Raw genomic sequence first — 72,089 nt, forward strand, 5'->3', positions numbered from 1 at the left:
GCCATAGAAGGACGGGCCACAGCCCCAGAGAGAGAGTAGATAGACTTTAAACAAGTCTCCACTTTCCTGTCCGTGGGATCCTTCAGGGAATAGATGGTAAAGGCAACGTAGCGCTTTTAATTAAGCGGGTGACATGGGAATCCACCGCAGGCAGCGTTTCCCATTTCCTGCAATGAGCCTCAGGAAAAGGATAGTTGGATGCCAACCGTTTCTGCGGTTGGAATCTCTTGCTGGGCAACTGCCAGGCCCCCGCCATATGATCCGTCAACTGGTCGGACAGGGGAAAAACAGTCAAAGCTACTTTGGCCTTTTTAAAATTAGGATCCTCCTCTATATGAAGGATGGCCTGCACCGCCCTAACCAATGCCGGCACATTAATGGAGGACTTAGTCTCCACCTCCTGGGCCCCAGCATCCAAGTCCTCATGGACCTCTCCGTCATCTAAAGACACGTCCGTGAACTGTGCCGCCAGTGAAGCCGGAACGGGTCGCTTGGATGCCTTTGGGGGCAAATCACTGTGTAACATCGACTGAAAAGCCGATGACGAGGCCGCCAGGCTCTGAACAGAGCTGGAGAGGACATCCACCCAGGGAGGAGGTACCGCCTGAGGATACCCCTGAAAGGGTACCATTGACTGCTGTGTCACAGTGGGAGACTGCACGTACACAGGCAATCCCGCATAAAGACCCACAGTCTCAGACCCGGGAGGAGACTGCACCAGATGCATAACACCCGGGGAACGGGGGATGGTAGGCTGGGGCAACGCCCTAGAAGGGACCGCAAGCCGGTCCGCGATCGACGCCAGCACTTGTGTAAGCATCGCCCAAGGAGGATCCTGCGCCACCGGGGGTTTAGAGGGACCAGGTACAAGCTGGAACCGCCCGCACAGACCGTCCTGAGACAAATCCACCCCATCAACCCCTGCTGAACAGCGCCGGCAGGATAACACAGGAGCCACGGAGCGCTCATTCTCCTCATCAGACATGACACAATAACTTTGCAATAAAAGTATCACCGAAAAGAGATGAGGCGTATAACACCTGCGCACTCAAAAGTATGCAACACTATATGGTACTGTGTAGCACACCACTGTACGTGACGGACCTCACAAATACGTAGATCTATATAAGTGAGGTACACAGAAAGAACACCCCTCCCCCACGCACCTGCGGGCCGTAGGAGAAGGAAAGGGATAGGTATAAGATGACAGCAGAAAATTAACAGACAGCAGCACTAGCAAAAGTCACATACCATGCAGGAAGTTATACTCACTGCACCTTTCGCTACAATCAACCTCCCAGATTCAGTGTCTGGGAGGGCTATAGCACTGCGAACTCCGTCCTTCTGCAGGGGAGAGGTACGCAGGGGGACCGGTCCACGCACCACCTGGGAGATCTGCGTTGCCACTGAGAAGATGGCCGCCGGACAGCTCTGAGGAGTGGCCGCAAGAGAAACAGCCCAGCGACGCCAGCACGCATGAGAAGGCGCGCTGAGCTGAGGGGAGGAGCCGCTAAACCAGGGAAGGCTGCCTCCCCTGGCTAGCAATTAACCCCAGGGACGCTGGTTCCCTTCCACCAATTATTCCCTGGTGGTCCAGCGGGGTATGCCTTGAAGGGGGAGACCGCCGCCGCTACTAGCGCCGCCGGTCTGTCCCCAGAGACCGGCGGCTGAAGACTGCATTTGTTTCCCCGCGCACAGCGCAAAGCGCTGCACGCGGCTTACCTGGCCCCGTGCATCCGGCAGTAGTCAGTGGGAGGTCCCGGAGCCACGCTAGTACTGACTCCGGGGTCCCGCTGCTATCCCCAGATCAGTACTGGCGTCGCAGCGCCAGCGGGGCTGTTGGAGCGGCAGCATGGACGTCCAGGTGGACAGTCTGATGCTGCCGCTCTGAAGATAGTAAAATAAACAAAATCTTCTTTAAAAAGAATAAAAAATAAAGCTATGGGGCTGCTTATGCAGCCCCACTGCCCAGGGTGACCCGACTCCGGCCGGGCACCAACTAAAACTGAGGTGCTGTGGCTCGGGGTATAGAGGAGGACGGACCCAAGTGCATCCTGGGAGCAGCAAAGCTTTAACTGCGTGGTGCCCATGGATCCAGCTATACCCCAAGGTCAACCCTGTGGACCCTGAAGTAGAAAGGTTCCCTTTGTATACATTCAGTACAAACAGAGCTGCCCAAGAGGTACCAACTGACCTCGGGGAATGAGCAGTCACCACAGCCGGAAGGTTCGCCACCACATACATGTGGCGGATGGTTAAACGGAACCTCCTGTACTTTTAAGGAAGACAGACGAAGACCCTAATCCAGGCTGGACTGTAGAAAAGAGAGAACTCGGGAAAGCCAGAATGATCTGGGGTTAGAACCTCTGGAAGAACACCAGCAGAAGCGCGCCAAATCCGATGATAAACTTTGGCGGAAGGTTTCCACGCATTCAACATGGTGCGAATGACTAACCGCAAAAAGCCTTTAGCTCTCAAGACGGATGTCTCAGGAGCCACCCCGTCAAAGCGAGGAGAGTCAGACCTGGGTGGAAGCACGGGCCCGGAGAGAGAAATCCGGCCGTAGAGGAAGACATAGTGGGGCTTCGATGGGGAGGCTCAGAAGATCTGCAAGTCCTCCACAACTAATCGGGAGCTACCAGAAGCACGGTGTCGCCTTCCAACTTCAACTTGTGGAGAACCCTTGACCACCAGAAGAGCCCCCGGGTATCTGCGAGACCCGTATTTCGGTACCTTATGGTTGTACCGAGACGCCATCAGATCGACTTCCGGCAGGTCCCAACGATGAACTAGAAACTGAAAGACGTCCGGATGAAGGGCCCTCCCGCCGGAGTGGAGGAATCAGTATGTAATACCACCAGCACACAGAAGCCCGGCAAGGGTGAAGATCCTGACAGCTGATTTTGGCAAGTAACCCTACCCTCTCCCCTAACCCTTCCTTAAGGGTGCCTAACCCTAGCCTCCCCCCCTAGTGCCTAACCCTAACCCCCCCTTCCCCAGCCTAAACCTAACCCTCCCGGGGGGGGCGGGGTCCCCAAGCCCTAACAATCCCACCCCCCTGCGGCTGTCTGCGCCCGGCTTACCTTCGTTCGGTATGCCGGGCGTCGGGTTCCCGGTGTAGGTCTAATGACAGGCGTTGGGATTTCGACACCTGTCATTAGTACTTTCCCAGGATTTGACAGTTGGGAAGCCGGCGGACTGCATTTTGACCATCGGCTTACTGACTGCATCCCGGAGTGGATGTCTTGACGACTTAGAAAGTCCGCTTCCCAAATTTTGGATCCCCGGAGTGAAAACTGCCGACGTAGCTGGAACATGATGCTCTGCCCAACGAAGAATGCGACTGCCACCCTGATGGTTTAAGTAAGCGACGGTCGTCGCGTTGTCATATTATACTTGGACTGGGCGATGCTGAAGGAATTGCTGAGCCTGACAGAGGGCTCTGAAGACAGCTCGAAGTTCCAGGACATTGATCGGGAGACTGCTCACCTGAGCTGTCTATCGACCCTTGAAAGACTGCTGGCTGGTTACAGCTCCCCACCCGCAAAGACTAATCTAGAATCCAGAAGGGGCAACTCTTGTCCAAGTGGGAGCTCTGGAGCCGCCACGCAAGGGAGAGACAAACGACTATTGTCTGCAACTTGATCCGGAGATGGGATCCGTTCCGAGTCAGAATCTCCACCTGGAGAGGCCGGGAGTCAAACTGGGCGTACTCTACCATGTTGAAGGTGGAGACCAGAGATCCCAGGATCCGCATGCAGGTGTGAATTGACACCCAGCAGTGAAGAAAGAACACTCGAATCCTGTCCTGCAGATCCCGAATCTTGTTCACTGGGAGAAAGTCTCTGAACATGCGAATCTAACAGGGCCCCAGGTGGAGCATCTCTTGTGCCAGAGTCAGGGAGGACTTCTTCCAATTGATCCACCCGTGCGACTGTAGATCTATTGTGAGACGAAGGTGCTCCCCTAAGCCTATCTAGAGATCTGGCAAGGATAAGATCTTCCTGGTAAGGGCGAATTCTTGTGCCGCAAGTGAGCTGTCATGACCTTCGTGAACACATGCAGTGCCATGGCAAGGCCCAAAACTGGTAGTTATCCTCCCTGACAGCATACTGGAGCAAACGATGGTGACTGAGTCGGATAGGTACATGTAAATAAGCAACCTGGATATCCAAAGAAGCCATAAAATCTCCCGATTCAAAGGCCAAAATGATGGAGCGCAAAGACTTCATACGGGGACCAGCAAATACTTATTGAGGGATTTGAGGTTGAGAAATGGGCGGAAGGAGGCATTTGGGTTCTGAACAAAGAAGAGATTGGCGTAAATGCCAAAACCCCTCTGATCCTGAGGGACAGGAACCATTACCTTGGAGGCTAGTAGAGAGTTGAGAGAATTGACTCCCGCAGTGCTTTTGCTTTTCCTAGAAGGCCTGTGGTAAAAAAAATGTGCCGGTGGACGCCTCCTGAAAGTCAGAGCATAGCCCTTTGAGACCACGACGCGAACCCAGACAACCGACGTGGTTGTCATCCAGACGGAGAATAGCAGAAGCCCACCTCCCACACTGACGTCCCCCAGGGAGAGGCCCGTCCCATCAATCGATAGCACGTCTTGCAAAGGAGGAGAGAGGAGGAGTAAGCCCTGTGGCGGGAAGCATCCGTGAGGGAGCACACCAAGAGCCAGGGGAGGGGCTGACAGGGAGAGCCTACCTCCCCCTGCTGTCATAGAGCCCCCCGGGAAATGAGCACCTAGTGTCCCGCTGGCGGTCACTATAATGCAGTGATAACGCCAGAGCTGCAGACCCACTACTGCCTTTAAGTGCCCTGCAGCAGGGAGACGATCCTTACATTATCTGCTGCCCGCCAGCGTCCGGCTGCGGTCCTACATGTGCTGCGGGGACACGGTCCAGGCTGCTGACCTGCTCGCCGGTGGAGCGGAAGCGCAGGTGTCTTATAAAAGTAAATGTAACAAATTAAAAAACTGAAGAAAATGAGGCTGCCCCGTTATAGGTGCACACTCCATTTGCACTAAACTTAAAATGGCCTGTCTGGGCTGGGAGGAGCCTGAGCTGCACCTCGCTGAAGAAAAGAACTGTTTGGTGTCCAGACTGCACCTGCCACCCTATACCCCAGCGTAATCCCTGTGTCCCCCTATGGGCTGTGATGAAGAAAATAAGCTGTATAAATAGAGAAAATGTATATGTTAATACCATTAGATCCTCACCATGTAAGTAGTGTTCCAGTGGAACCTTTACTAAACCATTAGGAGGTATAAACTGCCCTTCTCACATATACACTGGAAACAACCACTGTGGGCTGAAACACTATACATGAGATGTCACTAGGAACCTATTCCTCATGCATGTGGTTCATGAAGTGCCTCAGTGATGTCCCTGGGTCGTTGTGCATTGTCTTCACATGGATATTGCGGCAGTCAACAAAATGGTTGCCTCTGCTGTGTATCGGAGCCATGGCTCTTTAAAACATACCCATCTCCCATGTGCACTGGTTGTAGACATTCTGTGGTCTGATCCAATAATTTATTGAGACCTGAAAAGACTGCTCATCCTGTGTGTAAGTCACTGTTGGAGCACAGAATTTACCTGGGAACCACTGAGATCACCCATCCTCATTCATGGAATGGTTAGGCGGCTCAGATGTATAAATGGTGGCTCCCAAATGTCAGAACTGTACACAAGCCTGTCCGTCATACAACTATTGACCAATCATTTCAAGCACTCAATCCCGTTATTTTTAGATTTTCTTTTAATAATTTTGAACTCATGGTTACCAGCCATAGTCATAACAAAAAGTTATTCATAATAAAATGTATCTAAAATAACAATTTTGTTTTCTATCAGAAAAGGAGCAGTGTTTTCTATGTTAGAAATAAATAGTTTGCGCTATTCTGAAAATACTTTGGAGAAGGTGGCCACAGGCAGTCTTGGCAGGCAATGCCCAGCCCAGCTCTTTACCTCCACGCGCAGCGTGTGGCACAGGGGCAGCATCATCCAAGTCCACCGCTGACAGAGGAGGGAGGCGGCGTAGATTACAATCGGACAAGTTCATAACAAGGACTATACATATATATATATATCTATGTGGGTTGTGAACCCAAGTAGGTAAAAGGAGGCTTTGTAATTAATCAAAGGGTAGCACCTTAACCACGGTCGTCTTCTCGCATTAGTGTGGACAGAATAGGAAACCGTGCACAATACAGAAGCACTGTTCTGCCATCTGATGATACGTGTTCAATCCTTGTCTCCAGAACTGAACACATTGGTGCCACGCAGTAAGGAGGGAGGATGGGTCTATGCTATTCACTTCCTTTCTGAATAGCCTTGCAGGTCAATCTGCACTCCCTAACTGTGCAAAGCACGAAGTGCTGGACCCTCACATCGCATATGTCTCCGCTGTGGCGTCCCTCCCTCCTCTGTCTGTTCGTCAGTAGACAAATGACTGCGCAGAGCAGTGTCCTGTCTTGACAGGTGCCAGTCCTTGTAGTGGGAACAGCTACTGTTCCTTAGCTTAGTGTGTGTTTGCCTTTACAGGGTTCCTTCTCTGGAGCTCCTGGCTCCACAATTGATCAGAAAACCTTGGCCATCCAGCTTTTGCATGTCCTGGCAGAGCATGCTCCATACTGCTCACCACCACCAGGCTCTGTGCCACTGTGACCCTTCCAAGTGCAAGGTGGGGATAAGTGTGTGCACCAGGAGAGACTCTTCACTAAGCTCCCCCCCCCCATGTTACCATGTCTTGGTAATCATGTATAGACAGAAAAAGCTCCTTCCTCAACATGAACGCTTAGAGGTGCATTGTGTATTTGGGTATTAAACCAAAGTTAAAAAAGTTACGATAGCTGAAATGAGTATTAGAACGCAGTGGGTGGATGATGTAGTGACGGCCTCGAAGGGGAGTATGGAGGGAAAGCTTTGTCACTTCCCTGGCCGAGGTCATGGGAAGGGGTAGAATTTGCAGTCCCTCGTGGATAAGGGTGTAATGAGCACATGGTCAGATGGTCGATGTCTTGTCTGTGCCCTCTGTCAAAAAAAGGGAACAAACATTTTTTTTAGAAAAAGGTGAAAAACAGCTTCAGATATATACGGTCAACAGGCTGTGGGATTATAGCCTAAGTAAACCAAAAATTAGTCCATCACTAGCCTACAGGCTCGTATAAACAAAGTGCCATGCAGGTCTACTCATCCGGTGTGCAAAGAAAGCCTTACCCTCCAGTGCGTGCTCAGTCATGCTCAGGCACAAAGACTCCAGACGGGGATTAATCTCCAGATCTGCCCCGGGAACCTGGCAATCTGTAGAGGAAGAGGCAGGCTCTTAAGCTGGGGAACAATAGACATCGACAATACATACTGTATATATTACATTCGTTATAGGCCATGGAGTCCAGTCATTGGGTGACAGTAATGAAGGCTTTTTCCTGATGGCCAATCGCCTTTTAGAACACCATGTAACGAGAGATTGAGCAATAAAACCCCCCAAGTAACTTACCAGGAGGAAACTTGAGAATGCTCTGCGGTGAAGTGTGCACAGGTAGCGAGTGGGTGCGCTGTACGGAACTGTGACTCTGCAATGGCATACTGTTACTTCCTCCGGGATTGGCAAACCACAGATTCTGTGTTAGAAGAAAAATTTATTGAGCTTTATAAATACAAAATGTATTTAAAAACTGCAACAAAAACATTGGTATTGAGATCTACCCCCCAAAGCACTCACTTGTCGACCCTGGCTCCCAGTGCTTGAGCTGGTAAGTGCATGTCGGGGAGAGACACCCCCAATGGAACCGGGACTCATGACACCGATCCGGGAAGGTGGTACAGCCCTGGGGGGCATCTGAAACGGCCGCTGGCCTCGACGTGCCAAGGATGCCCCTACAGATCCAGGTATGGGGAGGGAGTTTGAAGCAAATGCCCAGCTGCAAAGATGAAAAATAAATCAGTATATAATACACGTTATCATTGCATAAATTAGCAAAGTTTAGAAACTAATGACCTTAACACTACGTACTCATGGGCTGCTGTAGAACTGCACTGGAAGCAGAGGTGTTGTGAAATGACCCTTAGATTCGTTATCAACGGTTTACTATAAAGGAATCAGACTGATCACAGTACTGACCGACGCCAGACAAAAATGCAAGAATGAATTATCAAGCTGCTACTAAGGTCTATCTGACACTGAGGGGGGTATCCAATTAGACGCGGGAAATTACCATGGCTAATTACCTCGACCCGGTGCTATCCAATTAGCCCCGAAGTTGGCTCAACGCCAGCACTTATCGGGGTTTTTTTTTTTTTTTTTGGGACCTGATGTGTCCCGAAAAAAAAATCCACAATAATTGCTGTTTTTTTCACCTGAAAAAAGGCAAACACACATGATCTTATCACGGCACCTATGTGTTTTTGGGAGAACTATCCTATTGTTTGACTGAAATAATAGGATAGGGTGGAAAAAAAAAAAAGAAAAAATCGTCAAAAACCGGGGATAATGTGTGAAAAAAAAAACACACCATTTTTCGCAGATCGCGGGGATCAAATAGCGCCCGAACAATGGAGCTCATTCAGACCCGGTCGCTAAGCTGCGGACGCTCGCTCCCAGCATATGCAAATCCGGCACACACCCGGGAAGGAAGGCGATCGCACAGCAAGGCATAACCACGCCCACTATGTCTTGGCGTGCGATCACTTTGTGCATGCAGACGCCCACTTGCGCACATAATCTCCACGAAGTGTATGTAACAATTGGTACATCGGGTACCATCAGATGCGAACGCAACGCTTGCGGTTGACTATACACTACCGCAAGCACTGCGATCATGGCAGGCTGAAATACAACCAAGTGACGTGTACAAGGACGAACCTTTGCTAATTATGCACACCCATTAAACTCCGTTTTTGCACACAGACACGCCTGCGTTCACATCATCACTCCCCCGTTCACAAGCACCTCCCCCTGTTACCAACCAGAAACGGCGCGGTCACTCAAAATAGCATCCAGTGTGTACTACGAGCGCACAATTCCCGATCGCAGTGTGTGACGCACGCATGTGTATATTGACACATACGCAGATGGGCGACTATCGCCCAAAGAGTGCGTCTGCGGCTTAGCGAGCGGGTCTGAATCAGGACCAATGTTCGGGGCTAACTGGATACCGCCCTAAGTCTGTATTATAAGCAAGGACAGTATTAACTTGACATACAATGAGATAATGATCACCATTCCGTAGCTAGTACACACTGCATGCAGAGTCACGTGAACCCACTACAGAACAGTGCACCATGGGCAGCTGCACAGCCTCTAGCGATTATGCTCACTTTTACCCAACATCTGACTGAATATCTGGCAACTTACCCCTGTGATATCTGGTAATCTATTTGCTATTCCATATTACATGCTCTGGGTTCCTGAGAACTTGGGTCACAGAAACCATGAAAAACAACAGAACGGTTTTATAGATCAAAGAGCAGCATCACTGATTGCCCCAAGATGTCAAATAAACGGACGTGTTTTTAATGACATTTTGATGACACAAGAAGGGGTAAAAATGCCTGAGCAAATAAAGACAATCCCTATCCTTTGCATATACATACTGCACAGTTCTTCTACACTCTTCATCCACTTCACAACGACTTGAAACGAGAACCAAAAGGAAACCCCTTAGGTTTCCGCACAGCGGGGCTTCTTGGGGGAGGAACGCATTTGTCCAATCTCCCATATATCACATAACGAAGTAGGGAAAACAATGTAAGCATCTACCCTGCAGGGGAACATGCTGGGAGGACGTATAAGCCGCCTCAACATGGACTAAGCAGCCAGACAATAGTAACAAAAGAGTCTCTAGTGTATTAAGACAACACCCAACACATCAGAGTGCAAAACGATGGAACAGAAGTTTCATAAAATACTCCAAAGGGACTGATAGCAGCTGTATACATAGAGAAAGCAGTGGTATTTTACTTATATATAGTTTCACCATTCATAGAGGTCATCTAGGCAAGCACACACTAAAAATAACATAGCGGTAATCGAGGGCACAATGTATAAGCTCTCCTATGGAACCCAAGATAGTACCCTCATGAGAACTTGTATGCCAGGGCTGGGCGTACAATTACAAACTGTAAAGTGCTACAGAATCTTCTGGCATTATATAAATTAATACTAATATTCTTCTTACACTACCAAGAAGCGATGATCGTCCTTTGTACAGATTGCAGACTGGTACGATAATGAGCAATCTTTTCGAGGTCTGCTGCCCCCTACTGGTGAGACTCCAGCTTACAAGCCTTATATTCCCTCCCAAACCAATTAAAAAAAAAAAAAGATTCTTATGGAGAGTATGTTGACCATTTTATTAAAATCTATGCAAACGCTATCATTACTACACCCCAATAATTATGTATGACAAGTTCTCCAGTTTCAAAGCAATTATTTAAAATATCCACTTAATACAGATTTTGCTGCCTAATGGTGCATACACACGATCAGATTTTTCCTTCAGATATGAACGATAACGATTTAAAAATCGTTCAGTCGTTCATATCTGAAGGAAAATCGTTCATATCTGACATGCCTGAACGATGGACGATCAACGATGCGCGTTCCCGTTTGTCAGATAACGATATCTGACATCTGATGTGTTTGCAGTCAGACTTGGACGATTCCATTCATTTTAATGCAGTCAAAAATCGTTCAATCGTTCAAAACTTTGGTAAAATCGTTTAATCGTTCATCTGACAAATCTGACAAGTCTGACAAATCTGACCGTGTGTACGCTCCATTATATAAAACAGCTGCTCAGAACACTAACACAACTATATGTATAATGTTCTGGAGCTTAACAGACCTGAACAGGAGGCCGCGCTCTCTCTCCTTCATGGAAGTAAAACTGCAGTCAGCACAAAATGGCTGATGTAAACGGGAGGTAATGTTGAGGTAACGGGACTTCTACAAATGTGTGCGTGTGTGACTATTGCCGGTAGTAGCTTTCAGTCTGGCCTCTTATCCCTAATCCCATAACATTAAGGACAAAATAGATTGCAATAAACAAGAGACAATCCACCACATGTAGTACTACTCTAGCCGGTATTCCCATGCAACACGCCTGCTCCCGTCACCTCATGCAGCCACCGGTTCCTGCCCCACTCCTGATACCCTGTCCAAATATAGTACACCTGACCCCCCATGGGTACTAGTTACACCCATCACTCCTCTCGCGAATCGCACTGTAACCTATACAGGAGAAACCACCCACCTGCGTCCCCTTCTGCTACTTACACTCAAACTTCCTACAATAAGCTGTTTTGTTAATGACTTAGTAAATGAGCAGAAATATTTTAATCTGGATTATTTAAAGTACAGGCAACCAATAATATGGCAGAGTGCAGAAGCAGGAGAACGTTAGGGTATTAAAACTAGCCTACACTACAATCAAAATAGAGGGTTAAAAGAAGGGCTTTGCAATACTGAATGGCAGGATGAATTAAAGTTGTGCAGTTTAGAGAATGACACCTAGGCAGTGAGCGTGAGGGGTTTATTGCTGTGTGGACAACATAGAGATGCCAGATAATCAGCTTCTGTTTCATTAGTTCAGTTCTTGGAACGGAGTTTGAGGCGGGTGACAGGACATCCGAAATCAAATGGTAGAAAAGAGTCATTCAGGAACATGGGCCAACATATGTGGTAAGAGTTCTGGAGCTGATCGGTTTAGACGTGATGAAGATTTAGGGACGTATCCAATTAGACGCAAAAAGCAGAGATCCGCGAAAAAGTATTGTGGATCGGGGCGGCTTTTTCGCGTGGCGGAAACTTATCTCCGTATTCAATTCTAGCCGGGTTTCGCATATGCGGAAAGTCAATACAATGTAATGGGCGAAAAAGATTCGCCTCTGAATAGCTGGAGAAAAGTAGTACAAAATGTTTATTTTGGGGGTGCAAAGGTGGGGAAACCACTCAGAACCCTTGGGACAGCCCCCAAAAGGACAACTGCGTCAAAAAGTCCCAGGAAAAAACTGAACACCCCCAAAAATTACTTTCATTTTGGCGGCGAAAAAGCAAAAAAGTGGGGGGACAACTTCAAAATCTAGCAAAATAAGGTTCTGGGGGTGCTCTAAGAAGGGGCCAAGGGTTTTCGGGATTGCATGTGCTTGTGTGACGGTGGAATTTCACTTTTATTAAAACTTCACTTTAGAGACATAAAAATATGCTAGCACCCGTTATCAGGTACCCCAATATGACAGGACTACTAATTTTCACCAAAAAATACTGCTTAGTGCCATTCTTCACCACTTGTGCAGACACGCTAATAAGAAGCTATTGAAACAACTTAAGTACCCTAAATAGCTTTATTAGGGCTATTCGGGGACTTCTTCATTGATCCCCAATGTTAGTGCATCTTTTTGGAGGGTTCAGGCTGATTTCCCCATTTCTGACAGCACTTTCCGCCTGTTCCGACTTCGCGGCTTGCAGTTTTCGCGTGGTGCGGAATTGAATAGGGCGAATAGCGGGGGCATGCACGGCAAGTTTCCGCTTCCCAAAACACGCGATGTAGGCGGAAACTCGGGCAGGCGAAACTTTATCGTGGACACGAAACTAATTGAATACGGTGAACTGGGGGTATGAAGACACAAAACAGCTTGCAGTCTGTGGGAAAGCCCACAAAGTCCACATGTCCAGTCCACAGAGGGCGTTACTAGGGCTTACCTAGTCCATACTCTAACCACCTATCCCATCGACAATTGTATAGGATTAGGCACCGATGTCTAGGTTCGAAAACAAAGTGGAGGAGGAAGAGGAGGTCGGGAAATTCTATGACACAGGGGGTGGGGTCAACTGGGGAATTTCACTTATCTGGGTCAGTCTGACACGGTCTAGATATAGAGCATTGGTCTGATGCCTGACCCTTGTATACGCCACAGAAACACACACTGAACGAGCGATCTGATAGGTAGGATGAGAACCAGGAACAGGACAGTGTCCTGAAGGCCTAAACAATGCAGCATTTGTGCAAGCCGCCAGTGGTTGATCGTGTCAAATGCAGCGAGGAGGAGCATTTAGGATTTAACAGTAACCAGTGCAGAGTCTGGAGTGTTTGGAACATAATCCTGACTGAGAGGGGCCTGGAGGCTGTGTACAGAAAGGAAAAGTTTGGGGTGAGCTAGTAGGGGCAGCGTGGAGAGCGGAATAATAGAATCTTATCCACAACGGACCATATGCAAGTATGAGTTTCTGACACAACGCCAGTAATTACTGCATGCTAGAATAATAATGTAACCGTGGTGAAGGAACAGATGGAGGCTGGGAGGTAATGCTCCTGTAGATAGGCAGCAGGTTGGGAGGAGGAAAGAAGAGACTGAATCTTACTTTGCGGGGTAAAATGTACTTAAAGGTGCCATAAAGCTTAGAGAGTGAGCGGAGCAGGTTGTTACTCGGGAATGAGAATACCACTTCATTCAGACCTCATCAAGACTGAGCAAGATCTTGATGGTGGTCGAAGGGGTTAATCTGTTGCCTCTATTCCACACCAACAGCCCATCTGCGCCCATTGTATTGCCTGTACCCTACAACCCCCCATATACAGCCCACCTGCACCCCTTCTGTTGCCTGTACCCCTGCGTTTCCAGTAATGCCTTGCGGGGAAATGTTCGGAGTAGTTTCAAGACCTGCTGCTTCCAGGAGAGTATTCTCTTCTTTTGAGTCTCTGTAAACGCCTGTGGGTAGACGAGACAGGATAAACCTAGTCATTAATAAAATAGTACTAATGATCTGGTACACTTGTCTTTAAGAATTAACCAAACATCACATAATAAAAGTTTTGATAAGATTTTTGCCAGTGATTCATCAAGTATTAGTCTCGTCAACTGGAAATCGAGAATGACATCCTGCATGGATCTAATATACAGAGCAATTACCTCGTGTGTCAGGCACTTCTCCAGGAGCTGAAGATAACAGGTTATATTCTCCTCGTCCGGCCGGGAGACCAGCAGCTGCGTACACACTGTTCAAAGAGAAAGGAGACTGATCAGAGACAGACAGGTCACGGTAAGATCTTCACAGGGAAAGTGCATCACACAAGCACTCACCTTTGCCCATCACCCTTGTTAGTTGTCCCGGGATGTCCCCATCTGCTATGGGCGGCACAGAGGTCTCCAAATCACAACTTGGGGTACTTTGCTGCTGGTACCCATCAGCGGTCAGTCCTGTAGGAGGCTCGTTCTCGTCTGAGCTTTTGTTGGCAGAGGCCGGAATGGCCCTATGTTGGGAAGGCTGCTCCCCGCTTACCGTCTCTGTCTGATTGGGGCGGTAGTATTTGATGGGTGTAATAATAATCTGTTGAAGCTCCTGCAAAGCATTGCGCACATTTCCTCCCTCCAGAATATCCTAAAAAAAAAAAAAAAAAAAAGATAAGTGGTTAGCAGCTAATGAACGCCCGGGCATACCCTGACATGAAGAGGTCGGGCGTAGAGGCTGATCACAACAGAGAATGTATGAATTGAATTCTAATTCGAAAGCTGAAAGGAATCAAAACCTAAAATACCATTGTATCGGGTCAATTCAATTAGGTGCGAGATGGGTTCTGCGAGCTGTTCTCATGTAAAACTTGCACCACAAATTTCAGTTGTAACTCAATGAATGACGTGGGCCAGGCACGTGGAGGTGTAAATGACGTGGGCCAGGCACGTGGAGGTGTAAATGACGTGGGCCAGGCACGTGGAGGTGTAAATGACGTGGGCCAGGCACGTGGAGGTGTAAATGATGTGGGGCAGGCACGTGGAGGTGTAAATGATGTGGGGCAGGCACGTGGAGGTGTAAATGATGTGGGGCAGGCACGTGGAGGTGTAAATGATGTGGGGCAGGCACGTGGAGGTGTAAATGATGTGGGGCAGGCACGTGGAGGTGTAAATGATGTGGGGCAGGCACGTGGAGGTGATGTATCAATGGGTACTTACCGTTGAATTCTTTTCTCCGATTCATGCTGGGGGACACCGGACCATGGGGTTGTAGAAGGGATAGCAGGAGCTGGCACGTAAACTAAACCTGCAGCTATCACCATCTCTTCCCCTCTGCAACCCCATCATGTCAGCGTAGATTAGGTGCCTGTGGAGTTAGGCACGTTTTAGGAGGGTTACTCTGCAGCACTTTTGTAGCTGCAGGCCCATCTACAACCCCATGGTCCACCGTCCCCCAGCATTGAAGAAAGAGAAAAAGGGTTTTGTACTTTAAGATGGAAGCTAAAAGCGTTTATTCTGGCTTTTTACAAACTTGTATAAACAACTGTACCCTAAAATACTAGACTTTCATCTGATGACAAACACTTACTAGCTATCATTTTTCAACCATTATTAAAAAGTATAAAAATCAGCCATTTAAGAACCTCCAGTAGTTTCCTTATGACCACTAACAGCCTTCTTTAAAGGTCCTGCTGCCACTTTTCCATGCTCTTCTCCCAGTTCGCTTTATGTACAAAAGTGGCACAACCCCGGCGCGAGTGGCGTCAATTGGGATTTCTAATTGAATTGTGCGTTTCTCAGGTGCGCGCCTTAGTTTCATGACACTTGCACACACTTTGCACTAACTCAAACTTCAAAACTGTAACTGAATTGACCCCTATGTATCTAATACAGGTATGTATCTATGCCTGTATGATCACCTCATATCTCCAGCTGTGATTATCCTCCTAACACTCTATATATAGATACATATACACATGAAATGCTAGAACAGAACTGTACGTCCTCTTACCTTCTCCAGTGAGCGAAGCACACTCTGCCTTTCACGCAACTTCTGGATGCTCAAAGCAATTTTATGCCGTGCCCCCTTGGTGACGTTCTGGTGTAGAAAGACAAGAGGGTTAGTGGGGAACTTACAGAAAGGCCTGGCGAGCCCAGTTATCTCCAAGGACATCAAGAACTGGCCTTTCTACTAGCTCCCAATATAAGCTAGGTGCGTCTATCACTGCCGGAGACGTGAGCAAGATGCAACACATACAGAACCTGTGGCCTAAAATGAACCTGTCTCAGGTCCAGAGAACAACCAGTTCCTTATTAGCAAACAATGAAATTCAGATTGAAGATTTTAATATTTACAGCTACAATAAAAGGAGAAGAGCTCATCCATCCAATTTTCTGTCACATCTAAACAGATTGTGTGCACTATACCATCAGGTCGAGGAGTATAGTAACCAGAAGCCCAACAAATGCAGTGGCACAGCGTGACCCGGGGGCCACCCCAGCAGTGGCACAGCGTGACCCGGGGGCCAACCCCAGCAGTGGCACAGCGTGACCCGGGGGCCAACCCCAGCAGTGGCACAGCGTGACCCGGGGGCCAACCCCAGCAGTGGCACAGCGTGACCCGGGGGCCAACCCCAGCAGTGGCACAGCGTGACCATGGGGCCAACCCCAGCAGTGGCACAGCGTGACCATGGGGCCAACCCCAGCAGTGGCACAGCGTGACCATGGGGCCAACCCCAGCAGTGGCACAGCGTGACCATGGGGCCAACCCCAGCAGTGGCACAGCGTGACCATGGGGCCAACCCCAGCAGTGGCACAGCGTGACCATGGGGCCAACCCCAGCAGTGGCACAGCGTGACCATGGGGCCAACCCCAGCAGTGGCACAGCGTGACCATGGGGCCAACCCCAGCAGTGGCACAGCGTGACCATGGGGCCAACCCCAGCAGTGGCACAGCGTGACCATGGGGCCAACCCCAGCAGTGGCACAGCGTGACCATGGGGCCAACCCCAGCAGTGGCACAGCGTGACCATGGGGCCAACCCCAGCAGTGGCACAGCGTGACCCGGGGGCATGTTTTTTGGAAACTTATTAGGTCTTTATTGGAACAACTAATTATTTATTTTAATACTTTCCCGAGTCCGCAGCTGAACATCCTTTTGCATATAATAAGAATGGTGGTGGGAAGGTGAGGTAGATCACTTCGTTTGGAAACATAGAAGTAGATCACAACCTACTTGAAGTTGGACTTGCCTTTTCTATACAACACTAATATGGCAGAGACATGGTCACTCACCTGTGACTCTAGGTGTTGTTCTGTCAGGATCATCATTTCCTCATAGCTCATCTGAGAGAACAGTGACGCGTATTTGTGCAGACGTAAGCTCTTCAGCCAGGTTGGCACATCTGCACAGGGTGAGGGGTTACAAACATAATAATAAATCAGAATTGGATAAACATGCAGATAGGTAAAATCAGTAACAGAAGACATTACACTCATGGGTGGTGTGCCAAAGAGGTGATAGCTGGAGAACAGTTCTGCTGCTACAGGAACAGACAGCCATTGTCAGACCTAAGTTCTAGAGCTGCGCCCAGGAAAGGTTTTTTTGTTTTTTGCTTTAACAATATGATTTGGCTCCTGGGCGCCTGAGATCTAAATATGCAATATGAATGCTGTATGACCTGACACAGAAGCCAAACTTCTGATCTAAGGCTGCTGTGGAGACCCGGTGACACCTCTTGCGTCCGGGAGGCAGTAAAAGTAAAAAAAAAAAAAAGTTTCAAATCCCCAGGCCAATAAACATTAGTCCATTCACTTCCCAGCCCCATCCACACCTATTAGCACCCTAATGACAAGTGCAAACAGGAACTTCACAACCATGTGCAATTGCAGTATACATTCAAGGTAAAGGACAAAAATGACATTCAGAACATGCATAATGATTTCGGGGCCATATAATCATGCCTTTGTATCAAATTGGGGTTGCATGAACAGCCTGCAAATAGCCAACTGCAGATTCGCGGAAAAACATTTTGACCCATTTTTGATTTGTTTTAGAGCCAAAAACAAAACACTTATTCCAATACACTTGTCAAAATAAAGTCTCATGTGACCCAATATAAAGTGAAATTTGTTTGTATAGACCAGGGATGGGGAACCTTTTCTGCCGAGGGCAATTTTGATATATATAACATTTGAGGGCCTGGCGCAGGCCACGCCCCCTCCGTGTGACTTCACATGGGGGCGAGGCCACAATCGCCGATGACAACAGGATGCTCCGGGGAGCTGTAAGGGCAGCGATGTGACCATCTGAAGCTTCCTAAAGATGCTCCAGGTGGCATTGCTGCATAAATTCAGGCTGCAGGGTGCCAATCCATAGCATGGCTGACATGCTAAGCACGTCAACATGCTACATACCAACATTTTGACCCGATACTGTGGACCTAACATACAACACCCTTCATTGCAATTGTCCCGTCTGATGTGCTGCGAGCATCAGATGGGGCGATGCGATGTGGAGGACACACGATGGCTGCACAGGGTGTATGCCGGGACACACAATCGGAAGGACCGTCGAATGAGCGACGCTACGTTCTGGTGTGTGCCCAGCTTAAGACAGAAAGTGTACCCCCGAGGGAAAGAAACTGACAGCCATCTCTAAATCATGCCAATCGCTCTATCATGAGGGGACGAAAATGTTACAGTCATTAAGGGGCCATCAAAATGTGTATTAAAAATAAATCCTATAAAATGCCGTATGTTCCGCATCAATAGCCTGTATGCAGTAGTGCAGCTACCTAGTTATAACTGATGATATCAATGTACTTTAATATCAAACAGCTTGTAGGGAGCTCTAGAACAATTCAGTGATCACAAGTCTAAAACTATCTCCTTGTGCTTCGTACCTTTCATTCCACTCCCATCCTCGTGAAACGTGTTGCGGCCAGAGCCGAAATCCTCAGTCTGCTCACTGCCCGATGATGCCACGCTGCTCTGCGGAGAGAGGGGAGCGTGGTCTGCGGAGAGGAAGACAGGGCGCCCAGCAACCTCATCTGCCCCCATCCAGTCACCGGACGTCTGCTGGGAGGTGGGAATCAGGGACATGGAACGTTTCAGGGGGCTGGGGTGCATTTGGCAGGGAAGCACTGTGGGAGAGAGCAGGAAGTGTCAGGGCCAGCACAGAAGGTCTGCTGCGATACGGCGTGTAATTTGTGCTTTCCGGGATAATATGCACCTGGATAAGCTACAGTCTGATACATAGTCCCTGTAACAGTGATGTAGACGGTATCCCGGCATGCGGAATGCCAACGGTCTAAATGCCGGTGGCGAAGGCACCAGTATCCCGACCGTCTGCATCCTAAAGGTAAGTATCAGGGTGATGGGGAGGGGGTGTTAGGTAGCGGGGTTAGGCACTAGGGGGATGGTTAGGCACCGGGGTGGGAGTGTTCTGGTGCGTACGCACGGAGCGATATAAATGAGCGATTTGAATAATATAGTTATCGTTTAAATCGTTCATTATTAGGACCCTACAAACACACCAACAACCTGCAATGCGCGGGCATGTATGGTCAATACCGACCATGGCCTGCGCATGCAGGTAAACTTGCTCGATATCGATCAAGTTACTATAGGGACCCTTGTTATAGTCGTTGGTAGGTACATGGTGTGCTGGATGATCGATAGTCCAGCACACCCGGGAGATCGAACAACGATATCGTTATCGAACGTCCTGTGTGTACGCACTATTAGGATTAGGGTGTGGGGAGGGGGGACGTTAGGTTTAGGGTGCGGGAGGTTAGGCTTAGGCACCAGAGGGGGGAAGTTAGGGATAAGCAACGGGGAGGGCAGGTTAAGGTTAGGGTAGGGGTTGGCAACATACTTACCATGTGTTCCTATGGGTGTCGGGATTCTGGCTGTCGGGATGCCGTTATCGGTATTCTGACCAGCAGCATCCCGACAGCCGGGATTTTATACCCAACCCCTGTAACATGTACTGTTTTAATTCCAACTGACTGAAGCTTAACTTGAACTTACTGCAAACAAGTACAGTATAAATCCATGTCAGCTAGCCAAGCTACTTCTGTATTTACAAGGAATAATGGGAAAATAAAAGATGGCAAAACAAAGTCAAACACCAGCGATGAAATTAACATTGGAAATAGATTTTCAAAGCTGTACATCTTAAAGTTGCTGTAAAATCCCACAATACTAAGTAAAATACAGATATATACAGATTCTTTCCCCATAATTAGGGTGACGTTATCTTTGAACTAGAAGGCTTGGACAGCCAATAATAAAATGATCCATAAAACCAAACTGATGGTTCCTTCTCAGTGACTGGTATTGTACAATGATGGGAATCCTTATTATACTAGTCATGCAATACTTAGTACATCCTACATACAGTGCCGCCTACCTGTACTGCTGCCCACACCCTGGATGGCAGAGGGCACTGAACTGGATGAATGGAAGGGCATTAGTCCATTTTCTCGGAGTGGCTTATCTTGCCAACTGTGCCCCGATTCTCCCATGCTAGAGTCCCCTGGGACTTGCCACTCGTCAGACCCCTGCCGCATGTGTGTGGAAGGCGCCTCTGTTCTGCCATGCCGGCTGTAGCCTGTGGAAAGCCGCTCCTCCAGATGATTGAGCCACAACGCAAGCGAGTTGCGATCGTCCACCGTGGTGGCTGGATGGATCAGTGCATAGGACAGGAGCTGCCGGCTCTCCTCGATGTACAAGTTGCTCTCTGTGGTGTAAGCCAGCACTTTCTGGAGCAGTTTCATGTATTCGCATTTTGCTTCTGTGTTCCGGGGCTGCAGCAGGGGCAGGTGAGACAGCAGCAGAGAGATCACCTTCTCCTTGGATTCCTGGTGCCACTGACTTATGAGACCTGGGAAGATGTAAAAAGGAGAATACGTAACAATAATGGTACTTGTGTCTGAAAACCGCTCTCTCTTCACTTACGAAGTCCTGTATAAATGGGCAGCAAACTACCACTCCCTTTGCCCAACATCTGAAGGTTTAAAAGCCTGGCACAGAGAGCTGGTCAAGCAGCGGTATAGAGGACTGCATCCAAGCCCTGTCTATGAAGAGAGAACTTTTCAGCAGCAGGTAAGTAGGGAAGGAGCGTATCTAATCAACAAAGGATCTAGGCAGGGGGTTCCATAATACCACCACTAAAGTTATCAAGTACTGAGGAAGACCACAAAAGTGCAAGCTTCTGTGACAGAGGGAAAAAAAAATAAAAAAATACAGGAATGTTTCAAAAATGTTTAAAAAAGTATCTATATTCCTTTTGTCTCTGCAAATGTGCTCAAATAGAGACTGCCCAATAGAATCTAGCAGACATTCCCTTAAAACATGACACTTCTAATCTCACTAACTGGTCCAGAATGGAGGTGGCAGTAAGTGGTGATCCCTTCACAGAGTGCCCGGATCGGACCATGTGTGATGATTATAGAGTCCTGTGTATATTCAAGCACAGGGCTTTACTGCTGCCTAATGCTCAGACAGGGATATTTCATATGTAACAGTTACAGAAACGTTCCTTGCTAAATGACATTAGTAAGTGATGTTACAGTGTGACAGGAAAGTGCAGCATTGATTTCACAGATTAACGTGAATCTTGTATTTCGTGTGCTGCAAATGCCGGTCACTGATGACTGAGTGTATAAAGTGTACAGGTATTTCTCTCTCTCTTACACACACGTCTCTGCTGCAGTCGTGTTAAACAGTCCCTCTTGCGTGTTACTCTGCTAGCGCTGGGTGTCTGTGGCTTTTTTTTTTTGCCAAAAATGTGTCTAAGTTGCAATTAGGACACAGACTGAGCTGATTAATTTGATATGAGACACTTGTATATCTGTGTGCGACTTCATCTCTCAGCCAGCATACAAAGTGCTACTATTCAGTGGCTGCAGCTTTCTTCCACGCCAAGTGCCACTTACATCCTTAGTCACACACAGATATACAAGTGTCACATGTCAAAATAAACAGCGCAGTCTCCTGGTGCGTCCTAGTCATTTCATGTTCGGACAAAAATAAAAATAAAAGGACACTACCAGAGTTGCCCAGGACTTGGTGGCTCACACACACAAAAATACACACACACATAAAATATAATATAAATATAATATATACATACACACACACACACACACACACACACACACACACACACACACACACACACACACATTCAGAAGTTTGGGGTCACTTAGAAAATTCCTTATTTTTGAAAGAAAAGCAGTTTGTTTTTTTCCAATGAAGAGAACGTTAAATTAAGCAGAAATACACTCTATACATTGTTAATGTGGCAAATTACTAGACTAGCTGCAAACATCTGGTTTTTAAAGGAATATCTACATACAGTAAGGTCCATAAATATTGGGACATTGACAGAATTTTCAGATTTTGTCCTCTATTCACCACCACAATGGCTTTGAAATGAAACAAACAAGATGTGATTTAACTGCAGACTTTCAGATTTAATTTGAGGGTAATTACATCCAAATCAAATGAACGGGGTAGGAATTACAATGGTTTCTATATGTGCCTCCCACTTTTTAAGGGGCCAAAAGTAATGGGACAAACTAAACAATCCTAAATCTAACTTTCACTTTTTTATACTTTGTTGCAAATCCTTTGCAGGCAATTACAGCCTGAAGTCTGGAACGCATAGACATCACCAGATGCTGGGTTTCATCCCTGGTGATGCTCTGCCAGGCCTCTACTGCAAATGTCTTCAGTTCCTGCTTGTTCTTGGGGCATTTTCCCTTCAGTTTTGTCTTCATCAAGTGAAATGCATGCTCAATCGGATTCAGGTCAGGGGATTGACTTGGCCATTGCATAACATTCCACTTTTTAGCCTTAAAAAACTCTTTGGTTGCTTTTGCAGTATGCTTCGGGTCATTGTCCATCTGCACTGTGAAGCGCTGTCCAATGAGTTCTGAAGCATTTGACTGAATATGAGCATATAATATTGCCCAAAACACTTCAGAATTCATTCTGCTGCTTTTGTTAGCAGTCACATCATCAATAAATACAGGGGAACCAGTTCCATTGGCAGCCATAAATGCCCACGCCATGACACTACCACCACCATGCTTCATTGATGAGGTGGTATGTTTTGGATCATGAGCAGTTCCTTTCCTTCTCTTCTCTTCCCATCACTCTGGTACAAGTTGATCTTTGTCTCATCTGTCAATAGGATGTTGTTCCAGAACTGTAATGGCTTTTTTAGATGTTGTTTGGCAAACTCTAATCTGGTCTTTCTGTTTTTGTGGCTCACCAATGGTTTGCATTTTGTGGTGAACCCTCTATATTCACTCTTGTGAAGTCTTCTCTTGATTGTTGACTTTGACACATATACATCTACCTCCTGGAGAGTGTTCTTGATTTGGCCAACTGTTGTGAAGGGCTTTTTCTTAACCAGGGAAATAATTCTTTTGTCATCCACCACAGTTGTCTTCCGTGGTCTTCCGGGTCTTTTGGTGTTGCTGAGCTCTCCGGTGCGTTCTTTCTTTTTAAGAATGTTCCAAACAGTTGATTTGGCCACATCTAATGTTTTTGCTATCTCTCTGATGGGTTTGTTTTGATTTTTCAGCCTAATGATGGCTTGCTTCACTGATAGTGACAGCTCTTTGGATCTCATATTGAGAGTTGACAGCAAATGATTCCAAATGCAAATGTCACACCTAGAATCAACTCCAGACCTTTTACCTGCTTAATTGATAATGAAATAACGAGGGAATAGCCCACACCTGTCCATGAAATAGCTTTTGAGTTGATAGTCCCATTACTTTTGGCCCGTTAAAAAGTGGGAGGCACATATTGAAACTGTTGGAATTCCTACACCGTTCACCTGATTTGGATGTAATTACCCTCAAATTAAATCTGAAAGTCTGCAGTTATAGCACATCTTGTTTGTTTCATTTCAAAACCATTGTGGTGGTGAATAGAGGCCAAAATCTGAAAATTCTGTCAATGTCCCAATATTTATGGACCTGACTGTAGGTGTATAGAGGCCCATTTCAAGCAACCATCACCCCGATGTTCTAATGATACATTGTGTTTGCTAAGCGCGTTAGAAGACTAATGGATGATTAGAAAACCCTTGTGCAATTTTGTTAGCACAGCTGAAAACTGGTTTGCTCGTTAGAGAAGCTATAAAACTGGCCTTCCTTTGAGCTAGTTGAGTATCTGGAGCATCACATTTGTGGGTTCGATTATACTCTCCAAATGGCCAGAAAAAAGAGAACTTTCATGTGAAACTCAACAGTATATTCTTGTTCTTAGAAATGAAGGCTATTCCATGCAAGAAATTGCCAAGAAACTGAACATTTCCTACAACTGTGTGTACTACTCCCTTCAGAGAACAGCACAAACAGGCTCTAACCAGAGTAGAAAGAGAAGTGGGAGGCCCCGGTGCACAACTGTGCAAGAAGACAAGTACATTAGAGTCTCTAGTTTGAGAAATAGACGCCTCACAAGTCCTCAACTGGCAGCTTCATTAAATGGTACCCGCAAAACGCCAGTGTCAACGTTTACAGTGAAGAGGCGACACCGGGATGCTGGCCTTTTAGGCAGAGTGGCAAAGAAAAAGCCATATCTGAGACTGGCCAATAAGAGGAAAAGATTAATATGGGCAAAAGAATACAGACATTGGACAGGAAGATTGGAGAAAAGTGTTATGGACAGATGAATCGAAGTTTGAGGTGTTTGGATCACACAGAAGAACATTTGAGAGACTCAGAACAAGTGAAAAGATGCTGGAAGAGTGACTGGCGCCATCTGTCAAGCATGGTGGAGGTAATGTGATGGTCTGGGGCTGCTTTGGTTCTGGTAAAGTGGGAGATTTGTACAAGGTAAAAGGGATTTTGAATAAGGAAGGCTATAACTCCATTTTGCAACGCCATGCCATACCCTGTGGACAGCGCCTGATTAGAGCCAATTTCCTCCCCCAACAGGACAATGACCCAAAGCACACCTCCAAATTATGCAAGAACTATTTAGGGAAGAAGCAGGCAGCTGGTATTCTGTCTATAATGGAGTGGCCAGTGCAATCACCAGATCTCAACCCCATTGAGCTGTTGTGGGAGCAGCTTGACCGTATGGTACGCAAAAAGTGCCCATCAAGCCAATCCAACTTGTGGGAGGTGCTTCAGGAAGCATGGGGTGAAATTTCTTCAGATTACCTCATCAAACAAATTAACAGCTAGAATGCCAAAGGCCTGCAATTGCTGCAAAAGGACCATTCTTTGACGAAAGCAAAGTTTGAAGGACAATTTAAAAAATAAAAAATTAATTATTTCTAACCTTGCCAATGTCTTGACTATATTGTTCTGTTCATTTTGCAACTCATTTGATAACAAAAAAAAAGTTTTCTTGTAAAACACAAAATTGTCTGGCGACCCAAAACTTTTCAATTGTAGTGAGAAAAATATATATATTATATATATATATATATATATATATATATATATATATATATATATATATATAATCTCCCAGGTTTGGCAGAGCAAAGGCATTAGGATTGTGTAAAACAAGAGATATGGTAAGAACTTACCTTTGTTATCTCTGTTTCTACGAAGTCCATAGGGTCCACAGGGTTGACCTTGGGGTTATAGCTGGAACAGGATCCATGGGCACCACACAGTTAAGCTTTTAGCTCCCAGGATGCACTTGGGTCCTCCTCTATACCCCGCCCCAGAGCCACAGGCACCTCAGTTGGTAAGCAGCCTAGGCCGGAGGAGAATATGGAACAGAGAGAAGGAAGACTGGAACACACAAGAAACCATACTCACAGCAATAGGAGACGGAAAACCGGTGACCAGCCACACAGCCCATTTGAAGCCAGGTGCGTCAGGGCGGGCGCCCTGTGGACCCTATGGACTTCGTAGAAACAGAGATAACAAAGGTAAGTTCTTACCATATCTCTTGTTTTCTACTTCAGGGTCCATAGGGGGTCCACAGGGTTGACCTTGGGGATGTCCCAAAGCAGTTCAACTAAGGGCGGGGACGCTCCTGTGCTGAAAGGAGCACCCGGCGCCCAAAGGAAGCATCCTGAGAGGCGAAGGTGTCAAACGCATAGAACCTCAAAAACGTTTGAATAGAAGACCAAGTGGCCGCCTTACACAGCTGAACAGCAGAAGCGCCACGTCTAGCAGCCCAAGAGGGACCCACAGAACGAGTGGAATGAGCCTTAACAGAGGCTGGCACAGGTAAACCCTCTTGTGCATAAGCCTCACAAATAACGGAACGAAGCCAACGGGCTAATGTTTGTTTGTTGGCAGGCCAACCCCTCTTGTGAAAACCAAAGAGGATAAACAAGGAATCAGACTTCCTAACCGAAGCCGTCCGGTCTACATAAATTCTAAGCGCCCGGACCACATCTAAGGAAGTCTCACCAGCTGAAAGACCAGGGGACTGAAAAGCTGGCACAACAAGTTCCTGATTAATGTGGAACTTCGAGACCACTTTGGGCAAAAACTCAGGACGAGTGCGGAGCACCGCTCTGTCCTGGTGAAAAATCAGGAAAGGAGGGCGACAGGAAAGCGCCCCCAATTCAGACACCCTCCTGGCCGAAGCAATTGCCAGGAGAAAAACAGTCTTAAATGTCAGCCACTTGAGCTCCACCGCCTCAAGAGGCTCAAACGGAGGACCCTGCAGGACCCGTAGCACCACCGCCAAGTCCCAAGGAGCCACAGGAGGCACAAAGGGAGGCTGGATCCTGAGAACACCCTGGAAAAAGGTGTGAACGTCTGGTAGTATTGCAATCCGCCGTTGAAACCACACGGACAAGGCGGACACATGAACCTTCAGAGATGCAAGGCGTAAGCCGAGATCCAATCCTGACTGAAGAAATTCCAAGATCCTAGAAACTCGGAACACCTGAGGATCATAATGTCTGGACTCACACCACTGAAAGTAAGTGTGCCACACTCTGTGATAAATCCGTGCTGAAGCAGGCTTGCGTGCCCGGAGCATGGTACCAATAACCGAACTGGAGAAGCCCCGAGACCTCAAGACGGTTGCCTCAAGAGCTACGCCGTCAAAGACAGCCGACCCAGATCCGGGTAAAGGCAGGGCCCCTGAGACAACAGGTCCCGACGCTGAGGAAGAAGGTACGGAGCGTCGATGGAGAGGCTCCTGAGATCGGAGTACCAAGGACGTCTGGGCCACGCCGGAGCTACCAGCACGAGCATGCCGCCGTTCTGCTTGAATTTCCGCAGAACCCGAGGAAGCAGGGATAGCGGAGGAAACAGATACGCCAGGTGAAACGTCCATTTCACCGACAGCGCGTCCACCAGACTTGCGCCTGCGTCTCTTGTCCTTGACCCGTAAACGGGCAACTTGTGATTGTGACGGGAGGCCATCAAGTCCAGCTCCGGCAGTCCCCACCTGTCCACGAGTAGCTGAAACACCTCTGGGTGAAGCGACCATTCCCCGGGATGCACGTCGTGACGGCTGAGGAAGTCCGCCTCCCAATTGAGGACTCCGGGGATGAAGACCGCCGAGATCGCCGGAATGTGACCCTCCGCCCAAGTCAGGATACGAGACACCTCCGACATCGCTGCCTGACTGCGAGTTCCGCCTTGGTGGTTGATATACGCCACCGTGGTGGCGTTGTCGGACTGCACCTGTACCGCCCTTCCGTGAAGAGCGGGGCTGGACGACTGCAGGGCCCTGTATACTGCCCGCAGTTCCAGGATGTTGATGGGGAGAAGTGCTTCTTCCGCTGACCAACGACCCTGAAGCGACAAAGAGCCGGTCACTGCCCCCCAACCCCGGAGACTGGCATCCGTCGTGAGCAGGACCCAGTCCGGGATCCAAAATGGGCGCCCCTCGACCAGATGAGCTGTCTGAAGCCACCAAGCCAAAGATTGCCGAACGTCCGGAGACAACACCAGCATCTGAGAGCGGATCCGGTGAGGTAACCCGTTCCATTCTGATAGAATCAGCCCCTGCAGGGGCCGGGAATGGAACTGGGCAAATTCCACCATGTCGAATGTCGACACCATGGACCCCAGAACTCTCATAGCCGAATGGACCGACAGGCGGCAACGGCTCAGGCAACTGTGTATCCGCAGCTGTAGGGAGGCGACCTTCTCCGGAGTCAGGAAGATCCTTTGCTGACGCGAATCCAGCAGGGCTCCCAAATGAACCATCCGCTGAGATGGAATCAGGGAGGACTTTTTCCAATTTATCAACCACCCGTGTGCTTGCAGGCAAGCGATCGTCAGGTGGAGATGTTGAAGCAGTACCTCCGGGGAGCTCGCCAGCAACAGGAGGTCATCCAGATACGGCAGCAGCCGTACATTCTGGTTCCGAAGATGTGCGGCCATGACCGCCATAATCTTCGTGAACACCCTCGGTGCCGTGGAGAGACCAAAGGGTAGCGCCCGGAACTGATAGTGGTGTTGAAGGATAGCGAACCTCAGATACCGCTGGTGTGAAGATGCTATCGGAACATGGAGGTAGGCATCCTGGATGTCCAGGGACACCATGTAATCCCCTGGTTCCATCGCCAGAATGATGGAACGTAACGTTTCCATCCTGAACTTGGGAACTCTGAGGAATCTGTTCAGAGACTTCAAGTTGAGGATAGGGCGATGAGAACCATTGGGTTTCTGCACCAGAAACAGAGACGAATAATACCCCGTCCCTCGTTGTGATAGAGGAACGGGAACAATGACCCCTGCTTTCAGCAAGGACTCTATAGCCTCCTGAACCTGTAACGCCTTGGTCCTGTCCTGAGAAGGACTTGTGCAGAAAAAGTGGTGGGGTGGTCTGTGCCGAAAAGACAGGGCGTACCCCTGGGAGACCACTTCTCGAACCCAGGCATCCGTGGTGGTATTGTGCCAGCACTGGGCAAATAGAAGAAGTCGGCCTCCCACTCTGAGGTCCCCCAGAGGGAGGCCCGTCCCATCAGGCCGCAGGTTTATCTTCCTGCTTGGAAGAAGGGCGCCGAGCACTCCAGACTTGCTTCTTGGGTTTAGAGGCAGTCTTACTCGCAGACTGTCTCGGGAAGGACTGACCTTTCGCCTTACCCTGAACCCGAAAGGAACGAAAAGCCGAACTCCGAACCTTAGCAGGCAGTGCCGCCGAAGGGAGGAAGGCCGACTTGGATTTAGCCAGGGTGTCCACTATTTTGTCCAAGTCCGGACCAAATAGTAATACACCATTGAAAGGTAAGGCCTCCAGACCCTTCTTTGAATCAGAGTCCGCTCTCCAGGACCGCAACCACAAGGATCGGCGGCCAGACACCGCTGCAGCCGATACCCGCGAGTTCAGCAGACTAGCATCTAAAGAAGCTTCACCAATGTAAGAAGCAGCGTCCCTCATTTGTCCCAACAACGCCCGCTGGACATCCGGAGCGTCGTCTGGGAAGGTATCTTCCAATGCATTGGCCCACCCCTCAATGGCCTTGGCCACCCAGGAGATGGCCATGGACGGTCGGGCCACCGCCCCGGAGAGGGAGTAAATAGACTTTAAGCAAGTCTCAACTTTCCTGTCCGTGGGATCCTTCAGCGAGGATATCGACGGTAATGGTAAGGTGGCGCCCCGAGTTAAACGGGTGACATGGGAATCCACCGCCGGTGGAGTTTCCCATTTTTTACAATGTGCCTCAGGGAAGGGGTAATTAGAAGCCAACCGCTTCTGAGGAAGGAATCTCTTACTGGGCGCCTGCCAAGCTACCGCCATATGATCCGTCAACTGATCCGACAGGGGAAACACCGCAGAAGCCACCTTAGTTTTTTTGAAACAAGGAAACTTCGACTTAGGAACCGGTGCCTCATCCTCTATAAGAAGAATAGCTCGCACCGCCCTAACTAGTGCTCGCACATTAATGGACGACTTGGTATCCATTTCCTGGACCGAGGCGTCCGAGTCAGTGTCATCAGGGACCTCCCCATCATCTGAGGAACCCTCTGAGTCCGATACCTGAGCAGCCCATGTCATGAGTGGGCGTTTAGAAATCCTAGAAGGCATGTCAGTCTGCAACATTGACTGAAAAGCCGAGGAAGCGGCCGCCAAATTTTGCACGGGGTTGGAGAGCACATCCACCCATGGTGGAGGCGTCGCCATAGGGGCCTGAAAAGGTACCACAGGCTGCTGCGGCACAGGGGAAGCCTGTATATACATAGGCAACCCCGCATAGGGACCAACTGATTGAGACCCAGGAGGACTCCGCAATAACTGCGGGACACCCGGGGAATGGGGGATGGTCGGCTGGGGCACCGCCCTAGTAGGGAGAGCAGTCGGGACCGACAGACGGTCCGCAATAGACACCAGCACTTGAGAAAACATCGCCCACGGTGGTTCCTGCGCCAGAGAAGGTCTGGATGGGCCAGGAGCCACCTGGCATCGACTACACAGGCCATCCTGTGACAAATCCTCCCTATCTACTCCTGCAGAACAGCGTCCGCAGGAGGCCAACACCGGAGCCACTGAGCGCTCAACCTCCTCGTCTGACATGACAGAATATATTATATATCTGGCACCAGGGTAGAAGTAAAACGCACTCACCGGTGTGCTGAACAAGAGCCCACAATATGGCACTGAGTAGCACACAACTGTATGTGACGGACCTCACAAATACGTGATCTATATAAGTGAGGTCAGTAGAAACGCCCCTCCCCCACACACCTGTAGGGCTTGTAGGAGAAGTAAAGGGATAGGTATAAGCTGACAGTAAGCGGAAAATAAGCACAGACAGGCAGCACTAGCAAAAGTCACATACCATGCAGGAAGATATACTCACTGCACCTTTACACTACAATCAACCTGCCCAGATTCAGTGTCTGGGAGGGCTATAGTGCTGTGTACGCTGTCCTTTATCAGGGGAGAGGTACACAGGGGGACCGGTCCGCGTGCTCCCTGAAGATCTGCGCTGCCACTGGGAAAATGGCCGCTGGAGACCTCAGAGGAGGAGTGGCCGTGTAACTGCAGCTCAGCGACGCCAGACTGCGTGCTGAAAGGCGCGCTGAGCTGAGGGGAGGAGCCGCTGAACAGGGAAGGCTTCCTCCCCTGGCTGGCCATAACCCCAGGGATGCTGGCTTCCCGCTTGCCCCTTTATCCCTGGTGGTCTAGTGGTCCCACGGGTTATGGGGGGGGCCCGCCGCCACTGCCAGCAGCCTCCGGTCTGTCCCCAGGACCGGAGGCTAAAGGACTGCATTTAAGGCATTCCGCGCGCCGCCGCTAGCCAGCGACGCGCGGCTTACCTGAATCCCCGGCGACTCCGGCAGCAGTCCTGGGAGGTAGACAGAGTCCGGCTAGTACGGACTCTGCCCTCCCGCCGCGATCCCCAGATCAGTACTGGCATCGCGGCGCCAGTCGGGGATCAGAGCGGCAGCGTGGGCGTCTGTACAGACAGCCCTTCGCTGCCGTCTGTAGTAAAAAGAGATTAAAAATAAATAAAATCTAACTTAAAATAAAAAGCTTCTGGGGGCTGCTCCTGCAGCCCCCCTGCGCGGTGACCGACTCCGGCCGGGCACCAGCTTACACTGAGGTGCCTGTGGCTCGGGGGCGGGGTATAGAGGAGGACCCAAGTGCATCCTGGGAGCTAAAAGCTTAACTGTGTGGTGCCCATGGATCCTGTTCCAGCTATAACCCCAAGGTCAACCCTGTGGACCCCCTATGGACCCTGAAGTAGAAAAGTCCAGTTCAGGTGTTGCCTCGATCGGTGCCTGGAAAGGCAGCAGATTACAGACACCTCTGTGAGGCTGGTTTAAGAACTGCAGAGACACTGGGGAAACAGCCTGATGGTGAGATAGTCACCCAGCTTATAGGCCCGGGCGTGACAAGTGTTAGGGTTCCTGGACTTGCGAGTCCACTGAAGAAATATTGCTGTATTGGAAGATTTTGTAGGACATCTTGCATGTGAAACTGGCAACCTGGACAGTTGACGTTCCAGTTAGTAGTTCATTCTGACTGACCAACAAAAATGATTTTCATTAAGGGAAGTTACAAAAATCGTTTGTAGTTCAAAAAATCGTTCATTACACTTTAAAAACTGACAGAAAATCGTTCATAAAATCGTTGTGTGTATGCAGCTTTATACATATAGCACTCAGTTAAATATATATATATATATACATACATATACATACATACATATATAAAACTGTTCCACCTTATTCCATCTGTATAATTTTCTAAGGTCCGTCCCATCTCAAATATGCATGTGCAGTGTGAGCCAGGGGTGCGCACCCCTAAGCCTCCCATGCTTGGAAGACGTGACAAACCTTAGCATGTCCGGAAAGGAGGAGGGCGAGGAACAGTACATGGTAACTATGGGGGAGGAACGGATTGGGTGGCAAAGTGCAGTATTATAAAAGTGAAATTCCTCCCCCATAAAAGCACCTGCAACCCCAAAAACACATGACCCCTTCTAAAATCGCCCCCAGAACCTTATTTCGCTAGTTTTTGCATTTGTCCCCCCACTTTGTGCTTTTTCACTCCCAAATTCTAAGTACTTTTTTGGGGTGTTCCCAAGTGTTTTCCAGGAATTTGACGCAGTTGTCCGTTGGGGGGCTGTCCCAAGGGTTCCCCACCATTGCACCCCAAAACAAAAATGATGCACTTTTCTCCTGCTATTCAGAGGCAAATCTTTTTCGCCCATTACATTGTACTGACTTTCCGCGTACGCGAAAAGCAGGTTGAATTGAATACGGCGATAAGTTTCCGACAGGGGAAAAGACCCAATCAGCTATACTTTTTCACGGATATCGGCTTTTCGCTTCTAATTGAATGTGGCCCTAAGAATGTATTTTAAATGTACACGTCTCAAAATTGTTTTTATATATTATCTCTTTCACATACACCATCCCCTTAAAAGAGAATTCCCTTAATATACCGTATATAACATACAGGATAGTGTCATAGTACAAGCATTCACAACACAAATCATTGCAATGCTATCCCTTCAATGCAATAGTGATGCCATAACAAGTATGTTCGGCTGTTAAACTCTATAATGTGTAAAAATATAGAAAGATTTTTTTTTTTTTTTTCTTTCAAGCCTTAAAAGGTCTGGTTCCTATGGGTACCAATTCGGTAATTCGCTCTGCCTTTCAGAAAAATGATCTTGAAACGCCTGTCACCGACTTCCGAGCCAGTCTTATATTCACTAACAGCATCAACCTTTAATGAATGTAGTTCTGGTAATGTAGGAGAGGTCACTGGTTATTTATAACATATAATCATCTCCACTTTCACAAAGTCGGCACTATCACATCGGCCCTGCCAATATTTATTGACCATAGCTCATCTGTGTCCGCTCTCGTCAAATATAAAGAATTTTTTTTTTTTTTTTTAAAAAGGACAAGTCCCTGCCATGGAAAAAATCAAAATGCAATTATTGGTTACAACGGGGTGTATCCAACACCCCCAGCTCATTTCCATAGGAAACCATCAGAGCAGTGGAGAAGTGGGTATTGCTTCCTTCTTCAACATTGCTGGGGTTTTACAACACTCAGGGGGGGAATCCATCAAGCCTTGGCGAGAGATAAAGTACTAACCCTATCAGCTCCTGAACTTTTTTCAAACACGGCCTGTAAAATAACAGTTTGGAGTTGATTGGTTGAAACTTTCATGGTTCAATACATCTCCCCATCTTTGAAAAATATATATTGGCACGGAGCGTCTGACACCCCCAGTAATGTCACAACAGTCACATACACCTGTTCCTACAAAACCATCAGCGAATTGGAATGGGAGAGTAGCCTTAAGATCACGGGTGGGCAATAATCGTCTCCCCAGGTTCTGTCGGACTACACATTCCAGCATGCCCTGCCACAGTTTTGATACAAGGACATGCTAAAACTGGGCATGCTGAGATGTGTAGTTCAGCAGCAGCTGGAGGGCCTGCTTTAGATACAGACATAAGAGTAGTGTTCGCAGGTTTGGTTCTCCATGTTTGTGGCTATAACACTGGTGACATCTGATCAAATTTCCAACCAGTTAAAAATTTGTGAGCAAACGCTAATTTTGTGCGATGATCTTTTCTAGGCAGCGTCTGGCTGGTTTCATGGAGGATATGCAGTTGTGAAGCCGGCGGACCTAATCCCGACAGCCGGCTTCCCGACTGTCATATCCCGGCAAGGGTCTAAAGACAGGTGTCGATATGCTGATGCCTGTCAGACATACGCCGGAAGCCCGACATCCCGATCGAATGGGCGCCGAGCGCCGCGGGGAGGGGGCGGGGTCGGAGGGTTAGGTTTAGGATTCCCAGGGGGGACAGAGTTAGGCACCCCCCTAGGAGGTTAGGCTAGGGGAAGGGGGGAGTTAGCGCTAGGCACCCCCCCGGGGGACTTGGGTTTAGGCGGCGGGGAAGGGGGGGTTAGGTATAGGCACTGGGGGGGAAGGTTAGGGTTAGGCAGGTTAGGGGGTAGACATAGGTTAGTATATACTTACCTTGGACGATCGGGATTTCCTCCTCTGTCGGGATGCCGCTGTCGGGATTCCAACCGCCGGGCATGGGTCCGGCGGTAAATCATACAGATTCCTCATGGAGCTCCCACTACCTGATAAGTGCACCAGCAAGTGCCCATTGGGGAATCACTTTCCCTAATTTATGCCTCTGTGTTACCATTTCCTGGTGTGCACTGCAGTCTCCTAATGTCACAGCCGTCCTTCATATTCACCACCCCATTCCCTTTATGTGGGGGTTTTATCCAGAAAAAATGCCAATTATTTTGAGGATTAATATTTTGCTGCTTTTATCCTTGAATGACATGAGAGATAAATACTCATTAACAGCATATAGCAGCATTTTCATCCCCTTTAGAGGTTTTTAAAATGTAAATCAATGTAAAAAAAAAAAACAAAAAAACCCCTAAATTTTTAATTTCAGTGCTTTTACAAAAACATCACATAGGAGAATATTTCGGAGTGTTATTCAGTACACTGAGTGCTTTGGTCACACACACTGTTTTATGCAAAACTTTGCACCCCCTCGCTCAAGCTGCATGTCTCACAATCTCTAAAACTCAGCGGATAGACAAACACTGGGGGAAATAAAATGAAATGCAATGTTGAATAGTGCCAGGTGTGAGTGTCTGCATTGCGCCCTACACAAGTCGGGAGATGCAGTTTGCGGTGGATGTTTAGTTGCGGTAAACAGCATTCTCCATCTTAAGTGCCGTCCGCAATGCTGTTAGCGTACGTGCTAAGCCCGCTACTACCATTGCGGCACTAGTTTAGTCTGATTTCTGCCCGCACCAGGGGAGGGTGAGAGCAGAAAACCTGTAGTTGGGGGTTAACAGCGCAGCCAATTGAATAGCTCCGGGAACTCATTCCTGGCGCTATTCAACATCGAAATTGAATTGAAATGCCCCCATTTCAAGCACAATTACCATTCGCTGACTGTATCAGACTGAAACCTTGATTGACTTGTTTGGCCTTAAACTAAGGCAGATGAAATCAATTCTAGAGATGAGATATGGTGCATACACACGGTCAGATTTCTGATCAGATATGAACGATAACAATTGTAAAAACCGTTCAATCGTCCATATCTTTGACATGTAGGGCATGTATCGACCAACGATGCGCGTGCCCACATGTCAGATAACGATATCTGACATCGACTTTTTGCAGACAGATTTGGACGATTTTATTAATTTACTACTGTCAGAAATCGTTCAATCGTTAAACGATAACAATGATCTGACAAACCTGACCGTGTGTATGCATCATAAGTACTCTGACACTCTGAAGCGAGTGTGGTATAAGATATAGACAGTAAATAGTTAGACGATGTCTAGATAGACACCAGATGTTAGACAGTTAATAGTTAGACAGGGAAAAACGTTAAACACAAACAAAAGTCAGACACATTAAAGTTAGACATGTAAAAAGTTCGACAAGTACAAAAGGTCGACAGGGTCAAAAGTTCGACATGAAAATGGTCGACAATTTTTTTTTTTTTAGCCCTATTCTTCACTCTAACCCTCCCTCCTGGTGCCTAACCCCAACCGTCTGGGTAAGTGCCTAACCTTAACTCTTCCAGTAAGTGCCTGATCCTAAACCTAAAAAATTTATATATATATATTAGGGGTGAGCGGGTTCGGTTTTACTCGGATCTTTTTATTGGCTATCGCCGACCATGTGTTTTGGATAGCGAATAAAATCGAGCAGAATTTGCGGTAAAGTGGCGATAAGAACCGAGTAAAACCGAACCCGCTCACCCCAATATAAATATAAATATATATATATATATAAAAAATGTGTCTACCATTTTTGTGTCGATCTATTTCATGTCGAACTTTTGACCCAGTCGATCGTTTGTACATGTCTAACTCTAGTGTGTCTGACTTTTGTTTGTGTCGAACTTTGTCTCGTCTAACTATTAACTGTCTAACATCTGGTGTCTATCTAGACATTGTCTAACTAATTACTGTCTGTCTACAGTCCGGAACCCCTCTGAAACATGGACTCCACTAAGCAGCTGATGGAGGGCTTCAAATAATTACTGACTGTTACAGAGCAGGGGACGGCGAGAAGAACAAAATGATATCTAAAATGCTTCCAACTTGGATGGCAACAGAAAAAGGGGCCACAGGTAGCGGGCTGCGACCACAGTTCGGCAATCTTTTAAAAGGCAAAGCTGCGACTCTCAGGCTGTTACATTTGGGCAAGATCTGAAAGATCCAGATAAACAGTAACAGAGCTGCTTGTAAACTGGCTGAGATATTCCAAGCACAACCCCACACATCATTGCAAAAGACTGGATGCAGAAAGGTCAGCCGATACTGGGGTAATGACATACATGGAGGAACCCCTAACAGTACATGTTTCCCAGATCTCCTAGATGGTGCTCAAGTGTATCATTACCAAGTGACACATTTTAAGATATACAGGTGGTGCTAATTATCTCAATTGCTACACTGAGGAGATCTGTAAAACATGTACTGATAGAGGTTCCTGAGGATCGGAGTTGGGAAACATCAGCTTGAGATGTAAAACGATGCGAAGATCATCTATAAAAAAAAAAAAAAAAAAAAAAAAAAACTTTTTGGAATAGGGTGTTGTGGACTGCCTAAAACCTCTACAAAAAGATGCATTTGGAGGGGGATAGCGGAAGCACCTGAAAACATCATCTGCCCGAGCATTAAGCAAGGGGTCTATTATACTGTGTGGTAGCCAAGTGACACAAGTTGTACTGAGCCAGTGGAAGGAAGAATGGTTGATATTTGGCTGAATACTATCTTAAAATCAAACATCCCAGTCAGAGAGGAAATGAAAGATGAGATACAGTTGGATATTTTCGGCAAGACAACCATAAAACACATCCAAACAAAAAGAGAAAAAGATTAATGGACTTTGAAGGGGTCGTTACACTCTCCAGACATGAACGTCATAGAAAATCTATTGGGAGATCTCGAGCATTCGGGTGCGTGCAAGACGACCTCCAAGGGGATTTCTGAGCTGGGAGAGTTCTGCTGGGAAGAGGGAACATTCCAAGGAAGAGAGACGCATAACTGGCTACTACTGTACAGTATAATGCTTAGCGGCTGTGACTGCTGTGTATGGAGGGCTTACCAAGTACGGACTGACGGGATGTACAAACTTCTGCACATGTCACGGTTACATCCTTTGTTGTTTTTAAGCTGCTATATTCAGCAAATAAGCAGTAACAGAATGTAACCAGGGTGTTCATTCTTCGGTATACAGAGCTAAATAATAATCTCCTGGGGCTTGTTCCATCTCCGTAGTGGGCGATTGGGGAAGGTAGTGGGGTTTGAGGAGAGGACCCAGCAAATAGAAACTTTACTTGTATATGCATAAATGTAAAAAGGGGCAGGTACACTGTTCTACGTGTAATGTTAAAACACAGTGATGCAAATCGCAACCCGATGTTATGACCGTTTCTAGACTACTAATAATAATTGAAAAAAAAAAAAAAAAAAAAGTACATTTGATTGGATGCCGTGATCAATACCTTCTCCACACAGTTACCCGTAGAACAGTTTTCATTAGTGTCCTATATAAATAAAAATCAATGAAAGGCTTCATTAAAAGGAAACAATATATAAATAAAAAATAAGACCCTGAGGTTTAAGTTCCCCTAATTTAAGTTATACTTACAGGGGGGGGGGGGATTCAATTCCCCAGCGTCAACGCATAATGCCAATCCAGAAAAACACATTGCATTTGCCTGCAGCGCACCCCATACAGGGAACTATTTGATACGTCTGGAATTCCCCCCCTTAGTCTTATATGCAATAAACTATTAATGTTCACATACATTGGGTTCGATTAAATTCAGCGCGGTGCTAAATAGTCCCGGGAGCTATTCAATTCAGCGCGCTGTTTGGTCCGACTAATGGATTTCTTCTTTCACCCCCGAGGGTGCGAGGAAAAACAAAAATCAGACAAAAGTGCCAGCCGCGCGGCCGTTTTCCTGCTTAGTGCGGCGCTAAGAGCTGCGCAGCCGGCACTTTAGTCAGAGAATGCTGGTTCTCGCGACTAAACACCTATGTTAAGTCGCGAGCACCTGCATTCTCAGACGGTTACTGTCAAGCATTAATTAGCGCTCCTGCAAGGCTGTTGTAAAACATGGCGGGTGCCGTCCCCACACGCAGACCTCAGTGTCCCGTGAGTGGGAACAATTGCGGTGCAGTGATCACCGCTGGTGAATAGATGCCATGCACACGGCATCTATTCACAAGTGAGGGGAAAGCTTGCCTGGCACACCTCCAAGAGTGATGAAAGGGGGGGGGGGGCTTCTTAAAGACACGCCCCATTTATCATGGCCATGCCCCCTCTCTATGGTCCGGCGCCCTGCCCCCAAACAGACCTAGAGTGAACAGTATTAATGACCGTCGTATGTACAGGAAGTTACATTTATGAATTGGTATACTGCTGATCATTACTGCTACTAGTGTGAACCTTACTAGGAATCACTGAGTGTAATGGGCATCTTACTGGGCAACACTGCTGCTACTATTAGGCATCTTACAGAGCAGGCTTTCTGCAGCTGACCCATGTCTGTTGGGTGTAAATCTTTGGTATCTGATATTGTACTGGGCATTATGACTGGTATATCTCAAGCTGAAGGTCATTTCTACCGGCATATTACATCTTGCTGGGCATTATCACTGTAATTTTGACTTCGAAACCCCTTCTATAGTAGTAGCATTCCCGCAGGCTGTTTCAGCGGGGCGCCGCGCCCTGCCCTGTTTCTGAAGGGCAGAAAGCACACTGCCCTCCAGCGTGGCGCCCCGCTGAAACAGCCTGTGGGTTCTGTCCTCCACCTGCGGGCCGCAGTGTCCTGTGGGTGGGGAAAACGGCAGAGCAGTGGTCACCGCCGGTGAACTGATGCCAGGCGCATGCGCCCGGCATCCATTCACAGTGACCGCGGCACTTGGGGGCTGCCCGGCATGTCCGTAATTGCCGGGCACGCCCCCAAGAGTGACGAAAAAGGGGACGCAGAATAAAGCCATGCCCCCTTTTTCATTGGCCAGGCCCCCTTTTTGGGGCTCGCGAACGCAGAAGTGCTCTAGGTCAGGCGCCCTGCCTGCCGCAGGACCTAGAATGAACACTAAGTATTAATAAAGCTTTTTATTTGAACTTTGTATGTAATAAAGGAAAATAAAACTATCGGTGTTTACTTATTAAAAAAAATAAATATATCAAAATGCTAATTTCTGTTATTTGAATGATGATGAGTGAGTCGGAACGACATATCGGCCGGATCGTTCAGTGTGTACGGACAATGGCCCTCATTCAGAGCCGCTCGCTAGCGGCCGTACGCTCGTTCCGAGCGATGTTCACACATCTGCGCATGCGTACGGTTTTTAGTACGCATGCGCGAACCAGTCAGTGCGGCCGAAAATCGTTTGTACGCTATATAGCGAGTGCCTGCTATTTTGAGTGACAGAATGAGGCGTATGTGGGTGGTAACAGGGGAAGGTGCTTGTAAACGGGGGAGTGGAATTCGAACGCAGGCGTGCTTAAAGGTCAAAACGGGCGTTTTAAGGGTGTGCATAATTAATCCAGCAGCGTCATTGACCACGTCACTTGTTTTTTTTTTAACTTAGAACTGCTCGCAAAATAGCGGTTGAAAAAACCAACCACAAGAACAGCGAGCAGTTCATACGCTGTTCGATGTACTCGATTAATCTAATAAATAGCGGACATGACGTATGGTGCGAGCGGCCAGGGGGCATTTTTAACAAATAAACGAGCGTATGTTTTGCACGCTCGTTCAGACTTAGAGGTGTGAACAGACTGCAATTTGCGAACGGATCATTTGAATAGCCACCCCTTGTTTTTGAACGAACGACCGCAAATAGTGAACGGCTCTGAATCAGGCCCAATATGCGCACTCCTGTGGTTATTAGCGATATCTTCCGGTCGGCCATGCTGTATGGCCAACTGGATGATATCGCATGCGGCACCGGGAAAGGTAATAAAGGACGGAACGAGGGATCGTTCTGTCCTTGATTGCATCATTCCGATGTGTACCACGGATACCATATGTCGGCCAGTCAGCCGCCATATCGTCGGGGTACACATCGCTCCAGTGTGTACCCGACTTAAGACAAATACACTCTCTAGCTGCAAAACTGATTTACATAACCACATCCCAATAATTTCCCTTCTGAACTACATATTGTGACACTCCCCAATGTCTTCATATCAGAGATGGGTCACTGGAACTTTTATAGTATTGGCAACTACACATCTCCCACTACAAATGCACCAATGCCATGCCACAGGTTCTCTCTAACGTGTGTCAGGTGCCCCCACACATCACCATTATAGGCATACCAACAAGTACAAAGCAGCTGAAGACTGGTGCATGAGGGTTGGTGTTAATAAATATAAATAATCTTTCTAAGAACGAACAGATGCTAAAATAATTATCTCCTCTTCAAGATCTCTCTGGAGGGTTGACAAATATGGCTGCTAGTCACACAAGCTCAAAGTTCTCAGCATGTTATCTGAAGATAGTAAAGGGTTGAGCAGAGGGGATTTGACAGGATACAAAGCCTAACGAGGCGCTCCAAAGTGCTCTGCTCACTAAATCATCTGCCATGTGACTGTAGTTGCCATGGTAGCCCATGATACTGTGCAGAATGATAAATCAATTATTTGCAGCCAGAACAACACACCATGGAGAAATGCTAAATAACATTATTCTTAAAGCTTGCAACAGTGATTTCTATGAAAAAATAAAAAACAATGGGATTACTGCATTATACTCAGATTTGCCAGGTATCATTAGCAAGAATACAAATCATTCTGCTCACTTATTGTGGTTGGGACACTCACCGGCACTGTTGGCTTCTGTCTCGAGGAGGTGTATCTCAGAGCAGTCCGACAGGGAGTGCTCCAGGCACAGCTGCAGGAAACGTGCCTGGGTCCTAGAAATCCGCTTCAGGAGAGAGAGGAGAGCCACCGTCTGCTCACACTCATTCCAGCCCTTGAACCACTCGGATAATGTGCTCACCTGGTCACGGAATTTCATGGTGCAGGTGAGGAAGTCAACAACTACAGGGCGAGGGGGCACTCCTATGGCATGGCGTAACGTCCAGCGTACAGGGAGGGCCCAGTCACCAGACGATACATGGGGGATACACCTTCTGCTGGACAATGTATACAAATTCTGAAGACTAAAAATGGAAAGAAAGAAACATTAGTACATACTACACATAAACAAGGATAAAATTCGTCCTCTCTGGAAAAGAAAGCAATCATATTCCGGAAATTGAACACAGCCCATTGTAGGCAACTGACCACTGAAAGCTTCAATTCACGTTCACTGGGATAACTTTGGATATAAATTGCATTCTACTGTAATATGTACATTTCACTACATCATTTCTAGCACATTGCCCCTAATAGAGAAACACTGATTGGTAAAAATCCAGGTCTAAGACACACACCTACTGATTTTAGCCACATCTCATCAATGCAACGTCCCCAACACTGTGCTGTACAGCTATACACTTCATTAGGGATCGCTATTGCAATCACAGCTCCGTAACCGCACGCAGGTCTGCTGCGAAAATATGCTAATAAACGCTATTGCAATGCCGTCGCACTGCCAGCACAGACGCCCACTACCGCTATCTCTCATCCGTAATACCTTGCATTCCCGCGCATACATCGAGTACCATTGGAGCCTCATGCAGAATTACAGTAGCCCTGATCTTACTTAGAAATTGCTAACCTCGCTGCACGCAGTAAGCACTCAGCTGCATATGCCTTCGTAATGGCAAATTTATGCACACCCAAGTAACAGCGTTAAAAACGGACAGGCACACCTGCGTTTCTCCAACCACTCCCCCCGTCACCATCACCGAAAGCTGACTACCTGTCACTCACACTGCAATGGCTAACCGTGCTCTGCGCAATCGCAGTGTTGCCTTTGGGCACTGTGATGCATACACGGTACGGGACAATCGGCCTACTGCGTGCGCTGTTGCGATCCTTAATGAATCAGGCCCTGTATGCGATTACAGTGGTCCTGTCACTCTGCTACACTGTGTGTGGTTACAGCAGCCTCGTCACTGTGCTGCACTGCTATACACTGTGTGATTACAGCGGTCCTGTCACTGTGCTGTACTGCACTGCTATATACTGTGTGCGGTTACAGCAGCCTCGTCATTGTGCTGTACTGCTATACACTGTGATTACAGCGGCCCTGTCACTGTGCTGTACTGCACTGCTATATACTGTGTGCGGTTACAGCAGCCTCGTCATTGTGCTGTACTGCTATACACTGTGATTACAGCGGCCCTGTCACTGTGCTGTACTGCACTACTATACACTGTGATTACAGCGGCCCTGTCATTGTGCTGTACTGCTATACACTGTGTGCGGTTACAGCAGCCTCGTCATTGTGCTGTACTGCTATACACTGTGCGATTACAGAGGCCCTGTCACTGTGCTGTACTGCTATACACTGATTACAGCAGCCTCGTCACTGTGCTGTACTGCTATACACTGTGATTACAGCAGCCTCGTCACTGTGCTGTACTGCTATACACTGTGATTACAGCAGCCTCGTCACTGTGCTATACTGCAATACACTGTGTGATTACAGCAACCTCGTCACTTTGCTGTACTGCTATACACTGTGTGTGATTACAGCAGCCTCGTCACTTTGCTGTACTGCTATACACTGTGCGAATACAGCGGCCCTGTCACTGTGATGTACTGCTATACACTGTGCGATTACAGCGGCCTAGTCACTGTGCTGTACTGCTATACACTGTGCGATTACAGCGGCCTCGTCACTTTGCTGTACTGCTATACACTGTGCGATTACAGTGGCCCTGTCACTGTGCTGTACTGCTATACACTGTGTGTGATTACAGCGGCCTAGTCACTGTGCTGTACTGCTAAACACTGTGCGATTACAGCGGCCCTGTCACTTTGCTGTACTGCTATACACTGTGTGGGGTCAGAGCAGCCTCATCACTGTGCTGTACTGCTATACCTGTGTGCGGTCAGAGCAGCCTCGTCACTGTGCTGTACTGCTATACACTGTGTACGATTACAGCGGCCTAGTCACTGTGCTGTACTGCTATACACTGTGTGCGATTACAGCGTCCTAGTCACTGTGCTGTACTGCTATACACTGTGTGCGATTACAGCGTCCTAGTCACTGTGCTGTACTGCTATATACTGTGTGCGATTACAGCGTCCTAGTCACTGTGCTGTACTGCTATACACTGTGTACGATTACAGCGGCCTAGTCACTGTGCTGTACTGCTATACACTGTGTGCGATTACAGCGTCCTAGTCACTGTGCTGTACTGCTATACACTGTGTGCGATTACAGCGTCCTAGTCACTGTGCTGTACTGCTATACACTGTGTGCGATTACAGCGTCCTAGTCACTGTGCTGTACTGCTATACACTGTGTGCGGTCAGAGCGGCCTAGTCACTGTGCTGTACAGCTATACACTGTGTACGATTACAGCGGCCTAGTCACTGTGTTGTACTGCTATACACTGTGTGCGGTCAGAGCAGCCTCGTCACTGTGCTGTACTGCTATACACTGCGTGCGAACACAGCAGTCTTGTCACTGTGATTTTATTGCTGTACGCGTTGTGAATTTAAAGCAGTGGATGAGTCAGTATGAGAATGCATTAGGGTCATCACCAAGTTATAGCTCATGAAGCCAATGACTACTTGCTTGAATAATGTTAATCTTTTTCATTTTTTTCATGTTTAAGCAACTAATCTTAAGAATATCAGTTCTGTCCACCTGTCAAAATGTAATGAGTATTCCCTGCCCAAGTGACTGCGGTGAGGACAAGAGCGGGTCACTACACTGCAAACAATGTTCATTTATTGAAAGCTAAATTTAAGAAAAAAAAATGTTTATGGCACAGACAGATGAAACAAAAATACACTGTGGTAGAATTGGATCGGTCTGTTTAAACCGGTCATCTGGAAGAGCATTAAATAAAGCATTGGTGCGCTCTATTTGCAGTAAGACCGCTATTCTGGGACCCTACATTTTTATTTATTTACAACAGAACAAATCGCAAGTCTACCCATCTAAACCAGATTCTATTCCTTGGAACCCAAAGCCACAGGCTGGTCACCTCTCATGTATCATAAATATAGACTGCAAAGACAGACACACACATGTATACCCTTAAGTAACTATAATGAGGATACTTCCATTAATAATTATGTGAACAGTGGCAAAAAGACTTGTGGGATATTCGCATATAGTGTTCCCTCTAGCTCCGGCGGGAGGCAGGGCGCCGGAGCTAGAAAGGGAATGCCCGCGCGACTGAGAAAGGGGCGTGGTCATCGGAAAGGGGGGCGTGTCTATAAGACGCGTCCCCTTTTCTTCACTCTTGGGGGCGTGCCCGGCACTTACGGACACGCCGGGCAGCCCCCAAGCCCTGCAGACAGGGAGAAGAGATGCCGGGCGCATGCGCCCGGCGTCTATACTCCGGCGGTGACCGGGTCACCGCATGTTTCTCCACCCGCGGGACACTGCGTCCCGAGGGTGAGAACGGCTCCCGCAGGCTGTGAGGGCAGGGCGCTTTTTGCCCTCCTCCTGGAGGGCAGGGTGCTTTTTGCCCTCCAGGAGGGCAGGGCGCCGCGCCCCGCTAAAACAGCCTAGCGGGAACGCTAGCATATACGAGTACAGACTCCAAAACACACAGATTTATAGATTAGACAACAGGACTCTGTTGTCTAATCTATAAATCTGTGTTTTGGAGTCTGTACTCGTATATGCTAGCGTTCCCGCTAGGCTGTTTTAGCGGGGCGCGGCGCCCTGCCCTCCTGGAGGGCAAAAAGCACCCTGCCCTCCAGGAGGAGGGCAAAAAGCGCCCTGCCCTCACAGCCTGCGGGAGCCGTTCTCACCCTCGGGACGCAGTGTCCCGTTGTCTAATATATAAATAGTTCTATACAGACATAAGGTGGTGCCTATACAGATATGTGGATATTATTATATGAATAGTTATACAGGTTGAGTCTCCCATATCCAGATATTCAGAAATAGAGTTTTTTTTAAGCATGACTGAGATAGTGAAATCTTTCCTTTTTGATGGTTCAAAGTACACAAACTTTATTTAAGGCACAAAATTACTAAAAATATTGTATAAAATTACCTGCAGACTGTGTATAAAGGGTATATGAAACAAATCCATTCTGTGTTTAGATCTGGGTCCCTTTCCCAAAATATTTCATAATGGTATGCAAATATTCCAAGTTACGGAATATTCCGATATCCAAACTACCCCTGGTCCCAAGCATTTTGGATATGGGAGACTCAACCTGTATACAGACTGTTCAATAGTTCTATTGAATGCTGCTCATCTTCCTCCCTTGATTTGGATCTAACCACTTTCCCTATTTCCCCCCCCCCAGTGTAACCAGTACTAACTGACTACCTCTGCTACAACCACTTTTGACAGCAAATCATTTTCTATGTATGAACCCACAATCACCAAATACTACACGTGTGGGTTCGATTCCCACTACGGCCCTGTGTGGAGTTTGTATATTCTCCCTGTGTTTGCATGGGTTTCCTCCCACACTCCAAAAAATATACTGGTAGGTTAATTTGTCTGCCAATAAAATGAACCCTAGTGTGTATGTGTGTGAGCATGTGATAGGGAATATAGATTGTAAGCTCCACTGGGGCAGGGACTAATGTGAATGGGCAAATAGTCTCTGTAAAAGCGCTGCAGAATGTGTGTGCGCTATATAAATAACTGGTAATAAATAAAGAGGAGTCAGGCCAGGAGAAATATATTTGTGATGACGTGCATTTTGACAGCCATACAGATGTGTCCTCATACACCATATCCTTTTAGCGCATGGCACAATTCCCGTGCTGTGAATTTTTCCTCAATTCTGCATTCATATAGTGTACTAGGTATTTATGATTAGGATTACTTTGTCACAAAGGAAGTAGTTTAAACTCACAGATAAAGCATGACGATGCATGGCAGAGGTCACTCCTATCGGACACAGGGTTGGGTATGAAATACAGGCAGTCAGGATACCTGGCATCAGTGGCATCCCGATGCTTGGTATCCCCCACACCCTAACCCTCCCCGTTAGTGCCTAAACCTAACCGCCCCCCCAAAACCTAACCCCGGTGGTGCCTATGCCTAACCGTCCCCCTGCGGCTAACAGCTAAGGCACCTCGCTATACTTACTATGGGGATGGTGGCTGCCGGGATTACGGTGTTAGTATATAAACTGCAGCCGAAATTTTGACGCCTATGTTTAGTCCCGGGTCAGGATTCAGACGCCGGAGTTTTCAATAGCCAGCATCCCGTCTGCCGGCAAACTGACTACATCCCTCGGACCAGTCTTTTGCCTTTTTACCATAGATTGTGAACTTTTTCCTCAATTTTGCGTCTTAATTCGCTTACAGGGGGAATTCAATTCTCATCGCAGGGATGTAGCTCCCATGTTAAGTGCCCGAAACTATTTAATTGACTGCATTGCGCCTGGCACTCAACTCGGGAGATGCAGCTTATCGCGACTAAGCCCCGGGCACTAGTTGCGGTAAGGTGCATCTCCTGGGTAAAGTGGTGGATGCGATGCGGTTACTAGACGCGGTAGCACCGCAACTAGCGAAGAGGCACTGGTCGAAGCAGATTTCTGCTCGCACCCTCAGGGGTGAGTGCGCAGAAATCCGCTAGCCAATGGTTTACAGCGCAAGCAACTGAGACGATCAGGACACTTAACCCAGGAGCTAAATCCCCGCAATGAGAATTGAATTCCCCCAAAGTGTACTAGGTACTGAGGGTTAGTGTTTTGGTGCAGCTATAGTACAAAGGCGTGCTAAACAGGTATGTTTGGCGTGATTTGAATATAATAAATGAATATAACCAGTCTGAACATCATTTTTGTCCATTTTCCAGTGTTTGGGATCATATGGTCGAATGTCACTTGCTCCCATAGATTACAAGGTTTTCATTCCAACCAGCCAGAACAGACAGATGTCTGACCAAATATTGTATAGTGCATGGCCAGCATTAATAAATGAACCCAGAAGTATCTTCCCTCTTCTACCTGCCCACTTGACGCTATACTTACAAGTCAGTAAATCGCTATCTACTGTGCTTATCCAAGCCTAAAGGTAAAAACTGCCACTACTCACTTCTATTCCTCCTGGACCTCTCTGCATTTGACACCTCACTTCTCACACAAGCACCACATTCCCCTGTCCTTGTTCTCATCAATATGCTCTCTCATTGCTTGTTTCCCTGGATCCACCTCCCCATCACTGTAGCTGCCATACAGTCCCTGACATGCTATTTCTTATGGTAACATGACAAACCCTAAAAGCTTGCAGCCTAGGGCTTGGCCTTGATTCAGAACTGTCCTTTTTTTCAAACACACAATCTGTTGCCAAATCCTGTTATATATATATATATATATAAAATATCACCAGATTACACACAAGTCGGTTTAGACAACTCATTATGTCCTGCAATAACTTAGTTATTACTAGTCTTCCCCTAACCAGACTTTCACCTCTACAACCTATTTTGAACTCAGCCACTAGATGGATTTTCCTCACAAAGCTGCTGCTCTGTCAGTCCCCACATTGATGATTGCCTGTATTTTTCATAATTAAACAAAATATTTCTACTAACATACAAATCTGCACCAATATACATTTCTTCTATTGTCTCAAAATATTGCCCATCCTCAACAGCTCCACACCTCACACACTCACTTATTACCTGCTCCATACATGGCTACAGGGATCTAATTGGGCTGCACCCACTCTGTAGTATTCCTTCACATGCATCTCTTTCCTCTAGCCTCAAACTTTCACTTGTACCCTGAAAACTCCTCTCGTTATGCAAACTTACCAAAATCCCCAACCATCTTCTTAACCTCCTTTGGCTATTACATTAATTCTATTTCTACACCAACAATCTCCAAACCTCTATTATTACATGGATGCAGATCCGTGGGGTGGGGGGTTATTGCCTTGACGCAGACCCATGGGGTGTTTTTTTTTTTTAAGTTATGTAATAGACGAAAAGCAGGGGGGCTGTTACGCGGAGGCAGACCAGTAGTGGGGAGGGGGGCTGTTACGCGGAGGCAGACCAGTAGTGGGGAGGGGGGCTGTTACGCGGAGGCAGACCAGTAGTGGGGAGGGGGGCTGTTACGCGGAGGCAGACCAGTAGTGGGGAGGGGGGCTGTTACGCGGAGGCAGACCAGTAGTGGGGAGGGGGGCTGTTACGCGGAGGCAGACCAGTAGTGGGGAGGGGGGCTGTTACGCGGAGGCAGACCAGTAGTGGGGAGGGGGGCTGTTACGCAGAGGCAGACCAGTAGTGGGGGGGGGGCTGTTACGTGGAGGCAGACCAGTAGTGGGGGAGGGGTCTTTTACGTGGAGGCAGACCAGTAGTGGGGGAGGGGGCTGTTACATGGAGGCAGACCAGTAGTGGGGGGGGGCTGTTCCGTGGAGGCAGACCAGTAGTGGGGGACTGTTACGCGGAAGCAGACATGTGATGGGGGGGGCGTCAGCAGGTGGAGGCAGACGTGTGATGAAAGGAGTAAGGACACATATCGGGTAGCTTAGTTTAGGCGTCACACAGATGTAGTATAATTATAGAGGCAGAACTGACAGCACACAACAAGGCAGGAACCACCAGTACCCATAGCACAGGGCTACATTCCACACTCACACCCCTCCTGCCCTCACGCACCCCCGGGGAGCTGAGCCCCTGCCCGTTGCTATGGAAATGAGTGTGCAGGAGCCACCCCCCCGTGTTTGGGTGCGACCCCACACTAGCGCCTGATACTCCCCCACCCATCACCGACCCCTCCGGCTCACCGCTACCGTTCCCCCTCACTCACCGACCGGTCAGGCCGCTGCACTCCCGCGGGGAGCCACACAGGCAACCACCGCCGCCAGGACGTCGCACGTTACGTTTTGCGTGACTATAGACGTCACCAGGCACGTCGGGCCGCACAGGACCCGCCTCCCTCCGAGGATTGGGTGACTGAAGCGGGTGATTGACGGGTTCAGGGGTAGCCCCTCCCCCTTGTCGCGGCGCGGACGGTATTGCCGCCGCCTTATTGGTTCATCTTATTGTAACTGACAGGCCAAGAACAATGCATGGGGGCGTGGCCTAGCAGAGAGACTGCAGCTGCTGCTGCTGCAGTGAGAGAGTGACTAGTGTTATCATGTGCACTGTCTGGGAATGATGTGCTGTGTGTATACAGTATCTATCTATCTATCTATCTATCTATCTATCTATCTATCTATCTATCTATCTATCTATCTATCTATCTATCTATACACTGTGGTACATTAATGCCATGTAGCTCACACCATATCATATACATCTTAGAGCCTGATTCACTACCGATCGCAACTGCAAATGGAATAGCGATTACACACGCATTCCGATGATATGCTAAGCCATTGCGATCCGCTATGCCGCTGCAGCACAACATAAGGACGCCCACTTTACCTTACACACTTCCGTAATCCTTAGCAAGACTGCGAAACCACCGGTACTACAATCAAGTATCATCGCAGCCTCACGCACACTTGCACAAGGTCTGACCTCAGGAATTGCTAACCTCGTTGTACGCTGTGAGTGCTCAGGCTGCGTAAGGCATCGCGGTGGCTAATTTATGCACGCCCCTGCAACAGCGTTCCAACGCACTGGCACGCCTGCGTTTCACCCCGCCACCTCCCACAAACAGCACTTCCTGTCATCACTCTGCAGTGGGTCATGCGCACTACGGAACAATCAGCTGACTGCGTGCGTATTAGCAGTTGCAATCCAAGCTGAATCAGGCCCTTAGTGATTGGATTATATGCATCTGATACACAGTGACAGATATCATTAATTGTGGGCTATATAAGAACAATAGGGTCATTTCGGCTTCCCAGTTTTAGACACGCGTCTAAAATGCACCTTGTTATTAAATCCTACCAGCCCTACTCTTATATTAATTCTGCTGCAACCCTCCACCATTTGTCTTTCCCAGTTCATCCTCCAACTGTTCTTTTCTTCCCCTTAGGACGTAAGTTTTTAAGGGCACTCAGTGAATAGTTCCATTTTCTGTCCGCATTGTTACGTACCTAATTATGGCATGTAACCATTGTTCTAATCCATTCAATGGTTTGATCTATGCACAAATGAGAAAGCTGGTTTGTGCATTCGCAAAGGAGCATTGCCACTGAGACAGTTTTCCTCCTAGTGACACATTACATCACCAAACATTGGGAAAAATACACATCGGAAGGAGGCAAGCAATCGAATGGCAAAACCATCACCATCGGGCTGAAAACATCAATGGCTGCAAATCATCAATTATCATTGTCCATCCCTAGCCCAGGTAACCAAATTGCAGTCTAGAAAATACAAAACGGCTTCTGCTGACTACTAAAAATACTATGTCAGGCAGCCTAAGCCATATACTGGTGGTTGCTGTAATACTTATTAAATTTGCATGAGGAAGCCTTTGTTAACATAAGTGAATCGTAACATCGGCAGGGGTTATCAGCAGCTATAGTAGTGTCGCTGGCGGGTTCCTTTTCATAGGTAGACAGTAAAAAGGTCAACAATGTCTAGATAGACACCAGATGTTCCAGGGGTGGGCAATAAGCGGCCCTCTAGCTGTTGTTGAACTACAAATTCCAGCAACCCTTGCAATAGTTTTAGTATGGCCAAATAGCAAAACTGTTGTAAAGCATGCTGGGATGTGTAGTTCTACTACAGCTGGGGGGCCAGATATTGCCCACCCCTATAAATTTGGTCGACTGGGACAAAAGGTTGCCACACTAAAGGTCGACATGTAAAAAGGTTGACAGGTACAAATGGTCAACAGGGTAAAAAATTTTGATGTGAACATGGTCGACACAAAAAAAGGTCAACACATGATCTTTTAGTTTTTTAGGGTTAGACACTTACCCCGACAGTTAGGGTTAGGCACTTACCCCAACAGTTAGGGTTAGGCACTTACCCTGACGGTTTGGGTTAGGCACCAAGAGGGAGGGTTAGGTTTAAGCACTTACCGGAGGGTTAGGCACTAGAAAAGATGGTTAGTGTCAGGTACCTACACCGACGGTTAGGGTTAGGCACCAGGAGGGAGGGTTAGGCACCAAGGGGAGGGTTAAGGTGAAGTTTAGGGCTAAAACTAGAAAAAAAAACATGCATCGACCTTTTTATTTTGTCGACCATTTTCATGACTACTTTTTGACCGTCGACCATTTGTAACCATCGACATTCTTACATGTCTACCTTTAGTGTGTCGACCTTTTGTCCCTGTCAACCTTTTGTTACAGTTGACCTACTGACTGTCTAACATCTGGTGTCTATCTAGACAATGTCGACCTATTTAATGTCTATCTGTTAATACACACCCATCGATGGCAGTTACTCTTTGATATATATAACGAAATGGAAAAACCTGAACCGTCGGCGTAATGTCTAGTTTTTGCCGGTGATAAGTGATTTTCTGCAGACTGTGGTCCTTTCTACCTGCCACACTCAGCCCTACTCTCACCCAGCCTCAGGGCCCATAACCTTTTGCACTTGTACTTCCTCATGTGGTCTGGCAAGACTGTGACACAAGTGAAACATGCTTGCCTACTTTTGAAAAAGCATTTCAGGGAGATTGTGACAGCAACACCTATGAGCGCGGCGGTAAAGTGGGCGTGTACTGCTACATCTGAGAGGCGTGTCCTAAAATTGATTTACATCCAAATGTTAATGAGCCCTAAAGCAGTTAGTAAAATCTACTTGTTGATTATGAAAATGCATGTAGCCATAGGGATCATTGTGCCTTATAACCAATGCAGGGAAATGATACGAATTGAATGTATATATCTCTGTTTTATTCATATAACAACTTGATAATGGGGAGATTGCTGGACTCTTCAGGGAGTCAGGGAGATTGCTACTATTTCAGGGAGTCTCCCTGACAATCAGGGAGAGTTGGCAAGTATGAAGTGAGGTCACTTTGACCAGAATTGCCAGAAAGCTAAAGAGAGTTACCAGGCAATGCCAATGCCATTTCTGCTTTCTGGTTCTATTATATTGACGATGGGGAAAAACGAAGACAAAGGCATTTGTTCGGATCACAAAAGCTGACATTCTCATTTAGGTCTGGGACTGATACTCTAACGCTCACTTCTCTGCCCCTGCATCCCATCCTAAGCTTACTCCACTGAGAAATGGTTCATATGCTCCCGACCTCAGCTAGGCAAGGGAGACTGGTAAGGGCAGTCTTGGGCCTCGCGGGTGCCTCTCAGAGATGGACAGGCTGACAGATTTGCTGTACTCACAAGCTCCCTCCTGACTCAGCTTCTCTCTTTCTCTGAGACCAGTCTTCAGGTCACAGAGTGGTCAGGGTCACTCAGCATCAGTCAATTGGTTGATATATAAGGACCATAGCCCATCACTGACGCTCCTCTCTCAGAGCCAGCTGAGCTTGCGGGTTCATTTATTTTCTAGGGCATCCAAGTCATGCTATTTGTTCCTCTCACTGCTTACCCTTAAGGCTTTGCATATGCTCCCACATCACAAGGGATCTATTTACTACATATTGAATGCAGATTGTAGTGTGATATTACCGAGTGATTGCGCATTGCGAATTCAGGCAATATCACAGGGATTCACTATAAATCCCTTGCAGGGACAGAGCTTGTGATAAAGCTCTGTCCCTGCGGATCCCATCCGCACTCTAATTGCGGTATTTTCGGAAAAAATACCGCGACTAAGAGCCTGCGCATGCGCCGACCCACCGTCGCTGCTACCCCCCAACGACGCTAAGCCCCGCCCCCCGTGAACGCGGACCCCCGCGACCCCCACCTCCCTTCATTACACTTACCTGCATCCTCCTGGCCTCCGGTGATCTTCTCCGGGCTTCCCGATCAGGTGATCTCCCATACTGCACTGGGACCCGATCACGTGATGACCGGGCCGCAGTGCACTATGGGAGACCAGCTGACCGGAGAGGAGCCATCACCGGAGGCCCGATCACCGGTCCCTGGATTCAGGTAAGTAAAAAAAAAATGTTTAATTTTTTTTTTTCTTTTTTTTTACAGCAATCAGCTTGCGGTCTGTTTAGACCACATAGCTGATTACTGGTACCGGCTCCCGCCTCTGCTCTCCCCGTTAGAGCAGAGTGGGAGCCCGGTAACCGGAGGAGACCCTGGATAACGCCACCTCCAGGTGGCGTTATTATCACAGGGCTTCCCCCGGTATTTTTTTACAATTTATTTTTAGTAACCCTGGTCGGATCACATTTCCCATTACAATTATGGGAAATGCGATCTGCTTTACTAAAAATAAGTGATACTTAGGGGTTGGAGTAGAATTATACTAATTCTACTCCAATTGCCCTGTAATAACTACAGGTGAAACTAAAATAATGTGAAAAGGGTGTGAAAACACCCTTTTTCACTTTATTTTAGTAAAAATAATGTTAATAAATAGAGCCCCAGGAGAGAAATACTCAAATAGGCCACAGGGGGTGTTACATGTGTACATGAAAACTCCATACAGGAGAAGTGCTATAGTACAGCACAGAAGTCATATGGGACACCCCCTGCTGCACTGGCACGATGGCACAGTGATTAGCATGGGAGCTTACTTTGCTAATGATTGGGGGGCTGACGTTATTCACCTAATCTCCCATATGCCATGATTAGAGGCAGTTGAAATACCCAAAGCACCCACATCTACCCATATTTGCCCAGGTTACCCTCAGGTGCTCTGGTCTCCTCCCGCACTCCAAAAGCATATTGGTAGGTTAATTGGTTGCTGATAAAATTAAACTTAGTGGGTGTTAAATGCAAGGGTAAGGTTTGACTTTTCCTGCATGTGTGCATCTCTTTGGTGCATGTGTGCATCTCTTTACTGCATGTGTGCATCTCTTTGCTGCATGTGTGTGTCTCTTTGCTGCATGTGTGCATCTCTTTGCTGCATGTGTGTGTCTCTTTGCTGCATGTGTGTGTGTCTCTTTGCTGCATTTGTGCATCTCTTTGCTGCATGTGTGCGTATCTTTGCTGCATGTGTGCATCTGTTTACGGCATGTGTGCATCTCTTTGCTACATGTGTGTGTGTCTCTTTGCTGCATGTGTGCATCTCTTTGCTGCGTGTGTGTCTCTTTGCTGCATGTGTGCATCTCTTTGCTACGTGTGTGTGTCTCTTTGCTGCATGTGTGCATCTCTTTGCTGCATGTGTGCGTATCTTTGCTGCATGTGTGCATCTGTTTACGGCATGTGTGCATCTCTTTGCTACGTGTGTGTCTCTTTGCTGCATGTGTGCATCTCTTTGCTGCGTGTGTGTCTCTTTGCTGCATGTGTGCATCTCTTTGCTACGTGTGTGTCTCTTTGCTGCATGTGTGCATCTCTTTGCTGCATGTGTGCGTATCTTTGCTGCATGTGTGCATCTGTTTACGGCATGTGTGCATCTCTTTGCTACGTGGGTGTGTCTCTTTGCTGCATGTGTGCATCTCTTTGCTGCATGTGTGCATCTCTTTGCTGCGTGTGTGTCTCTTTGCTGCATGTGTGCATCTCTTTGCTGCATGTGTGCGTCTCTTTGCTGCATGTGTGCATCTTTTTCCTTTATCAAGTCTGACTTGCAACTGCAGGGTTGAAGTGTGAGTATCAATGTGACTGCAGACGCAATGAAAAAACAGTAAGGGTGTGTAGTCTCAGGTTAAGACAAACATGGCCACCAAAAAGTTTCAAGGCCTGATCCACTCAAATCCCGTCGCGGCTGCGATTCCGTACACAGTGGATATGCGAAAACCCGAAGCCGCAGGAATTTCTACTGAGACGTCAATTAATGTCGACTGGAAACAACAGCAGCAGTGCTTAAATAGACACTTCACATTGCAACTTTGCAAGGGACCCTCATTTTACAGAAATACTGTAATGATTCATGCACAACTGGGGGTAGGAAAACCTGCATATTTATAAGTGATTACATTTTTTTTTTTTTATTAATGTCTGCTTCGCCAAGCAATTTAGTTGCTCCAATCCACTTGGGTACCTATTAGCTGCACATTCCGGCCATTAACTTCAATATATTTCATTGTGTGCTGTGATGATCTTGAGCATTTCAGTGCTGTCCGTGAAGCCACGCCTCCAATTGCCATCCAGTCTTATTTCAACCCGTTACGACAAGGGAGGAGAGTCGCAGCCATGGGTTTGGAGTCGCAGGTGAAGATTTGCAGAAGTGACTGTGAATGAACTCAAATAGGAGTGATTCCATAAGCAGCAGGGGTCTCTGAGCCTGATTCAGGCCCGCTCGCGAGCGCATAGCGTTCACAAGCGAGTCGATGGTGGGGCCTGATTCAGAGACGGACGCTCTGAACGAGCACTCGCTCTGAATCAGAGCGGTTTTTTTTTTCTTTTCGGCCTCCTAGCCGCTCTCATATCTGTGGGTGACCACCCACGACTTTGGCGACCATCGGGCTTGCGTCGAGACCCTTGTGGTAGGGTCTCGTGGCTGCAAGCCCCGGAGAGCTTCTGGTTCCTTCGGGAACGCCTCCGTTTGGCCAGCCACCCCCCCTGCCCACCTACCAAACGGGGCAAGCTGTCAATCAACATCGACAGCTCGCCCCCTTTGGTGGGAGACATGGAGCTGGCTCCGTCGTGCGCATGCCCAGTGGGCAAACATCGACCCGGTTGCGAGCACTCAGCGCTTGCGACCGGGTTTGAATCAGGCCCAGAGTACATCGAGGCAATATGTTACAAATATTGCATATAGCGAATTACTGTCAGACTGACTCACTGTTTGTGCAATAGAGCAAATTATTTACTACTGAGCGTGCGCCAGAAGTCCTGGAAACCCCTACACCGCATGCATACCACAGAGTGTACACAGAGGGCCTGATTCAGAGCCGGACACTCTTTAAGAGCGTTCGCTCTGAATCAGGGCGTTTTTTCTATATTCTTTGTTGCGGCCTTCTGGCCGCTCGCTAAGCTTTGGGTGACCACCCACAGCTTTTGCGAGCGGCCAGGTGATGGGTCGCGATCATCGGGGCTTGCGACGAGACCCTTGTGGTAGGGTCTCGTTCGTCGGCGCCTGTTTCCCGGCGTCGGGAAAATGACAGGCGTCTAGATATAGACACCTGTCATTTAACCCACGCCAGGATAAAGCAGTCGGGAAGCCGGTTTCCCGATTGCATCCCCTTCCCAATGCCTTGTACACTTGTCTTTTGTAAAACAAATATAATAAATCTTACCTGTTCCCATACCTCCCAACATTTCTACTCGAAGAAGGTGGGGCTTCGCTAAATGGGGCAGGGCTTCTCAGAAACAGGGCGGAGCCTTGCTGAAACCCCCGTTTGTGTCATTAGAGGGTGTGTGCCCAGCACTCTCCGAGATGCTGGGCAGCCCCCAGGATCTCCCTACACAGGTGAACAGATGCCGTGCACATGCGGAGCAGCGGTATGTGCTCTCTACAACTCCCCCCCCCTACCGCGGGACACTGCGGCCCGCGGGTGGGACAGCAGGACAGTCCCAGAAAAACGGGACTGTCCCGCATGGGAGGTATGTGTTCCTGACTGGCTGGTGAGGCTGCAGCCAGATGCAATGATGTATGGTGCAAAACTCTGTTCAGGCTCCTCTGACGCCCAGGTTCTCATGCAGGATTTCTAGTTGGGGAGGTGAGTAGAAATTTTATGATTCGGAGCAAAGTGATGTGTTGGCTCCCCAGCGATACCGGCAACATTGCAGGCCAATCAGGGTCTTTTCCGCACATGTATGACACGGCTTTTCCAAGTCACACAGGTGCTCTGAAGTTATATAATAAACCAAGCATTTGCCCTTACATCTCTATATCCGCATATAGCATCTTTAATAGAAAATAGCTTACTGGCATTAATGCATTACTGTGTAAAAGACAAAGGCCCTCATTCAGAGCCGTTCGCTATTTGCGGTCGTTCGTTTAAAAACAAGGGGTGGCTATTCAAATGATCCGTACGCACATTGCAGTCTGTTCACACCTCTAAGTCTGAACGAGCGAGCAAAACATACGCTCGTTTATTTGTTAAAAACGCCCCCTGGCCGCACGCATCCTACGTCATGTCCGCTATTTATTAGATTAATCGAGTACATCGACCAGCGTATGAACTGCTCGCTATTCTTGTGGTTGGTGTTTGCTACCTCAAATTTGCGTGCAGTTCTGGCTATAAAATAACCCAGTGACGTGGTCAATGACGCTGCTGTTTTAAATATACACACCCATAAAACGCCCGTTTTGACCTTTAAGCACGCCTGCGTTCGGATCTCCACTCCCCATTTTCAAACACCTTCCCCTGTTACCACCCACATACGCCTCATTCTGTCACTCAAAATAGCAGGCACTCGCTATATAGCGTACAAAGGATTTTCGGCCGCACTGACTGGTTCGCGCATGCGTACTAAAAAGCGTACGCATGCGCAGATGTGCAAACATCGCTCGGAACGAGCGTACTGCCGCTAACGAGTGGCTCTGAATGAGGGCCAAAGACAGCCACAGTGAGAGAAATTTTATAGTACTGTATATAGTATAAGGTAGAGATAGCCGGTTTGGTTTTGATGGATAGCCAATGTGATGCCATTTTTGAGAGTACATAACCGATTAAAAACGAGACCACTCACCTCTAGTATAAAGAGTACATAAAGTATATATGGAATGTTAAATAGGATTAGGATAAGAGCTCACTATATAATGCATGTACTCCTAGTACTACATGTTAAAGGTTTCCTCTCTGTGTGGCTATCTTCTGTCTGGCACACAGAGGCCCTCATTCAGAGGCGCTCGCAAAATGCGAGCGCTCATTCTGAATCTGGGCGGCCGCTTGGCTTTTGAAGTGCGGCCTCCTGGTCGCTAGCTAAGCTGTGGGTTACCACCCACAGCTTTAGCGACCGACCAGGTTGATGGTCGCGATGGTCAAGACCATCGCGACCATCGGGGCTTGCGACGAGACCCTAAGGTTGGGTCTCGGCAACCACAGGCCCCAGGGAGCTTCCTGCTCTGATCGAGCAGGAAGCTCCCCACTGACATCACTGCTGATGTCAGTGCGTCCGCCCACAAAACGGCAGGCATTCCTTAAGGAACGCCTCCATTTGTGAAACCACCCCAACGCCACGCCTACAAAATGGGTCGAGCTGTCGATCAACATCGACAGCCGCCCCTTTTGTAGGGAGCTCCGGAGCGAGAGAATTTCTCTGTCGCTCCGGGGCTTGCGCACGCGCAGTGCGGCCGCTGCACGTGGGCAGGGCCTACACATCAACCCGCTTACGAGCGCTCAGCGCTTGCGAGCGGGTCTGAATGAGGTCCAGAGACACAAATGCCTTAATCCTAATAAGGATTTTTTTATTTAATATAAATTAAAGAGACATATAACGGAGGTTAGGAATAGAGCCGACGGCACATAAACTTCTAGTCAGGGATAGAGGGGTTAATAAAGTAAAAAATGTTTGTTTACAGTTATAGGCAGATGCGATAGGACGTTAGGTTAGGGGCGGAGTTAGGGAGAGGGGTAGAGAATCTACTGTGGTAAAATCTGCCTCTTTTGAATTGATCTGCGACCAGGAAAGTACAGTTCCTTCTTAGCAGATCTGTCTGTTGGGATAAACGTTTTTTATTCATCCCTACTTTCTCTTTCCCTATCTTTCCCTACTCTCTTCTCCATACTTTCCCTATATCTACACTCTTTTTTCTTATCTAACTTTTCTTTCCCTTTCTTTGCTACCTCCTTGCTTAAATTTGATTAAGCACCATGAGCCGCCCCCAGCGCGCGCGCTCGGTACCCGCCCGTCTGTCAGACGGTGTCAGGCCCGGCGCGCTTTTTCCCCCTCAGGTCCTGCCCTCCCGGCGTTCGGGAGGGTCAGGTGAAGCGGCCCCTGTACCAGCAAGCGCTGCGGTCCCGGGCGCGCGGCCGTGCCGCGAAACGCCACTGTTGCTGCCTCCGCCTGCCCCTGGTTCCCCGCTGGTCGCCAGTACCAGTGCGACTAGGGGCCAGGGCAGGCGGGGATCGGGGGCGGCCGGGCATACTACAGCGCCCACGGGAGTCGCGGGTGCGCGCTCCGGCCGTTCCCGCGGCCAGCAGCGGGCAGTCACACCGCCCGTCCCTTCTCCCCCAGTGGCCGCTCAGAGTGAGCCGGCTGAAGTCCGGGGGGAAGGGTGGCGGAAGCGGCCGCATAAGCGTGCAGGCCGGATGCCTGTCATGGCGCCGGCTTGCACGCAGGCCAATGTTACTACAGGCGGGGGGCGGAGATGAAGGGGGCGGAGCCAACGCCTGTATAGTGACAGGCAGGTTAATCCGCCCCCTCTTCTGCTGCCCTCTGTTTATAATGATGCAGACATGGGGTCCCCCATGTCTGCAGTAGCCAGCTCCTCCAGGCCTGCGGGGGTGGCAGCTGCTCCGGCGTCTGCTATGCCTGCAGGGCCTGCGGCACCAGGGAGTGGTCCTTTGCTGGATGCTGGTGCCATAAGCCGGACTGCTGGTGTCTGTGGTGGGTGCACTGACACCGCTTTTGACCCAGCAGCCTGGAAACGCTGACACTGGAGGCCCTTCTGCGTCGGCGGCGTCCGCCGTGCAGACGCAGCTTGGCCCGCTGGTGCAGCAATTAGGCAGGATTTGCGGTCTTTCCCTCGCTCCCATGCCCGCAGCTCCTTCCGTTTCTTTCTCTCCCATCTCCCTTCCTCAGCCCAATCAGGCTACGGACACAGACAATGTGCACGATGCCGCCTCAGTCTCTTCTTTTACAGACGACAGTCTGGAGGAGTTAACAGTGGTCGCAGCCCCGACCAGAAGTGCGACGGCTGAAGTCGGAGCTAACGCAGGCGCTGGAGTTACCAATGCCCTTGCCAGTGCTTCTGGTGAGTGTGACAGTACATCTGACTGCGGGTCTACTTCCATTTCCTCCTCCTCTTCAAGCGATAGTTCGCAGAAGGCTAGGCGTAACAGGGCAAGGAGGTCTCGTAGACGTCGGTCACGTCGTCACAGGCATTCTAGCGAACGGTCCTCTGGCAGTAGTACCAGTGTAGATCGCGGAGCGGGTCCGGAGGATGTTGTACACTGCGCTAATACAGCTGTCACTCGAGGTATGCGTACCAGGGTTAAGCAGCGGATCAAAAAAGGGCGCTACGTAGATATGTTCACTCTTACAGCTACGGCGAAGAAAGCTGCTGCGACCGCAAAGGCAAAAATGGGTATTGGTCTGGAGGCCTTTAAGTCTTACACGAATTGGATATCTGGGTTCTGCGTGTTCTCAACTTGCTATCTCAAAACCAGGCCTTCCGAGTACCTTAATGTTATCCGATATTTACACCTGATACATGGCCTATTCAAGGCCTCACGCAGTACGGCGTTGCGTCAATACGACGAAGAGTTTCGTCGAAAGCAAGATCGGGTTAAGGTCATGGAATTGGGTTGTAAAGATGTTGAGGTGTGGATGGAGGTGACACAGCCTACACGCGTCCTTGCTGATCAGTCCCCTGGGTGGCCAGTTCAACCCTCGTCCCCCTCGGCACCAAGGACAGCCTATGGAGGGCAAAACAAGTGGAAGTGTTACAAATACAACAATGGGAATTGTACCCTTGGTAACAGGTGTCGCTTTCGACACCAGTGCCTCCGCTGCGGCGCGGCACACCCCAGTAAGGACTGCTCCCGCGGTCCAGGAGGAGCTCAGGCCTCCGCTGCGGCACCCTCTGCCAAACGGTCAGGGGCCGGGACTTCGAAGTTAAGCATCAACTCCCATTCGTCTGGATGCCATGGCAAAATGGTTAGACTGGTATCCTGTGCGGGACGACGACGCCTTTTTGCGTAAGGGTTTTGCAGAGGGATTTTCGCTTCCAATAATACGGCCTGTCAGTTCCGGGTCCCCTAGGAATTTACGCTCGGCCTGCGATTTACCTCACGTGCTAAAGGATAAGGTTATGAAGGAGGTCGGGCTGGGTCGCATGATTGGACCTTTCCCGCAGCCTCCGATACCCGATCTGGTCCTTTCCCCTGTGGGTGTTGTCCCCAAGAAGGCCCCTGGGAGTTATCGTTTAATTCAGCACCTGTCACATCCGTCAGGCACGTCGGTTAACGACGCCATAGATGTTGAGGTCTGCCACGTACAGCACCAGTCATTCGAATCTGCGTTAGCGTTGGTTCGCGCAGCGGGTCCGGGTTCTTTCATGGCGAAAGTGGACATTGAGTCCGCCTTCAGATTGTTGCCCCTGCATCCTGAATAATTTCGCTTCATGGGGTTTCGGTTGACGGATGGCTATTACCTGGACAAATGTCTTCCGATGGGTTGTTCGATTTCCTGCGCGTTCTTCGAGCGTTTCAGTTCCTTTCTCCATTGGTGTGTCGCGGTGGGGTCTGGGGAGACGAGCATAGCCCATTACTTGGACGACTTCTTGTGCGTAGGTCCAGCTGGTTCGCGTCGCTGCAATCATCTCCTTTTTTCAGTGCAAGCACTCTTCTCGGAATTTGGAGTACCTATTGCGCACGATAAAACTGAGGGCCCAGCCACTAAGCTGGTTTTCTTGGGTATTGAAATTGATACCTTGGAGGGTCTTTGCCGGCTGCCGCCGGACAAGATTCGTCGTTTGCAGGATACTATCCTCCTAGCGTTGGCAGGAGGAAAGGTAACTCTTCATCAAGGTCTATCCCTGCTCGGGCTGTTTAACTTCGCGTGTCGAGTTATCCCGATGGGGAAGATTTTCTGTCGGAAGCTACAGAGGGCTTTGGTAGGGCTACGTCAACCGCACCATTTTCTGCGTCTGTCGTCTGAACTAAAGCTGGACCTGGCGGTTTGGGAGACATTTTTGGTCGATTTTAATGGAGTGCGCGTCTGGCCTGCGGATCCTCAGCCTAATGCTTGCCTGCAGCTCTTCACGGATCAGGTTTCGGATCTTTTTTGGGAGGAGATTGGTGTTTTTCAGTTTGGCCGGTGGAATGGGTGCAGGCAGGATTGACCAAGAACTTGCTCCTACTGGAGCTGTTTCCCATAGTGGTGGCATTAGAGCTATGGTGTCAGCGGTTGCGCGACCGTTCCATAGTTTTTCGGTGCGATAACCTGGGGGTAGTACATGCGATCAATAACCAAAGATCGTCGTCGCTACCAGTGTTGCGGCTTCTTGCTTGGCTGGTTCTGCGCGCTTTGCAGTTTAACATATTGTTCACAGCTCGTCATGTGCCGGGTACTGATAATTCCATTGCAGATGCGCTCTCCAGACAGGATTGGCGGAGGTTCCGCGAATTGGCCCCGTACGCGGCATTAAAAGGTGAGCTTTGTCCATTTCATTGTTGGCAGATCATCAAACCAGAATGGAAGATCTCGCATGTTGGTCCGTGGCCCCACGGACGTTGACGGCCTACCAGACATCTTGGCAACAGTGGGAGAAGTTTTTGCAAGGACGGAGTTCGTCAGGTAGCTCTCGTGATACTAATATGGTTGCTTTTGTTTGTTTCTTGTTCGATTCCGGCAGGTCGCGGGCTTATGCTGCCCAGAGGCTTGCTGGGATTTCGTTCTTTTTGCGCCTAGCGGGGCGGAGGGACATAACTAAGGGTTTTTTAATACAAAGGGCCCTTAGGGGTTGGTCTCGCGTCAGGCCTGCCACGGATGACTAGCGTCGTCCTATTGGTCCTGATTTGTTAGCGCGTCTAGGTGAAAGTTTGACGGCATTTGTTCTTCACAATTCGAGGTTCTGTTATTCCGCCTCGCTTTTGCGATGGCCTTTCATGGGGCTTTTCACATCAGCGAGCTGGTAGCGTCTTCGCGCCGCGCTCAGCCCCCTCTGCTTCGTTGTCACATTTTGCTGCGTGATACGCTGTTGTGCCGTATTCGGCGTTCCAAGATCGATCAGATGGGTAGAGGTCAATGGGTGTCCCTGAAATCCTGTCCTGATGACGGGATTTGTCCGGTTCACTTGGCCTCCCAATATACTCTTTGCAGGCCAATGCGGCCGGAGGCTTGGCTTATGCACGAGGACGGAAGTCCTTTGACTAAATTCCAATTTAGATCGGTCTTCCATCGCTGCATACGGCCCCTCGGGCTTTCCCCTTCGGATTACGGCACCCATTCCTTTAGAATAGGTGCCGCCACTTTTGCGGCCTCCTCGGGTCTTTCTTCACAGGAGATCCAGGCTCTCGGAAGATGGAAGTTCAATGCTTACAGAAGTTATGTTCGTCTGGACTCATAAATTGTTATACTTTATTCGTTTGGACTTGAGTGCCTTGGCCAACTCGCTGCCTTTCCGGTGGGGGTCCCGAGAGATTTTGCCCTGTTTTTTGCCCTGCTTTGGACATTGATCGTTTAGCTTAATATAATATTAATGTGAACGAATGAAATATAAAAAAGATCCAGCAGGTTTTTTGTAGGTTTTCACCTCGGGTCAAGTCTTCCTTCCCCCCTCCCACCCTCCCACTCCTCCTTTGCATATATACTTATCTATTTTATTTCTGTATATTTGCAGGTGTCCAGGACGCTAGGCCCATTTGGTTCATTGGTCACTCTTTTATTTTTTGGGCCGGGCAGTCGCGCTTTGCTGTAGATGCCTCCGTGTTCCCACGTTGGGAGAGTGTTAGGTGGTTGGGGCAGAGGGGCATGCTTTGGGAAGCTTTGTTGCGCAGCTTGCACAGGTCAGTAGCTGAATTTGGCCCCCCTTTAGTGTTAATTATACATCTCGGGGGCAATGATCTGGGGCAGCAAACTTCTTTAGATTTGCGCCATGCGATTGTTCGTGACTTGAGAGAGGTGGTTCGGTTATTGCCTAACTGCCTTTTGGTGTGGTCCCCTATCATCGCCAGGCTTTCATGGCGATATTGCTATAATAGTGTGGCTTTGGACAGGTCCAGGAGGAAGGTTAACAAATGGGTGGCTAGGCACGTGCTGGAATTGGGAGGGTTGGTGGTGCATCATCCTTTAATTCGGATTCAGGATGCCCACCTTTTCCGCAGGGATGGGGTTCATCTTACTGAGGGAAATTTTTTGTTTCTAGAAGATATTTTTGCAGTTTTTAAGGGCTTGGTTGGTTAGCATGGTGGCGGGCTGCTTCTCTCCTGAGAGCCGCTGTGGCGGGAAAGACCGGCAATATTGAAGTGTCCATCTTGCAGCAGTAATAGCGGTGCACACCCCTTCAATGCACTGATAGGCTGATTTCACCCTATTGGGGTCAGCGGCACCTCTCGACCGAGCAGGATGAATGGTGCATTGGCATGGGTGTTGGGGCCGCATCACTTGCTCTGAAAGGGATAGTTGGCCCTTGCAAGTTTTTAAGATCACCCTACCCTTGTCTGGGATAGTTGGCCCTCACAAGTTGTGATTTACTTCCGGCCTAAGACAAGTGGACGCTGGTTAATTGCCGTTCTTTCTCCTGCCACCATGTCTACCTTTGTAACTTGGTCTGTGTTTATTTTAGTTAAGTTTAGTTTAAGTTTATGGGTCACATCTATCATCTGACGATAGAAGTTTATGTTTACTTTTACAGCTAATGTGTTACTTAGGGCTCCATTTAACATTACTTCTTGCAGGTGGCATGTAACATTATAGTATAACAATGATACGAGTAGGCCACTGGTAATTAACATTACTTACCTGTCCGGTGAGGTCCAGCAGTGTCCACCTCCTTGAAGGTATCTTCAGCTGAGTTACCTGCAGCCTACTGCTTCTGGCTGTGGGTTGATGACAAAAGCCCATGCACAAGTGCACTGCGCTTCAGCCAGGGCCGGATTGAGGACCACATGGGCCTGGAGCTGAAAATGACCAAGGGCCTATTATGCGAAGCAGTGGAGGTGGACTAGTGCTGTGTGGGTGTGGCCAGCTTAATTTTGTGAGGTAAACAGAAATACAATTTTACTACTTATTTATGGCTGACCGTGTGGAGAGCAGATGGCCAGTCAACATCATGTTGTCATGACAATGGGCCTATTTTTATGTGGAGGCCTGGAGCTCCATCCGCCCCATTGTTAATCTGGTCCTGGCATCAGCCCAGTGGGGTCACAGCAAATCCTAAAAAGGTTCACTGGACACTAGCGCACGCAGGGGGGTTTCTGAGTACCTAGAAACCCCCCCCCTGCTCGCCGATCCATTGCTGCAGCTGACCGATATGAGGAGGCAGCTGTGTCAGTAACGCGGCATCTGCCTCCTCCTATCGAACGGTTTCCAGGTGTGCCGCTGGAGTTTGGGTCCGGGCAGCGCTGGGCTCTTCCGGGTGGCTCAGCCGCTGCCCGGACCATGACCAGTGGAAAAGCGGCGGCGTGAGATCATAGGTCACGCCCACCGCGTCGCCGTCACGCCCGCACAGTGCTCCCTGCTGCGCAGGGAGAGGTTCTTCATGACAGGCTGCCGTTGTACCCGCTTCCACGGCTGAGGTGCAGGGAGCACCTTTCTCTGCCATGGACAGGTAGGGCCAATATAATTTATAGCCAGTGTGGTTATGTTTTTTTTTTTTTTTTTATGTGGGAGTAATGTATTGTTTTGCCATCTGTGGGGACAATGCAATCTTTTATTTAATGTGGGAGGAAATGTGATTATTTCTTATGTGGGGATATTTTTTTTTGGTGGAGGGGCGCATCTTTAATAAAATTATGTGTCAGCAGTGTTTATATGCGAGGTGTGTGTGTGGTGCGCGTGGCTGAGGGCTGCTCTAAAGGTTTTAAAAACTCTGGCACGTAGGTAACCATCTAGGTTCACTAATGGCAGTGCCTGCCCAATTCATATCCAATCTACTACAGTAAAACAAAATAAGTGTGTGTGTGTGTCTTACCATAAAAATAGCCTAGTGTAAATATATATATATATATATATGGGGCGTGGCTTGGTGACGTCACGACGGCGTGACGCTGCCGCGATCTGAGTGAGGTCTGAGTAAGGGAGCTGGAGCCAGGACGCGATCACCGCTAAACTATGCTGTGTGAGCCAAACTTTGCTGCTAATATCTAAGCTGCTGGCGATGCTCCTGGGCCCCGGAAATCCCGCGATTATTGATGTTACTTGTATGCTGATTGTTGGAAACTTAGATGCAAGTTTTTTATGTGTGCTGTAATTAAGCATAATTTTACTATACTGACTGTGGTGCGCACCGTTCTTCTCCTTCTTTGACCATATATATATCTATATCTATATATATTAAACCTAGTAACGGCTGATGTGTGCCCGGTGTGTGTGATCATTATGCCATAGAATATAAACACTTCAAACTTATCTAAGAATAAAGACACGGAGACAGTAATGGATTTTAAAACAGGTCAGCTATTTATTTAAGAAATTAATTTAATTATTTTAAATATTGTATGGTGGCTGGAAGGACGGCACTTACACAGAGCAGCCCAACAATGCAACTCAACAACAAAACACAGCATTGCGGGCGTTGTCTGCCCTGTGGATGTCAAACCCTGCACTTGGGTATTAAGCATAGACCTTCTACCAAACACAATACCATCCTTAGATGGCTGTACTGCTCCCGTAGAGGTGGTACAGTACTTCTCTACACAGAATAGAAGGTGAGCACACCCAATGCACACACACTACACCCGGGCTGATGATAAGCCGTACTTCCCGCCAATGCAAGATTCTACCTCAGAGAATCGCAGCCCGCCACCATACACACTAAACCACCTGACCTATTCTAGCGAACAAACTTCCCACAAACAAGACCAAACCAGCCTCCGTCAAATGCACCCCATCATGCCTATAGAAATGCTTATCACGGTACCGTATTAACGGATGTGTAATAACCAAAACTCCATGAAACAGCATCAAGTTTGTCACTGCAACATTGATCTTTGTACAAGCCTCGTTCAAAACCTTAGGAGAATGAGCGCCACGCCACTGTTGCCTAGGGGTAATGCAAAACCACATGACAGTACATAAAGGCCAAGCGCCCATAATGAGGTCTGACACAATGTTAAGCCGTAAATCAAGGGCAATCCTGGAACCAATATCGTTCCCAACTAGATGTATCCCCAGCACTTTGGGTACACCAAATTGACGTACGGCAGCTACAAGAAAAATTTATAATTTGAGATAGAGAAATAACAGAAAAGCAACAGACAGGAGCGTAACACCAAGAATTATTATTTTTTTTTAATTATTGTTATAACTAAATTCTAAATTAAGCAGTAATTAACGTTTAATTTGAATGACAAACTTTAAAGTATAAAATTAAAGTTAATTAAGATATATTGTATATTCAGTTAAATTTTAGCTGCCTAATGAAACATTGAACAAACGCATTTTAATTTTAAGTTTTTAATCTAGATTAGCGTGGACAACAGTAGAGAACAATAAGGAAAAACCAGGGAGTGTAATGGGGGGGGGGTGGGGGGGGGGGTTGGATGGAGAGAGGAAAAAACAAAACAACTCGGCGAGAGGTAAACCAAAAACCTGCTGAGGGACTGTATGTTAGGCCGAATTAGTCCGTAAAATAAAATCCCTCAAGACCCCCACTTGTTACAAGCGACAAGTGGCAAGTATTACCCCAGTAGGATGGACAGGGGAGACATAACAAGACAAACTACACACAGATAGAACAATGAACAAACGCATGACACATAGGCAAACAAAACATTAAGAAATACGCAACAGTAGTTTCAGCCAGTGGCTACCGGCCTAACATAGGCCCTCATTCAGAGCCGCTCGTTAGCGGCAGTACGCTCGTTCCGAGCGATGTTTGCACATCTGCGCATGCGTACGATTTTTAGTACGCATGCGCGAACCAGTCAGTGCGGCCAAAAATCGTTTGTACGCTATATAGCGAGGGCCTGCTATTTTGAGTGACAGAATGAGGCGTATGTGGGTGGTAACAGGGGAAGGTGCTTGAAAACGGGGAGTGGAGATCCGAACGCAGGCGTGCTTAAAGGTCAAAACGGGCGTTTTATGGGTGTGCATATTTAAAACAGCAGCGTCATTGACCACGTCACTGGGTTATTTTATAGCCAGAACTGCTCGCAAATTTGTGGTAGCAAACACCAACCACAAGAATAGCGAGCAGTTCATACGCTGGTCGATGTACTCGATTAATCTAATAAATAGCGGACATGACGTATGGTGCGAGCGGCCAGGGGGCGTTTTTAACAAATAAACGAGCGTATGTTTTGCTCGCTCGTTTAGACTTAGAGGTGTGAACAGACTGCAATTTGCGAACGGATCATTTGAATAGCCACCCCTTGTTTTTAAACGAACGACCGCAAATAGCGAACGGCTCTGAATGAGGGCCATAATGCTTATAGCAAGCCGATTTCCAATGCCCCAGAGCCATGATCTGTGGAACCGACAAGCCAGCCGCAGCGGCAGAAGTAGCTGCGCCAATTCTAAATGAATGGGTACCGAAATCCCCTGGGGGGGGGGCAATGTGAAGCAAACAGCGTCCAAAAATGAAGTGGAACTGATATTTGGTAAGAGGCGAACCGTCAGCAGGAAGTAACCATGCGCCGCCAACTACAGGCCGCAATGCCATGTAAAGTTTTGCCAGATGTACTGGGTAAATGCGGTCATCTTTGCAAGCCGTTAGGGAGACCCAACGGCCCCGACCCAGTGATCAGTTTTAGAACGCCGTATTTTGCACAACACAGCCCCCTCCCCAATACTGACATCCGGACGGGACATGGGCGAAAACCGCTAATTTAGAAGAGGCAACTAGTTCTGAAATTCGGAAGGCACCATGAAACGCCATCGAAAATGCTAAACAGAAAAGATATGCCTCATAATGAGAAACCACAACCTCAGGCACCGCAGCTAGAAGCTTAAGCAATAGGGGAATATTGATCGGCCTTCTCTTATCAACTGGCTGAGGTGTGGCGTGAGCCCGTCCCTTAAGGGCCTTAATAACGGCAAAGCTCTTTGTAAGGTCTGGATACCCTTTAAGTCGCAAAAGGAATAAATGCCAGCCAGCATGCGCGAAACTGCCGCGCGGGACCGACCAGAGACATACATGCTCCAAACAAAAGAAAGCATAGAGCAATGCGTGCTCTTGCCTCTGCATCCACGGTGATGGAGATAGGTTTCCCATTCGGACCAAGCCTTCTAATAGGCCCACACATAGCCGGAGCAAGGGATTGCTCGGCTAAGCCATACATGCCGGCTCGATGACCTTGCAAACATAGTGAGAGCAAGGCTCACCAACTAAACAAACCACAGGAGCAAGCGACTAAACCTGTCCCACTGACAACGGGAGAGCGCATTAGCAATGTCCTTGTCCGAGCCCTGAATGTGAATTGCCCTGAACAAGACGTTAAATTGGAAGCAACGCAGCACTAACTGCGCGAGCAAGCGTAAGGCTGGCAAAGAAGAGGCGCGCTGCCCATTAACCGCATGTACAATGCCTAGGTTATCGCATCTAACAACGACACTCCTATCGCGCAACTCAGAAGCCCACAGTTCCAACGCCACCATAATGTGAAACAATACCAGGGGTAGCAGGTCTTTAATTAAACCCCTGGAAAACCATTCCGCTGGCCACGGGGCAGCGCACCATGACCTTCGGAGGTAACACCCAAATCCCGACAAGCCGGCTGCATCAGTGAACAACTGTAACTGATCACTGGGGATCGGAAGGGGCAGCCACAAGAGAACACCATTAAACAACGTCTAGAAAAGAGAGCCAAGTAGCCAAATCCCTTTTTATTTCCGCAGAGAGACGAATAAAATGGTGTGCCCCGTGAACACCCGCTGTGGCTCGCTGCAGCTTTCTGGAAAAACACCCTACCCATCATGAGAAATTGAGCGTACCAAGTAGAGATTGTGCTTGCCGCAGTGTCACCTTCCCGCAGCCAGGCAATCCTGGATGGCATGTTTTAATTTGAGAATTTTTTCAGCTGGAAGCCTGCAGCAGCCATCTGAGGTATCGATTTCTATACCCACATAGTTCAGCTGGGAGACAGAGCCCAATGTTTTCTCACTGGCAATCGGAACCCCAAAAGGAACAAAAAGGGGGGGGTGGCCTGAATGGCCTCTAACAAAAAACCCGCAACGCGGGAAATCAGCAGGGCCGACGCACACAAAATCATCCAGGTAATGGGCCAAACCGAGCCCCCTGGTACCAGCCTAGACCCGCCAATGCCGAAAGGTGCTAAACCTTTTGAAATAAGCACAGGACACGGAGCACCCCATAGGCAAGCACTTGCCTATGTAGTATCAGTCGTCCAAACAAAAAACCATGCACCCGAACGAGTTCGGGTGCAGGGGCAACAAGCGAAAAGCTGATTCAACATCCACCCTACCCATCAATGCGCTGGATCCGTGAGCCCGGACTAGCTCCAGCGCTTCATCAAAAGACTGATAAGACACCGAGCAAAGCTCCTGCGGAATGGCAACATTAACTGAACGGCCAGATGGGCAAGACAGATGCTGAACGAGCCTAAAAGAACCCGGCATCGTTTAGGGACCACGCCGACGGGGGACAATACCAAGACTGCTATTGGTGGCTCGAGAAAAGGACCAATGCTGCGACCGAGCCGCACCTCCTTAAGGACTTTGTCCCCCACGATGTGCGGCAGCTCTATTGCAGATCGACGGTTCTGTGGAGAACCGCAGGCACAACTGAAGCTATCGGCAAACGGAAACCAAACTTAAAACCGTCACTCAAAAACTGCGCTGCAACTGCGTCGGAGTACCACGCGAGCCATTTGGCCATGGCATCTGGTTTAACAGGGGAAACAGCTTTAACTGGCAGGCCCGGTGCCGGCAGGTTATCTGGGGGCTGGAGGAGCGCCAGGTTTCGAGCAGCAGGAAGCTGGGTGGGCATCGCCGCATTAGCTACAGAGGTGGCGAAAACAACACCGCTGACCAAACGAACACTGAGCAGAGTTAAATGCGAAGCACTTACCCTTACCGCTGCTGGACGGGCCCGCAGCCGGGGAAAATTTGGTCCCTGAGTGACAACGAGCCAGAACTCAACATCCTAACACCCAAAATCAATAATGGGGAGCCTGTCCTGCTAGCGACGAAATTCTACATCACAAACAAGCCATGTAACCCCACGGCCGGACCTCTGCATACTATGAATAAGGTGAAAATACTAAATGATATAGGGGTGTTCAGCGGGTGAGTTTCCAAATAGCGGGCCGAGAAGACAAGTATCCCCGCCTGTCAATTAGAATAAGTCGGGAAAGCTTCCAAACCAATACAGCCTTAGCGCTTAGCGGCTCGTAATTCTTTGCGCATGCTATATGTAAGGGAAAATACATCCACATAACATCCCTACCGTATTTTTGACTTTAACGCTAGGGCGGAGGCCCCTAAGCACCACAGTGTTAGCGCAACGCACAACCCCTGCATCAGCACTGTCAGCGGGCACTTTGTCATGACGTGGGGGGGTGGCGATTACGCCGAGGTCTACTCGAACGCCTGTTGACCTCAATCCTAGCAAACTTAGCAGCACGCTTGCGTGTCTTGCGAGCTGTCTGGGAGGGGCTAGTGTCACTGGAGTCGTCAGAGGTGGAATAACTTACGTCGCTAAACGTAGCATAAGAACTGGACGAACACTCACCAACCGTCTCAGCAGGGGGATCAGCGAGGCTCCCGGATCGACAAGCATCAGAAGTCGCCTCGTCGCCAGCATCCCATGAGGGATCGCCGGTATCTGCAAAAGAAAGAGAAAGGCCCTGCGGAGCCATGGCAGGTTGTGGAACCCCAATAGGAAGAGGCGTGCCAGCTGGACCCTCAACCGAGACCCCGTCAGTCGCAGCGTCTGCATCAGCGCAGCCTGTGACAAGGAGCTAGCCGTTGGGGAAGCCACTGTGATAAATGGCGCTGCTTGCGCATTAGGAGGAAGCAAAGCAGCAAACATGGGGGCCAATGTAGTTGCCATGTTGGCAAAAAACGCCCCATTATAGCAGCTGGGTCACAGGCAGGGGACGCAGCTGGTCATGTACAAGCATGGCTGAAGAAGCCACAGGGGCAGGAGGCCCAGGGACAGCTGCAGTA

General features: G+C 48.4%; 1 protein-coding gene across 2 annotated transcripts; it reads right to left on the bottom strand.

Annotated features, from left to right (window-relative positions):
* Nucleotides 1–5,761: 5,761 nt before the first annotated feature.
* SAMD4B (sterile alpha motif domain containing 4B) lies at nucleotides 5,762–49,187 on the bottom strand. Of its 2 annotated transcripts, none has more exons than XM_088477021.1 (13): nucleotides 49,061–49,187; nucleotides 41,021–41,361; nucleotides 20,151–20,624; nucleotides 18,640–18,879; nucleotides 17,030–17,139; nucleotides 15,748–15,834; nucleotides 14,088–14,385; nucleotides 13,917–14,002; nucleotides 13,615–13,715; nucleotides 7,729–7,927; nucleotides 7,504–7,627; nucleotides 7,224–7,307; nucleotides 5,762–7,037 (listed from the first exon to the last, which is right to left on the bottom strand). In XM_088477021.1, the coding sequence occupies exons 2-13, from the start codon at nucleotides 41,214–41,216 to the stop codon at nucleotides 7,009–7,011; spliced, it is 2,028 nt and encodes a 675-aa protein (XP_088333147.1). In that variant the 5' UTR covers nucleotides 41,217–41,361; nucleotides 49,061–49,187; the 3' UTR covers nucleotides 5,762–7,008. The 2 variants fall into 2 exon arrangements, with proteins under 2 accessions (XP_088333147.1, XP_088333146.1); XM_088477020.1 differs by having other exon boundaries at nucleotides 13,591–13,715.
* Nucleotides 49,188–72,089: the final 22,902 nt, after the last annotated feature.

Source organism: Taudactylus pleione, unplaced genomic scaffold (assembly GCF_031769625.1).
Source record: "Taudactylus pleione unplaced genomic scaffold, aTauple2 ptg000199l, whole genome shotgun sequence".
Classification (NCBI taxonomy): domain Eukaryota; kingdom Metazoa; phylum Chordata; class Amphibia; order Anura; family Myobatrachidae; genus Taudactylus; species Taudactylus pleione.

Excerpts from the sequence above, each read along its gene's own strand:
- SAMD4B (XM_088477020.1), bottom strand. The coding sequence starts at position 41,216 with ATGAAATTCCGTGACCAGGTGAGCACATTATCCGAGTGGTTCAAGGGC. Across the intron at positions 17,140-18,639 it reads GGATGGGAGTGGAATGAAAG|ATGTGCCAACCTGGCTGAAG; the intron begins GTACGAAGCACA and ends CACCCTGTGCAG. Across the intron at positions 7,038-7,223 it reads GACTGAGCACGCACTGGAGG|AGGGCACAGACAAGACATCG; the intron begins GTAAGGCTTTCT and ends TTTTTTTGACAG.